This window comes from Protopterus annectens, chromosome 1.part0 (genome assembly GCF_019279795.1).
Source record: "Protopterus annectens isolate FY-2018-M chromosome 1.part0, PAN1.0, whole genome shotgun sequence".
NCBI classification, from domain to species: domain Eukaryota; kingdom Metazoa; phylum Chordata; order Ceratodontiformes; family Protopteridae; genus Protopterus; species Protopterus annectens.
In genome coordinates this window covers 285510153-285582241 of record NC_056725.1, presented here as the reverse complement: position 1 = coordinate 285582241, position 72089 = coordinate 285510153, and positions in this window count along the sequence as shown.

The window sequence follows — 72089 nt, the reverse complement described above, 5'->3', positions numbered from 1 at the left end:
CGGCGCAAGGCCGGTGTAAGGCTTGCGCCGGCAGTGCAGTGTATAATCGGCGTAGCAGTGCCATATGCATAGTAATGAGTGCGCGCCGCAACCACAGACACGTGCAGAGGGCACGTGAGCGAGCCCAAGTAGGATGCGGCCGTAGGCGTGACCAAGCCGGCAGGCGATGAGCAACCTAAAGTGCTGACTTCCACAGGCCGCCTGCAATAGTAACCGCACCAGCCAGGGTCCGTGGATAATGAAACGTACGCAGAGTATGCAACATAGTACCCATCCACACAAAACGGAGAACCAAACATTAACCCACAAAGTCCAAATTGTACCCATCCAAGGAACAAAGGATACGCGTAATACCGTGTCCATCACGCAATGCACTGTCAGTGGGCATACCCAGTAAAGGTGTACTGCAGCATGTCAGCGCGCCACACCTACACAGAACTAGCCACATGGGCATGGTCACCAGCAGTAGTGAGAGTACACAGTCGGGTAGCCGTGTCGATATAACAACAAGAAGGAAACCAGATACCCTAAACACAGACAAACATGTGCATAGCAACATGTACTACACCCAGCAACGTGCCCGTCGCATACACATAGGACGGCGTATGCCTAAGCGTAATATCCAGAAGCAGAACCCATGCATGCAAATGTAATACACAACAGCCCCGTCATAGCATGTAACCCGCACCCATATGCGACCGTGCACCCAACCCAGCTAGCAGTCTTGTGCAGCTGCACACCTACACAACGGGTATACTTGAAATGTAGTAAGAAGTATTGTCCTAGGCAGTGCCACGCGGGCAAATATGTACCCCACATGTTAACATCCCACCTCAGGTACAGATATCCAAATGGCTGCATGTGAATGTGTTGGCAGAATGTGTACATCCTGCATGTGGTATGGACCTGTCGAAACCCCATAGGCGTGCACATGCCACGGTACCCATAACTGTACACATCTGGACAAGGCAGTATGTTCAGCCACCGTACTGATGATTAGCTATGCAGACATGTCAAACACAACACATATGGCGGAACATCTGCCCACCAAGCAGGACGCCCCAACAGGGTGCCTCATGCACAGAAGGTGAAGGTGGGACATCACACGTTGAGAATAGCGTTGCCGGATGGCCAAACACCCACGGCCAACGCAAAGGATGAAATAACATGTATATGCCTGGATGAATGGGTATGTCATAGCATGGGAATAGGCCAAGCTATCCAACATAATAGCCATGCGTACCAGATACAAACTGCCAGGCAGTAGTAATGCAGGAAGGCATACACGATTGTGGGAATAGCACAGGACATATGGCATGTGCCAAGTGTTGACGCATGACACAAATGTCCAGGATGGGGCTCCCCGCAAAGAGGAACATGTGCCAACCCCACCCCCCACATATGTACCAGCAGTGGAAACACATCCCAAACACACACCAACACTAATGTCCATCCCACGACAGCAACGGAGGCAAGTCAAAGACCACCATGACATGTGCACAAACAGAGACACGTGTAACCGTTGCCCTAACAACCCCCCACAGGCCAACGAATAATAGTATGGACATATGCATGTAATGCTGTGAAGGATGTGTGGTAGTCCTCAGTATCACAGAGGTAGGTACACAGATACACTGTAATCAACCGTGACGTATGTGCACTGTACACAGCATACCTGCATGTAATACATAGTTCAATCATGTGCCACAGAAATATACACATACGAATGAGGATAGGGGATAGACAAGTGTGAATGGGACAAACTATGAACATAGGTTCATAGGTCCATAGGTACATAGTAGGCTATCTGCCCAAGGGCAGCTATAACCCTAGCCCATAGTTATGTTGCCTTTGCCAACCCTCCAGTCCAAAGATAACAATGCCTATTATACTGCTGTACCTCTGTCAAGCAGTGACAATGAAGTAATCCCTGGGGTATATCTGCAATCCCCCATCCATTGGTCAAGATCCCCCTCGAACAAGGCCAGCAAGGCACTCTGTCTCACATGTACTGGGATGTTGTTCCACAGCATAGTGAGTGTCTGGGTGATGAATCTGTCCCTCCAACACATTCCATTAATGACCGTGTCAAGGTTCACGTCACCTGCCCCTGTGGTTCTGAGGGATGTAGATCCATTAGGTGAAGCATAGTCATCAAATATGGGTCGACATGGCCTTGTATGTCAGGCACAGGTCACCACTGAGCAAGTGGTATGTGACTGAATGGAGCAGGAGTCCTGTCAGTCGGGCAGCATAACACAAATTCCTGACACCCTGCATCCGTTTGACGATGAACCTATGGGGCCTTCCCAGCTGCTGCAGGTGTCGGGTCAGATATCCTCCGAACGGGGCAATGTACTCAATCATAGGTCTAATGAGTGATGAGTACAAGGAGACAATGACCTCCCCTGATCTAGATGTGAATCCCTGCACCATCAGGTGTGCAATGTAGAAGGTCTACCTAACTACGTTAGCAACGTGTGTGTCGAACGAATGGTGACTGACAACCTGGGTCCCCAGATCCCTGGTAACTCCCTTTGTGCTCAGTGGATTGCCACCTATATGGCAGCAAGGGGTAACCATGTTCTTCCCAAAGGGTATGACTATGCATTTCCCGGCATTTAGCTGTAGGCCATGTCCCTGGCACCAGATATCCATATCTGTGAGGCCCTTCTGAAGGATATCTGTGTCAGATGTCCATCCCACTATGGCACCCAGTTCGCAGTCATCTGCAAACATTGTCAGCCATAACCCCCCTGTGATTGCTTGTACTTTGGAAATGTAGATGCAGAAAAAGAGTGGACCCAGGACTGAGCCCCGTGGGACACCGCCTGTGACTGGCTGTGAGTCTGACATGGTGCCAGCAACTATGACCATGTGGGTTGTGTCACCTAGCCAGTTTGCAACCCATCCTGCGATGCGGGTTCACATCCAAGCCGATGGGTTTATCAATGATACCTGAGGGGGGTATTGTGTTGAAGGCCTTTGCCAGGTCGAGGTAGGCTGTATGGACTGCCCGACCCTCATCAATGGCCTCGGTGACTGTTCCTAAAACGTCAACCAAGTTTTAAACGCATGATCTGCCTTTGACCAAGCCAAACTGGGTTGGATGCAAAGTATGCAAGTCCCCTATGTTGTCATCTATGAGTTCCATTATGATCCTTCCCCATGGCTTTGCAGATAAGGCTTGTCAAGCTAATGGGATGGTAATTACCAGGGTCAGTGGAGGCACTGCCCCTGTGAAGTGGGACTACAGTCGCCGTGCGCCACAACTTGGGTACATTACCTGAGGTGAGGCTAAGATTAAACAGCCATCCTAACTGTGGGTCTAATCCCTCAATGAGTTCATGGAGTACACAGCCGGGACACCATCTGGTCCCATGGATGCTGTGTTCACTGCCTTGGGGAGAGCATGTCCCACCTGTGCGTTACAGAAGTTTCGGGGGCCACAATCCTCTGGTACAGACATCTCTCCATGTGGGGGGGGGAGATGTTTGTACCGATCCTGTCAGCCAGTATGTTGGCAATGTGTGTATGTTCAGTAAACGTCACATCATCCTGAACCCAGTCCGAGCATATCTGGGAGTGTCCTCCCAGGTGTCCAACATAGCTAAAGAAGGCCGTATGATTGTCCGTCGAGTCCTTGGTGATATATCTGTCGGATTTGCCCTGGATGATGTCATGAGAGCTTGTAGTTCTTCACATATAATGAGCAAGGGTGTCATACCTTACAAGGAGTCTGCCCTGTCTTGTAGTAGCTACCTCCTTTCGTTGTAGAGCTTGTGTATGGCTGGGGTACACCAGACTGGATGCTTGGCATTGGTACAAAGACTCACAGTTGTGTAAGGGATTGCCTGATCCATGCAGTCCTGTAGGTGCTGGTAGAAGGCATATGTAAGTGATTCAGTGGCTTGAGTAATGTTAACCACTGGCTCAGGGGCCTTAAAGAAGACCACACTAGTGTTTAGAAGTGTGAAGTCGGCTTTTTAGAAAGCCATATGTATGGTAACCGGCACCACCCACAGCATTGTATGCCAATAGCAGAAGCTATTGTCCAAATAACATATTATCATTTTGATTATTAAATTATTCATTATTATTTATTCAGTTATTTGTTTTAGCTACTTACACTTGAAAATGCCCGGTAAGACCGGGCGAAAGTGCTCGTGATCTACTTGTTTTGGTGGTGTTATTTTGACAATAAAGTGGCGATTCTTTCCTATTGGGATTTCTGAGGATGATTTAAAGCAGTTGCTAACTTGCATCTTTGGATGTACACCATTTGGTTTCAGTTCTGAAAAACCTGGTGTTTGTAGCACTACATAATACGGGTAGTCAAACAGACATCCGCGACTGGGGAACATACAGCAGCAGTCAAAACCACTGGCCAGATGGACACAGTCCAACAAGTTCTACACTTTACATATGCACATTGGTGTCCATTGTAGGACCCCAAAAATTGATCCGTACGCTATATCATCCAGCTGCTACCGTTCCACCCAGAAGAAGTGACAGCCGTGACTATGGCACAGCTAGACATATGCACCACCAGCGTGTTTAAGGTTGATGACAAGTGTCCATGAAATGCAGGACATATGAACAGAAATCCCCAGATTGTCGAGTCCATAGAAGTGCGTCCATATCCCAGTCCCGCACACATGAAGGATGTGTAATGGGTACCGTCGAGTGTTGCAGCCATGGGATCCTGGGTATGCAGAAATGGGGCTCAGTGTTGTTTGGCAGATAATCCATTGTCCCGCCCCGTGGGAGGGATGTGGGTGTAGCACATGCCTTACTCCCCACTAATAATGCAAAGCATCCACTGGATAATGCTAAATGCAGGTGTGGAATGTGTATACAGATAGGGACTACAGTAGACACACCCCATACAAAGTCAGACTGCCGTGCGAATACCGCCATACACAGCACCCAATCTGCCAGCAAGAAAATGGGGATCACACGCTTCCATACTGCGGAACAAATGGGCGACCTGTGGAACACATATTAATGGCACACCAACAACGTCAACTAGGAAGGTCATAGGATGGTTAAACTATGGCGTTCCCACTTATAAAGAACATCCTTCAATGAATTAGTGGGATCTACATGTTTTGGTGGTGTTAGTTTTGACAATACAGTGGCGGATATTTCCTGTTGTGACTTCTGAGGTTTATTTAAACCAGTTGCTAACCTGCATCTTTGGATGTACACCATTTGGTTTCAGATTTGAAAAAATGGTTTTCGTAGCACTACATAATATGGGTAGCCAAACAGACATCCGCGATTGAGGAACATACAGCAGCAGTCAAAACCACTGGCCAGATGGTCACAGTCCAACAAGTTCTACACTTTACATATGCACATTGGTGTCCATTGTAGGACCCAAAATTGATCCGCACGAATATCATACAGCTGTTATCATTCTACCAGAAGAAGCGACAGCCGTGACTACGGCACAGCTAGACATATGCAGTACCAGCATGTTTAAGGTTGATGACAACTGTCCATGAAATGCAAGACATATGAACAGAAATCCCCAGATTTCCGAGTCCATAGAAGTGCGTCCACATCCCAGTCCCGCACACATGAAGGATGTGTAATGGGTACCGTCGAGTGTTGCAGCCATGGGATCCTGGGTATGCAGAAATGGGGCTCGGTGTTGTTTGGCAGATTATCCGTTGTCCCGCCCCGTGGGAGGGATGTGGGTGTAGCACATGCCTTACTCCCCACTAATAATGCAAAGCATCCACCGGATAATGCTAAATGCAGGTGTGGAATGTGTATACAGATAGGGACTACAGTAGACACACCCCATACAAAGTCAGACCGCCGTCCGAATACCGGCGTACACAGCACCCAATCTGCCAGCAAGAAAATGGGGATCACATGCTTCCATACTGCGTTCCCACTTATAAAGAACATCCTTCAATGAATTAGTAGGATCTACATGTTTTGGTGGTGTTAGTTTTGACAATACAGTGGCGGATATTTCCGATTGGGACCTCTGAGGTTTATTTAAACTAGTTGCTAACCTGCATCATTGGATTTACACCATTTGGGTTCATTTCAGAAAAAACTGGTTTTCGTAGCACTACATAATATGTGTAGTCAAACAGTCATCCGTGATTGGGGAACATACAGCAGCAGTCAAACCCACTGGCCAGATGGACACAGTCCAACAAGTTCTACACTTTACATATGCACATCGGTGTCCATTGTAGGACCCAAAAATTGATCCTTCAATACCATCTACCAGCTGCTATCCTACTACCAGAAGCGTGAACAGCCGTGACTACGGCACAGCTAGACATATGCACCACCAGCGTGTTTAAGGTTGATGACAAGTGTCCATGAAATGCAGGACATATGAACAGAAATCCCCAGATTGTCGAGTCCATAGAAGTGCATCCACATCCCAGTCCCACACACATGAAGGATGTGTAATGGGTACCATCGAGGGTTGCAGCCATGGGATCCTGGGTATGCAGAAATGAGGCTCGGTGTTGTTTGGCAGATAATCCGTTGTCCCACCCCGTGGGAGGGATGTGGGTATAGCACATGCCTTACTCCCCACTAATAATGCAAATCATCCACCGGAGAATGCTAAATGCAGCTGTGAAATGTGTACAGCCCTATACCAGTGTCCAGTAGGCAATTCCCATGGATGGACAAACGTACGACCAAGATGGAACCCATAACTGCAAACCTGGTGGAATTACACAGCTGCAGTAAGGCATAACACAGGAAATACAGATAGGGACTACAGTAGACACTCCCCATACAAAGTCAGACCACCGTGCGAATACCGGCGTACACAGCACTCAATCTGCCAGCAAGAAAATGGGGATCACTCGCTTCCATACTGCGGAACAAATGGGAGACCTGTGGAACACATACTAATGGCACACCAACAACGTCAACTAGGAAGGTCATAGGATGGTTAAACTATGGTGTTCCCACTTATAAAGAACATCCTTCAATGAATTAATAGGATCTACATGTTTTGGTGGTGTTAATTTGACAAGACAGTGGCGGATATTTCCTATTGAGACTTCTGAGGATTAGTTAAAGCAGTTGCTAACCTGCATCATTAGATTAACACCATTTGGGTTCATTTTAGAAAAACCTGGTTTTCGTAGCACTACATAATATGGGTAGTCAAACAGACATCCGCGATTGGGGAACATACAGCAGCAGTCAAAACCACTGGCCAGATGGACACAGTCCAACAAGTTCTACACTTTACATATGCACATTGGTGTCCATTGTAGGACCCAAAAATTGATCCTTACGGAATACCATCCAGCTGCTATCCTACTACCAGAAGCGACAGCCGTGACTACGGCACAGCTAGACATATGCACCACCAGCGTGTTTAAGGTTGATGACAAGTGTCCATGAAATGCAGGACATATGAACAGAAATCCCCAGATTGTCGAGTCCATAGAAGTGCATCAACATCCCAGTCCCACACACATGAAGGATGTGTAATGGGTACCATCGAGGGTTGCAGCCATGGGATCCTGGGTATGCAGAAATGGGGCTCGGTGTTGTTTGGCAGATAATCCGTTGTCCCGCCCCGTGGGAGGGATGTGGGTGTAGCACATGCCTTACTCCCCACTAATAATGCAAATCATCCACTGGAGAATGCTAAATGCAGGTGTGAAATGTGTACAGCCCTATACCAGTGTCCAGTAGACAATTCCCATGGATGGACAAGCGTACGACCAAGATGGCACCCATAACTGCAAACCCGGTGGAATTACACAGCTGCAGTAAGGCATAACACAGGAAATACAGATGGAAACTACAGTAGACACTCCCCATACAAAGTCAGACCACCGTGCGAATAGCGGTGTACACAGCACTCAATCTGCCAGCACCAAAATGGGGATTACTCGCTGCCATACTGCGGAACAAATGGGAGATCTGTGGAACACATACTAATGGCACACCAACAACGTCAACTAGGAAGGTCATAGGATGGTTAAACTATGGCGTTCCCACTTATAAAGAACATCCTTCAATGAATTAATAGGATCTACATGTTTTGGTTGTGTTATTTTGACAATACAGTGGTGAAAATTTCCTATTGGGACATCTGAGGATTAGTTAAAGCAGTTGGTAACCTGCATCATTGGATTTACACCATTTGGGTTCAGTTTAGAAAAACCTGGTGTCATAGCACTACATAATATGGGTAGTCAAACAGACATCCGCGATTGGGGAACATACAGCAGCAGTCAAAACCACTGGCCAGATGGACACAGTCCAACAAGTTCTACACTTTACATATGCACATTGGTGTCCATTGTAGGACCCCAAAAATTAACCCTATGCAATATCTACCAGCTGCGAGCGATCCTGAAGGAGTAACAGCCGTGACTACGGCACAGCTAGACATATGCACCACCAGCGTGTTTAAGGTTGATGACAAGTGTCCATGAAATGCAGGACATATGAACAGAAATCCCCAGATGGTCGAGTCCATAGAAGTGCGTCCACATCCCAGTCCCACAGACATGAAGGATGTGTAATGGGTACCGTCGAGGGTTGCAGCCATGGGATCGTGGGTATGCAGAAATGGGGCTCGGTGTTGTTTGGCAGATAATCCATTGTCCCGCCCCATGGGAGGGATGTGGGTATAGCACATGCCTTACTCCCCACTAATAATGCAAAGCATCCACCGGATAATGCTAAATGCAGGTGTGAAATGTGTACTGCCCTATACCAGTGTCCAGTAGGCAATTCCCATGGATGGACAAGCGTACGACCAAGATGGCACCCATAACTGCAAACCTGGTGGAATTACACAGCTGCAGTAAGGCATAACACAGGAAATACAGATAGGGACTACAGTAGACACTCCCCATACAAAGTCAGACTGTCGTGCGAATACCGGCATACACAGCACTCAATCTGCCAGCACCAAAATGGGGATCACTCGCTTCCATACCGCGGAACAAATGGGCGACCTGTGGAACACATACCAATGGCACAATAACAACTTCAGCTAGGAAGGTCATAGGATGGTTAAACTATGGTGTTCCCACTTATAAAGAACATCCTTCAGTGAATTAATAGGATTAATGTCAATTGACCATGGAATACACCTAATCAACATCAAAGAACCGCTGGCACCTTATGGCACACAATCCAAAACACACATAGGTAGATGAAACAGTCAACATAGACATTGTCCAGGACAGGTCACAAATGGTATACAAAGGTTCCTTCATAGACATGTAAGCGCTTTCACCCGTAGGCTCCATCAGACTTATACATAACATAAAAGCATCCATGCTTTAAATATCCCCCCTTACACTTTCATTGGTCAATTTCTCAGCAAACAATGAACATTTAACCACAGCATATAAAGCACAGATGCAATGTTAACTACACACACATATATTAACATCTCCAAAAACATCCTATTAACACATGTATTATATGATATTGTACTATGCCTAATACTCATCAATCAAAGATCTAACAATATATATAGAAGATATGTATATCATATCAATGTAATACAGTGGTAAACAACTGAAAGAGTGGACTAATGTGTGTTAACTGTATATCTGTACCTAAACTACATTCCTGTTACGGGGGTTAAGCCACCTGCTTCTCAAAAGAGGCTTCATCAGTGTTTCATCAGTCAGCCCTGGTGTGTGGTCAACCCTCCACCTAATAATCCATCTAAATCCGCATTCTAAAGCATAGTTGATGAGGTCCCCCCTCTGGTATTATAACCTAGCCTTCGTAAAACACTGAATGTAAATGTATGCCTTGTGATGTGCTCATAGCGGCCGTAGGCATACGCCATCCTGCGGCTGCCTAGGCACCGCACTAGTAGGGCCACCTGTCTAGTAGGTATGTCATGTAGGTACACCAGGATGGGGCACCATGTGTTGTGGTGGTGGGCCATGGAGCCCTATAGCCTAGGGCAGCGGTCGATCTAAGGCCGCTGCCATAGGAGGGGTAGTACGGTCTGCAGGTATGTGCAGAAGTGCACATGAAACAGCGGTCCACAAGGATTACCCATAGTGGCGACACCTGCACAGATGGCTATAGCGGGACACACACACGACCATGCATACAGCACAGTTAGACATACACACACCATAAATAGGCAATTATACACAAGGTTTATGGTGTGCGGGTACAGTGTCAGTACAGCAAGGATAGCTGTCTGCCACGATATCCAGCAGATGTCTCTAGGGTGTTCTGGAATACGGACGTTGCATGGACAATGAGTGGATATGCATCGTACCACAGTTCTATGTGTCAGCCATGCAAATATGCGATACATGGGACAGACAGCTGTCCATGCAAGAGCAGCGCTATGGGCACAACATAGGTATGTAGATATACAACGACAGAGATACAGACAGACACATGTGGCAAGGCCGTGAGTGTAACGTACACAGCACCACCCCACCACACCATAGCAGGGTGCACGTGGAGAACACGCTACGGAGGTCGCCAACCACAGCAGGCACACAGGCAGTCCACGAGCTGCGTCTCACCATCCACAAACACAGGGATGGCGGCAGGATATGAGTGTTCTGCGGAAACTCTAAAGCCATACCCTATGAACCCATGCGGCTGGGAGCATAGACACACACACACATCTGGCAGGCATGGTGATTGACCACACCCCCACATACCCAACCGCACAACAGTATGACACAGGTATGGAACGTGCTATGTGGACCACCGAACACAGCACCGTCAGAGGCACATGTCCAGGTGGGTGACAACATCCATAAAGGAATAGCCACCGATAGCCAAGGTATGTGTTGCCAAGCGTCTAAAATAACTACACTCTACTAGGGAAGCTGTGAACACACACACCCCACACACACACAGGGAAGGGCCGGGAGTCGAACCTACGCCTACCTACATGTACTCACTACAGCATGATGCATTTACAGAACGCGCTACCAAGATTACTGAGCACAGTGCTGTCAGAGGCATACTTCTAGGCGGGTGACATCATCCGTAAGGGAATAGCTGACAATAGCCAAGGTATGTGTTGCGAAGCATCTAAAAGCATGTTCATCTGCAGAGGCAGCTGGAAACACACACACACACAGGGAAGGTCCAGGAGTTGAACCTACGCCTACCTACATGAACTCACTACAGCATGATGCATTTACAGAACGCGCTACCGAGATTACTGAGCACAGTGCTGTCAGAGGCATACTTCTAGGTGGGTGACATCATCCGTAAGGGAATAGCTGACAATAGCCAAGGTATGTGTTGCGCATCTAAAGCATGTTCATCTGCAGAGGCAGCTGGAAACACACACACACACACACACACACACACACACAGGAAGGTCCGAGTCGAACCTACGCCTACCTACATGAACTCACTACAGCATGATGTACAGAACACGCTACCGAGATTACTGAGCACAGCGCTGTCAGAGGCATACTTCTAGGTGGGTGACATCATCCATAAGGAATAGCTGACAATAGCCAAGGTATGTGTTGAAGCGTCTAAAAGCATGTTCATCTGCAGAGGCAGCTGGAAACACACACACACCTCACACACACACACACACAAAGGGAAGGTCCAGGAGTCGAACCTACGCCTACCTACATGAACTCACTACAGCATGATGCATTTACAGAATGGGCTACCGAGATTACTGAGCACAATGCTGTCAGAGGCATACTTCTAGGCAGGTGACATCATCCGTAAGGGAATAGCTGACAATAGCCAAGGTATGTGTTGCGAAGCATCTAAAAGCATGTTCATCTGCAGAGGCAGCTGGAAACACACACACACACACACACACACAGGGAAGGGCCGGGAGTCAAACCTACGCCTACCTACATGAACTCACTACAGCATGATGCATTTACAGAATGCGCTACCGAGATTACTGAGCACAGCGCTGTCAGAGGCATACTTCTAGGCGGGTGACATCATCCGTAAGGGAATAGCTGACAATAGCCAACGTATGTGTTGCGAAGCATCTAAAAGCATGTTCATCTGCAGAGGCAGCTGGAAACACACACACACACACCTCACACACACACAGGGAAGGGCCGGGAGTCGAACCTACGCCTACCTACATGAACACACTACAGCATGATGCATTCACAGAACGCGCTACCGAGATTACTGAGCACAGCACTATCAGGAGGCATACCCCTAGGTGGGTGGTATCATCTGCAGAGGCAAGGCAGCCGATAGGGAATGAAGACAGAGTGCGCAGTCACACAGCATGTTACCATCCCAAGGTGGCCGTACAGTAACACGGTAGTGCTGCAGTTGGGAATACCAACTAACTACGGAGCAGTACATCACGACATGAATATGGGATGCACCACATACAGTATACCCTATGAGAGGGCATCCGGTGTGCAGGATGTAGGCAGCCATTGTGGCATAACAACCACATATGAGTCACCTGGATGGTCACCATGGCTATGCAGGATGTCATTGGCCATGGCTACATGCCTAGTAGCAGACATCGGTGCCGACTGTAGTGTGTACCCCCGAATGGTGTACTGGCCATGCCTCTCACACCTAGCGGTTGCGAAGGGGAGACAGACATGCTCACGGGGTATCAACGCAGATGGGCGCGGTGTGCACTGTACTGTGTGTCCATCTACACAGCTGCTTACTGGGCATGCTCAGACACTTAGAATTGGCACAGTGCAGACATGCATACACATGGGGCGATGGCATGGGAGGCAGAATGTGGACCGTCGTGTGTGTCCACCCACACAACAGCAACCCGGCCATGCCACAGATGTGGCAGTTGCGAAGGGGAAACAGGCATGCACATGGGGTATCAATACAGACGGGCGTGGTGTGCACTGTACTGTGTGTCCATCTACACAGCTGCTTACTGGGCATGCTCAGACACTTAGAATCTGCACAGTGCAGACATGCATACACATGGGGCAACGGCATGGGAGGCAGAATGTGGACCGTCGTGTGTGTCCACCCACACAACAGCAACCGGCCATGCCACAGGCGTGGCAGTTGCGAAGGGGAAACAGGCATGCACACGGGTATCAATGCAGACGGGCGGTGTGCACTGTACTGTGTGTCCATCTACACAGCTGCTTACTGGGCATGCTCAGACACTTAGAATCTGCACAGTGCAGACATGCATACACATGGGGTGACAGCATGGGAGGCAGAATGTGGACCGTCGTGTGTGTCCACCCACACAACAGCAACCCGGCCATGCCTCAGGTGTGGCAGTTGCGAAGGAAACAGGCATGCACACGGGTATCAATGCAGACGGGCTTGGTGTGCACTGTACTGTGTGTCCATCTACACAGCTGCTTACTGGGCATGCTCAGACACTTAGAATCGGCACAGTGCAGACATGCATACACATGGGGCGACGGCATGGGAGGCAGAATGTGGACCGTCGTGTGTCCACCCACACAACAGCAACCCGGCCATGCTCACACACGTAGTATGTGCTATGCGCCGTCCGGCATGCAGACGGAGTGCACACACCGCAAGTCACGGCCAGGTAAACCCGTACACACGCACAGGGTGGACACACATGCAGTCACACGTACACACACAGATGACAGCACAGGCGCCACGGGTGCAGGCTGAACATGTACACACTGTAGTGAACACTGTAGCTGCTATGCCAGCACCATGTCATCGGTGCAGCAGTATGCCTCACGGTCCAGCAACTGCATGTGACATATGTCCAGAAGACTATGTGGTGGTGTACGTCCGTCGTGCAGAGTACACATGTACTATCAATGATCCCACAGGTGTGATGTAGTCCACCCATACCGGTATACACGGACAGGCGTGCATCACACATACCACGGGCCTGACACAGATATGACACATGACTGCAGCTGTACCACAGTGAAACAATGTCCGGATATGTCACATATGTGATTTCCTGGCTGTGTGCATGGACTGCACGCAGGACACATATGAAGCCTGTGATGTACCACATGCATAACACAGGCGTACGCGGTAATACACACACAAAGGGAAGGCGGACACATGTCTGTGGTATGCACCCCTACAGGGTGTAGCGGTGTTCACTGGGACACATACCCTTGTACAGTTTGCCTGTGACAGCTGTGATACCATACCACAGTCCATGTTCCATGTATGTTGACACACATGTCACAACGTAGCAATGCATACACACATGGCAACAGGGGATACATGTGACACGTGTACTGTGCATGGTGCAGCCGTGCATGAGCGGTGTCCGTAACAAAGTTGCAACCCCCTACCACATGCATACCCATCATGGGGGCCATCATATGGTGGCATAGTAACAGCATGCATGGCAGTCTGTGTGTACACCATGTGTTTAAACACCTGTCCACATGCATGTGTGCAGGTGCTGGTCACAGGTGTGTCACACACCATCCTACCCTGCCATGTGCATACAGTCTGCTATGTCGCCTTTACATGACAGCGCTGCCATGATGCATACCCATCGGCCATGCGTGATCGACCATATGTCACATTGCCACTGTAACCCCTACCACCTCCCAAGTGCAGATATTGGCACAGCTGCCAGATACAGTGGTAGCGCAGGATGCACCACATACCGCTGCATGCCTGCACAAATCCCATGTAGCGGGTGTGGCATTCCTAGCACCAACATGTGTGCAGGAATGTGTGCCCATGTATGCCACAGATCGGGGGGACTATGTGCCACGTGCCACACATCACTGTACACCATGGTAGAGATCTGTACCTACCTCAGTGTGGGGTGCATCGATGTGGATGGTGCAGTACATGCAACACATCATCCCTCCGTGTAGACATGTGTGGCCACCACCATGTCAGTGTGTCAACATGTGTGTATGTCTGCTGCCTGTTGTGAGGGTGTATGCAGATATAGTGTTGTGACTGGACACTGACCACACAGGGTGACCATCCCATACTGGTGCTGCATTGTACAGCCCTGTCAATGCCATACCTGTGAGCCTTACTGGCCACCTGTGCAAGACCACCCCCTGTGACATGGCGTGTGGGTGCATTGTCTTGTGAGGGTGCTGACCACACAGACAGGTGTCCCCATCTGCACACAATGGTGTGTGTGCCATAGAGGTGTACGCACCGCAAATGCGGGCATATTCCTGTACCAGTACAGCATCCGACTGCTGCACACCGTGCACCACAGCTGACAGGTGACACCTGCGGTCAGTAGCCAGCACACTGCGTACGACACCTGCAGAATGTCACCATACCTGTACTGTGTCATGCCATGTATGTGATGTCTCTGTCCACCGTAGCCTGTGGCACCGACCACAGGCGTCAGGTGCAGTATATGTGTGGACATGTGAGTCATGTACCGTGTAAGCAACGTTACACTGTATCCGGCTCCGTGCTCTGCAGGTTTATGTGTATAACCTCTCTTCTTGCAATCCCGACTGTCTGTTCTCTATATCACAAAAGCTCTGCACCTGCTCCCATAGTATTCCTACATAGGTAAAGTACATGTATACTAAATGGAGTACTACACTGGCCTAGAATCCCCTTGTGTACCCACTTCCCTATAGGTGCCTTCTGACCCAGTTACACAGCAAATGCATTCACGTTCTCTGGCATGTCGAAGGGTCAATTGCTAGCAACCTCTCCTGTTCAGATGGTGAATCTGGGCGTCCTGGGCACTGTTACAGGTGCCTCATGGACACGGACAAGCCGCACCTCCCCCAATGAACATAATACATGTGACAGACGCAACTATATAGCCAGACAGGGGGCTGTGCTCTCTCAAACCATGACCAGCAAGACCAAGTGGGAGGGGAAGGACACCATGCACACCACAAACCCAGTGTCACATGTGACTATCGCAAATGCTAATCAAACACATGAACACACTAAGACATACCTGGAGGCACTGTTAAAACATGTCACAAACCTAACGAGCCCTCTGAAGCAGACACACAAGCAACTGCCTCCACAAGACATAGGACATGCAACACATAGTTCTCAACGTCAGTGTGCTAAACTGTCAGAGCCCCAAAGGCAACACACACACTGCCAGACACACTTGTAATGGGTGACGTCCCACCCACCAGACTAAACAAGGGAATGATCACAGTAGGCTGCCTGCCGGGCGCTGGAATCCGCCACATAACACACGCACTCAGGTCACTCCACAGCATGTACAGGTATGACGCGGTCATTGCCCATGCTGGTGTCAACGACTGGAGACATACCACCCTGGGATACATTAAAGGAGACATAGAGGGCCACTCAGATTGTGTAGCCCAGGCCGGCATGTCCCTGACCCTGGGCAGTATCCCACCCTCATCAAGTATGATGCCACTATACTGGCTCCAAGTGGTCACCCTTGATAATGTGCCTGGTTACCGGTGTCAGTCTGAGGGGATCCAGATTCCTCATACCTGGGATGACATGCTTGGCACGCGCCCCTTTGCAAGGTATGGCTCGCACCTGTCGCCCCTGGTCTTCAAGGGTTTGGCTAAGGCACCTGCCACCCCCACAGTGCCCACTGCAGGCAAGGCTGGAATGATAAACCTACCACCCTACACTACAAACCTGGAGAACAGACAGGGTAATACTGCTCAGTGCCAGTGGTCTACGCCCAAGCTGCACACCCTCAAATGCCCTCCTCAGTATGGAGGACATCGATGTCAGTGCTGTGACTGAAACATTGATCAGGGCTGCTGAGAGCACCCCAGCACTATCGGGTCATACCCCATATCACGCGTTCAGGACCATAACCCGAACCTAACACAGAAGGAGGGGGAGTCTCCATTTCCATGAAGGATACACACACCTCCAGGTTGGCGGAAATGCACATAGCAGCGGGGAATATCCAGGTGCAATTAACCATGGGTAGGACTGCCCTACAGTTTGTTGCATGCTACAGACCACCCTCCCAAACCCAGGATACCTGCACAGCCTTCCTGAAGACACTGGTGAGTGTAAATGCTCTCACAACACCATCATATTGGGTGACATCAACCACCCATACATAAACCGGGAACATTACCCAGGACACAACACCCTACACCAAAGGTCCCAGGTGTTCATACACCTGAATGCTGTGGAACAACCATGCACCATACCCACAAGGGGGGGACGTATACTAGTTCTGATCATCACACATGGGGACAATATGCTCCACACAGGATGTACATCCCTCAATGGTGATGTCAGACCATATAGTGAACTCACTGGAGATCCGCATCCTGCACCCAACACCGGCATGGGAGACCACAGTGACGACCTCTCCACAGCGAACCACACACGTCATACGACCGGTGTGGTACCCTACAAGGCCTCCATGCCAGTGGTAAACACAGGCCACACTGCTGAAACCCTTACAAATGCCTTCTATGAGCACCCCAGGAATGTCTGCACCAAGCGATCCTGATAACATCAGGACCTTGTCCACCGAAGGCAGGCACATGGTCTGGTGGACCCCAGCCATTGACAAACCGTACAACAAGAGTTGAGAGCTAATACATGACAGAGCAATATCAGTACCAGGGAAGGCATCACTGATTAATACCGGCGTTAACATACGATCACTCATACAATCATCCAAGGCCGCCTGTGGGACTGGTACTGCAAAGGACACATAAGACAACCATAGGGCCTTCCTTAGCTATGGTAGGAACATGGGTGGAAGCACACAGTTATGGCCGGAATTACTCCAGAATGGTACAATGATCACTGAACCCACAGACATTGTCAACAAACCAGCGGACATGTTCCATGCATACATCTACCCCCCAAGAGGGGACGTATCCATCCCACCAGAGTCTAGCCTCCCAAACATCCCGTATGCCCAGGAGAGAGCTGATATCTGTTAAGCAGTGAACACAGCATCAATGGGACCAGATGGTGTCCCCGCTGTGTGCTACACAACCTCATTGAGGCCCTCACCCGCACATAAGGCTGCTGTTTCATCTTAGCCTTACTACGGGCTACGTCCCCGATGGATGGCATATGGCAACTGTGGTCCCACTACACCAGGGTAGTGCTCTTATGGACTCTAGACATCCCTGCCCTATCAGCTTGACAAGCCTTGTCTGCAAAGCTGTGGGGAGGTCCATACTGGAGCCCATAAATAAAGACATTGGTGTACAGCAAATACCGGAACATACCCACATCGGCTTAGTCAAGGGCAGATCCTGCCTCCCAAACCTGGTTGACCTGTTTGGAGGAGTCACTAAGGCCATTGATGGGGGTACGTTGGTTTGCACAGACTACCATGACCTGGCGGGAGCGTTCAAACCACACTCCACGTGGGCATCATAGAAAGGCTCACCAGCATAGATGTGGAGACATATGTCACACGATGGTTTGTCAACTGGATGGAGGTCAAACCCCACAGGGTTTGTGTTCCTGGTGCCATGTCAGACTCCAAGCTGGTCCCGAGTGGTGGCCCACAGGGCTCAGTCCTGGGCCCCCTCCTGTTCGGCATTCAACTTTCCAATGTGCATGCAAACATAGGGGGATTGTGGCAGACAAGGTATGCAGATGACTGCACACCGGCCACCATACTCAACACCCCATCAGACACGGACATCCACCTGGGGTCTCATAGAAATGGATAACTGGTGCCAGAGCCATGGCCTGATGCTACATGCCAGGGAAGGTATAGACCTACCCTTTGGGAAAGACATGTTCACCCCGACTTACCATATAGGTGGTAATCCATTAAACATGGTGGACGTGATCAGGGACATGGGTACCAAACCTGTTGGTAACCTCTCTCGACACTCACATTGCCAATGTGGTTGGGAAGACATTCCACTGTGCCCACCTGGTCATGAAGGGATTCACATCCACATCAGGGGAGGTCATTGTACCCCTGTACTCTTCACACATCAGACCAATGATTGCGTACAATGCCACATTTGGAATGTACCTAACCTGACACCTGCAGCACTTGGAAGGACCTCAAACATTCCACAACACAGGGATAAAGGTGCTGAGACATATGTCACACGCTGCCCGACCGAGGGGACTCCGGCTGTATACCTTCTCAGCCCGTCTGCTCTGTGGTGATCTGTGCCTGACATACACGGCCATGTCCGACCTGGGTGACATGGACATGTTCCACCTCCTAGGCTCCAAACAAACACGGGCACTGAAGCAACTGACAGAAACCTCAACACGGACATAAATAGGACATGCTGGGGGGACAGGGTCATCGCCCAGAGACCCCCTACAACATGGAAAAGATTCCCAGCCCATGTGAAGCAGAGCCCCTGACTGACTTTGTCCAAGAGTAATCCTGACGTGTGGATGTGTGATCGTAGGTATGCACCAGGCATCATCTCTGTGTCACTGCTGGACAGAGGGACAGTGGACCGATGGATGTAGTATCCTCATCCTAAGGGGTGGTGAAAGCCACACACACTCTGGCTAGGCTTACACATGCCATAGGGCACATAGCCTGGTATGTACCTATGCACCTATGTACCTATGTAGGGGTCCATGCAGGTTGCGGGTACCTGTGGTATGCTGATATTGCCAGATGTGCCTGTGGGTAACCCACAGCTACACGTGGGGGACTGATAACAGTGCTCCCAATAGGCACATGCAAGTACACCATATTTGGCATACAGGTTAACAGAACCAACATGGTGCTACACATGTAACCATCACACATACCGTGTACACAGATCAATGTATGCTGCACCTGCACTACATGGCATGTCTGCTGCATAATGTCAGTACACAACCCACGTCACATACGCACCTGTCACCTGTCATACACAACCACTGCAACATACACATCACGCACTATGCGGACACAGGTATCACATACACCTCTCACTATCTTGTCCACCCTGTGCATCAGAATATGTTTGCATAACCGTGCACCGATGGTGTGGATGACAGTGCTGTGACAGAGGCGTCATCATATGCACAGGGTGATATGTGTGCCAGGGGCATAGGCTGTACCAATGGATGACATCATGTGTGTGTGTAAGGGCCGGTGCATTTACTGGGCATGACTGTGCAGAATGCATGTGGATGTGGTGGAGCCCTACAGTTGTGTCTGCTGTGTGTGGGTATGTGTGTACACAGTTCAGCCATCTGTGATGCCTACACGGGGTATACTTGGCAGCCCCAGACTGTACAGTGCAGGTTGTATGGCTCACTGTGTCCGCCTGCGGCCACGTGACCTGTGCCTGCCTGGGGTCGCACGGGCACTACCGGGTGGAGGTATGGAGTGGCCACTCTCCGATGACACATGTCCGCTGGAACCGTGTCCACGCTGGGACCAGCCAGGGCCACATCCATGTGGCCTGCTGTGTCCTGGTGTGGTTGGTGTAGCACCAGCTGCACTGCTGCTGCTACCAGCACTGTGTGAGTGGGCATGAGAGGTGGCACGCACACGTCGACCTGCACTAGGTGGTGTTGCTGGCCTACGGCCACGTGTCCTACGCCTCACCTTTACCAGGTGTTCCAGCACAGACAGCTCACGCTCGCGGATTGACATGCCTCGGTCGAGGATTCCAACCATCTCACCTAATCGCCTATCCAGAACATCGGCAAGCTGCTGTTGAGCATTCGCCAATGACTGGATGTTCTCATTTAGGGAATGGATTGCGGCCCTCTGCAGCCTCTGCCCTTCTTGGTTCTGCCGTTCAGCACGTGCCTGTGCCGCCATTACAGTCTGGAACATGCGTCTGGTGATACCAGCTGCTGCACCCTGTACGGCAGGTGCATGTCTACCAGAGCTCCTCCTACGAGCAGCACCAGCCACATGCCTGTGTGGCACATCACCAGTCATTACACTGGCAACATGGTGTGTACCCACATCTTCTGTAGCCACCACACATTCCTGCTCAATGCCAACAGATGCTGACTGTCCTTACTCTATGGGCAACGGTGATGTGGTATGTGTCGGCATCTGAACCGTGTGCAGAGATGAAGGGGACATAGGTGGGATGTTAATCAATGGCACAGCTTCTGCCCGTGACGACCCTGCCTGTGCCTCATGCATATGGTCATCACCGCTCGTATCTGTGGGGACACTAGCATCAGATGGACCGCAGGACGGGAACGCACATACAGCACCTGTGAATACAAAGACATACTGTAAGATACATTACACACACGCAGACACACACACAGACACACACACACACACGCAGACACACACACAGACACACACACACACACACACACATGCAGAGACACACACACGCTGACACACACATGCAGACACAGACACATGCAGACACATCATGCATGTGATATTGCAGATGGCATGCAGCATTCCCACACCACAGCTCAGTGAATGCAGGCCAGACATTAATAGTGGTAGTATGCATACTGCCCTGGGGTGCACACTCCATCAAGCAGGTGTCATTTCAGTAGGCATGCAGTGCACACATTCATGGTAGTTTGCATGCATCACCGTGATACACCGTGTGGCCACAGGCGGGATAACAGTACACATGGCTGGCGTCACTTTGTCATGTACTCCGCCAACATGTGCAATAACATGTGGACATGTGACAATGGTGTCCCACCACATGCACCACATCAAACTGGACGTCACAGTGCAGTGTTATGTGTACAGGCTACAGATAGAATGCATGTGTAACAAGGATGTCTGTGCAGGTGTGGTTGGTGTGAGCTGTGTACATAGCTGTACAGTGGGGAGTACGGGCACTGTGCCACTGCATGGCAGCAAGACACAGGTATGTTTCTGTGCGATGCGTAACATGTACGCATTGCATTGCCATGTCTGCAACACAGTCATGCTGTTCCACAGCACGTATATGGTAGACATTGGTGGCACCTCCAATGGCTGCAGACAGGCATTTTGTTTGTCTGGTGTACCACATCAGATGTACAAGGGGTCCACTACAGCTATGATCGCACTATGTGTGGACAGAGTGCAACGGTGACTACCCACTGCAGATGTACTGTGTGGCAACATGCCTGTGGGTATCACCCATGGCCATGTTTGTCTGGGTCATGGACAATTGTGTGTGATGGGCATCGTGTACACATCCCTGTGGTGGCCCATGTGACATACACCCATACTAGTCTGAGGTGTCACAATCCCGAAGGCTATGCAGACATTGTGCATGTCTGCTATGTCGTGCGTAGGTCATGTCATGGTGTGACAATGTTGCAGACAGAACACCACATGCATGGGACATATCATGTGCCATGTCACAATGTGTGCACACAATGCAGGGGCATAGGTCACATTGGTAACACCTGTGTGCTGGCCAGATCACAGCTCACTATGTGGTACTGTGTGCGTACCGCAAATGGCATTCCGATGCATGCTACACATGCAGCCATTGTAGAACACCTCCACCATTGTATGCATAGCTGACTGCACATATCACACCGATGGGTTATGTGGTGTCATGCCGGTGTATACTAACGGTTTTATCTACTGTACATGGGTGGCATGTGTGTCGGGTGGTGCAACCTGTATACCGTGACTGGAGCAGACCCAGGTGTGCATGTCATACCTGGCCACATGGGGAATATCTATACACTGTAACATGCCTATTACTAGCAACAGTCTCACCTGCGACGGACCCATGGCTGTGCGACACACCAGAGGTACCTGTATAGGGGCGACACAACAGTATACACATTATCCATTACTGTAGCCACAGTAAGCACTGTGCATGTCACATCATGTACCTGTGTGGTAGCATGTGTTATGCACATGTCTGCAAACACAACGTAGCATACTGTAGTATGCAGCTTGTTTGGCCATATACCTGGCATGTGTTGGTACATTATGTGGTGTACTATGACACCCACACCTACGTCAGTTATCATACACACGTGCAAGACTGACTTACCAGGCAGCTCCAGGCTCATTGGTTGGGAGACACCCACCTCCACGATGGCAGCGAGTGTTTCTGCATGTTGTTCCCTGGGTGTCCCCAGACTGGCCAGAAGCTCCTCCGTGTGTGTGAGTGGGTGCTGGGTTGGTGGCCCACCACCTGTCCCACCTTGTTCTCTGGCAATTGTGGCGGCACGCTGTTTCGCTTGCCGTATTAGGTCTGTGCAGTGTCGGCGGATCTGCTGGTAGGTGCGGTTGTTGCCACCCACGTTGTTCACCCTCCTGCGCATATCCTGCCACATGTCGTCCCGCTGCTGTGCTTGTTGTGGCACATGGCTGAATAGTAGCTCGTAGTTGTCATGAAGCAACGGTATAATCACGTCATCCTCCTGGCGGCTGAAGGCTGGCAGCCGGGAACGTGGCATTATCTGTAAGACATAATGATGGTGACAGGTCACATTTACACTGATGTACTGGCATACTGCTGGAAATACATTGCTATGACATGTACAACATCTGCACAGTAATCTCTGCGATGCATCATGGCAGTGACACAGCTGACATGTTGCCGTCACACCATTAAGCAGTGGGTTTCATATCATATCTGTGTGTCAACTCATCACACTGTACACACACCATGTTGATGGTAGCCTGCTGTGGACATGTGCACCTGCCTGCACCTGTGTTCATACCAGTTGGCACGTGTCCCAATGTGACAACAGTTCTACTGTTCACCTGGATGCTGTGTATATGTCACTAGGCATCACGTACATGGCCATTATGAACGTCAGCGGTGGCACTGCAAACATACACATGGACACCTGTACATGCATGTGTTGTGCCATGTACATCTACACAGCACTGTACGGGTGTTGGCCAACCTGCCACGGCTCACCTGTATTGCACATGTGATACACATGGGACATTGTGTAACCATGTGACATTAGCAGGAAAGGTCATGCATAGCATGTGCACGCACGTTGTTCACACCAACACACAGCACTTGTGACACCACAGGGTGCATCAGTGCCACATTACTGCTGTGGACGGTTGATAGTGCAAGTGCCATTTGTCCATTGCACCATGTAGGACTGTGATAGCATGTGCAGCCTTGCTGGGCAGGGCTGCATGGTATGGCAGGGTATGTCACATACATGGCACTGGGATGTGTCCCACCTGGGGGGTACTGATATTGGCAGGGTGGCTGTCCATTCCATATGTCATTGCTATGTGTATATGGACATTACACATGTCTATCATCATGGTGTGGACAATGGCCTTCTGCAAGGTAGGCTGCACGCTGCTTGGTGGGGGTGTGTATGGTGCATGCAGGTATCGCACATCCATGCATACACATTACCCTGACAGGTGCTATGTGCTGCGATATTGTTCAACACAGTGCTGTATGTGCCCACACACTGCTATCCCATGCACATGGATGGTTGCCTGGCCTGACATGGGTACCACATATGTCTACATCCAGTGCCTGCTGCCACCCCATGTCAGCTGGTGCACCACACAGCGCCATCCCTCCCACAGGGAGCGTGGTGTTGGGCACAGCATAGGTATCCATGTATGGGGACAGGGATGTTCACATAGCAGGGGCACTGATGGTATCATCCATTGGACCATACACGTATGACGCACACCTTACACACACAGCCCATTCAGTATGTTGTTCGCAACACTGACACAGCTATACTGCTAGGCCAGGGACATTCCCAGACGTACATACACAGATGCATGAACATCTGTCTGCGGCATGGGCTACAATAATGATGGGGTTCGACACATAACGTGTTTGAGTGTGGCTGGCGCAGACCTTCTGTGCACATGTCTACACAGTAAGCCTGTTCTACAGTAGCCAGCGGTGATGTGCTGTGCACATGTCAATTCTGCACATTGTGTTGGTGTCTGTCTGTCCACGGGCCAGTGGTGGGACACACAGGGGTATTAGTGAACATATATGCATGCCACCCTGTACTGCTGTACTGCTAGCTTCTTGGGTGCTAATGTGTCATGGACATGCACACCTTACCCGAACAGGTGGTAGTGGGTTGCCACCCATACCCATCTCCTCTTGTGGGTTGCTATGATCCAACACCCTCTTTGTATTGTATGTTCAGGCTATGCACCTGTGTGGGGCATGTGTGCATGCAATGCACTACTGCGTACCTTTACACCCATTGCAGAACATGTCACACAGGTACACTGGCAGCCATACACTTCACAGCTTGATGATGGTACAACACGTGTTGTACACACGTAACACATATCCTGTGGGACATGGTCATATGTACAGGCATGTCCAACAGTCACGTACCACTGCTACCCCTACATGACGGATATGCAGTACATGTGGCGGTACAGCAACTGTCACATGTAGTGCAATGCCCCTACCTACATGGCGTGGTACTGCCTGTGGGGATATCGTCTGCATCCATGCTATGGCCATAGCTGACAGTTGTACATCGATATGTGCAACATACCTCATTTGGTGTTCTCATGGGTGCATGTTCAACATGGCTCCGCATTGTTTGTGTCTGTCACACAGTCATTGTTGTACATGGTTTACATGCCAGCCATGGCGTACTGTGTGTGATTCCATGTACTTCATTGGGATACCAGCATTATACATTATAACGGCGTATTCCAGCCATCACATAGCCTTCCTAGATGACACTGTTAGCCAGCCAGTAGGAGGTGTTCCGCCATCTGCACATAGGTCACACAGTACGAGGCGGCTGACACCCATTCTGGGGACAGGGTTCTGACAGCTGTGGATGGGTGTGATGCTGTCGACAACCATGACTGCACCTGATGGTCACATCTGGATGGGTAACATTCACAACACACACCTACCTTCACGTAGCAACACATCATCCACAACAATGGACATTCCTGCCAGAACAATGTGTGCAGTATGTCTGTATGACCACTGCAGGCACCACTGGTGGCCCCCAGCATGGCAGCCAACAGCACCAGTGTATATCCGTGGAACCATGGGTTACACCATTCACAACACACTTGTCTCAGATGACCCTGTTGTGGATCACAGTGCAGTTCCACACATCATGTTACACTAGGCATCATGCACTGATATGTTGCGGACGTGTGAACGGCTGTGCAACTCAACATATGCACACATGACACATCACCTGGTACAACATGTCTGTCATACCACATGTTATTGTGACCGCCCTGTGATGGCATTATACAGGCTATGTGTACTGGGACATGTGATGGCTCACCGGTATATTCACCCTCTGGGTGTGTGTCTAGCCAAGTGTACAGTAGGCAGTGGTCTGAACACAGGGACACTGTACATTGACCTACTCTGTCACTGCAACTGTTGACTATGCTCATACTGTACTTATACAGGCATGTGGTATCTGACCACTATGACAGTCCTGGTCGACCACACTGCTGTGGCACACATGACCTGCGGACATCTGCCTGGGGTGTGGAGCACACATGTACATCTTCACATGCTATACTGCCTCTGTGGTGGTGTCACATGACTGTCTCCAGCAGGGCTGTAACAGGCAGGCACGGCATGGGGTCATGTGGGACAAAGCTTGCACCTTCCACTGTGCTGCACACAAGCAAGGCACACACACTAGTGCACGACTCACATTTATCTGCAGTGCCTGGGACCTGCCTCCATGCTCTGCACAGCACACCTGCAAGTACAGATTGTACACGGATCATACCTCCCAGGCACATACCTGGACTGCAACACACACAGGTGAGAGGATCCCACATCACACAATGTTTTGCACACATACTGGATATTTGCCGAACACAATGCATCGTAGGTGCTCCATGTTCAGATACCCATGTTTGTGACCACTAGACACATTGTAACACGCAACAGAGCTTACACTGTACACCACAGGTTACATGCTGTCTGTGTTGTCATACTGTACATTGGGCCTCGGACAGCTGCTACTGCCATGTGCTGACAGCAACCCACACTTCCCTAGAATGGACACCCATGTACCCACACATGCTTGGGCATGCACTCCACCTAGCTGGGTGACACATTACACAACACATACCATACCTACACTACCCTCAGCATGCACGATACCTCCATGTGTCTGGTGTGTTAAACCTGGGGTTATCTCCCCTTTGGTAGATGAACATATATGCTTCACGGCCCTGCTAGCCACACCCTGGACACACAGCCATCGCAGCATACATGGTACATGTGTTCTACAGCCAGTACTACTGACGTCTGCTGACAGGGGTTGTTGATGGCATGGCACCCCGGCAGATGGACAGTGTACATAACTATGCTGACACATATCACAGTGCACTTCCGTAGCATGTACGCAATGGCAGGGACCATGCTATTCCACACAGAGACATGGCGGTACTGGCCTTTTCACAGATGCCATGGTGGTGGTCATGTTCCATGCACATCTGCTGTATGGGCACATGTGCAGGCTGTTGCATGGTGGGTATATTCACATGTGTGGGGTGCATCACTTGACAGCCATGGTGGGTCCTCATGGTCCATCACATGCTCCAAGGCTAGCTACCTACACATGACTGCCGCACATTGCAGTGTGGGTCCTCAGGCAGTGTGGTGGTATGTCTGTGTTGTTTGGCTACATCCACATTCGATGTTGTGTACAACAGTCACCCAGGCATTGCAGACTGAGATAATGTTGGCAACATGCCAGGCAATGGTGTACCTACCAACAATACACACTCTCACTCACTACAGGGTTGCAATCCATACATGGACATCGTAGTGTCCCTGTGGACACATACATGGTACTGCCATGCACACGTTATATCCTAAGACACTGTCCCAATGTCACCTTCCGATCTCCCTAGCTGTTATGTCCCGCCAACCTGTTTGGTATGTGTCTCCACACCAGCCCACTGAATTCACTGCTAGCCTGTTGTCGGACATTGTGTACCTTGACCGTCACACTGCCGCATCTATCACACTACACATGGGTGGCACTGCATTGCACGTGTGGGACTGCATTCGTACACCCATGACTGGACCATTCTGTATAGCACTGGGGCACATCCTCACAAACGTGCTTCACGCACTCATTGATGACCTCCATGCCTTTACTGGCACCCTTGTTGGGCTTCTGTGTGCCACAGCATGCCACATACACATGCTGGCCACCTGTCATACCATTGCATGGGTGGTTGGTGTGGTACAGAGGGCAACAGATCAGACATTGTCCTCACATTGCCCTTCAGCACCATTCCACGTTCTGGTATTGGCAATGTACACATCCACCGTCACATCATACCCTGTGTCTCAGGATGTTAGGCTATATGACTCCTGGACAGGACACACAGTGGTGCAAGCATATCATGCTACCTACTACATGTCAGGTACATGTGGCATTACACAGTCCTCAGTCATGGGGCCCCTCATGTTTACTATTTGCTTACATACACAACATGCTGTCACAGAGTACTGTCCATGCCTAGATATCCCACATCTACATACCTGGCACCATTATAGCTCCACCAGCTCATACTGATAACAACCATACGGGTGTCGGTGTGGCAGATACATCATGTGGGTGTCATGGCATCAGGATGCATGACACATGGTGCATGCACATCACCTTTGCATAGCAACATTCATCCACTGAGTATCACATGGATACTGTCCCTGTACATGCATATCAAATTGTACATGGTTGCTGTACACACACATATGCCCCACATGGTGCTGTGGTTGCCGTATTCCACTGTGGCATGGGTACACATCTGCAGGGCCACACCTATCTGTACTGTGTGTGATGCTGGTACATAGGTAGCCATTGTACCTGTGGCATACACACATCTACACACGGGCAGGGTTACAATACCACATTCGTGGTGTACCTTCCACAATGGCTACGACTTTACATGGCACAGCATTATCATGCCATGATGTGTACCAGGCTCAGACAGTTTACATATGCGGCTGACAGATGGAAACACATCTGTACACATCTGCATACCACATACACAGGGGTGTCTTCTGCTCTGACATGGACCATGTCCTCCGCATTACTGATGCATGTAGTACTCATACATGGCAATTGCAGTGGGCAGTGTGAACGGACCACTCATGGATATGTGCACACATGCCACATTGCATGGGCTGGGCTTCTGTGTTACTTCCGCAGACACAACACACACCATGCTGTGGAACATAGGTCCTGTGCACATCCCACAGGGACACACAGTGGCACTGTTCATGTGATAGCTCCCTTGCTGTTTGAGTGACACGTAGTCATGGTACCACCACAGCAGCAGTACTGTGTAGACATGCAGTTGACACCCACCTCTGCTGTTCACTGGACACTACCATGGGGAGGTGACACTACTGTGTACACTGCACATGTGTTTACACATGGACCTGCCAGACTTCATTGTTGCCCACATTGCACCTGCTACAGATTGTTTGGCCATGGTTACTTGGTGTTCCTTCCATTTCGGATGGCTATTATGCTACTACTCTGTCCCATATGTACAGGCCATACGTATCCTGTTATTGTACATACCAATAAGCCATAACTCCATTATGCATGATATGCCTGTGATACTGTGTATGATGTCTGTCATATCCACCATGACAGCTTTACATTACACATAGTTGACATAGTATCCCCTACTGCAAGGCATACGTGCACGTCGTGCGCACATTACGTATGACATCGACGGTATATGCCCATACACATGTGTGCTGTGACAGTATACATACATGTCCTATCCCCTGCTATGGCACTTCCTTGTTGGACATCCACTGCCAGCATCGGCGTGTGGTGTGGCATTGTTCTGTGTTATGCCCCCCTGTGGCAGCCCTTGTGTTATCCCGGCTGTGTACATGATGTCCCACTGCTGTGCACACGGTGTCCACAGTCGTTGGTATGCTCAGCAGGATAGCACTACATAACCACCTTTCACCACTCTCTGCATTATGGACAAGTATCCTTTCTTACAAACACCATTCACATACAGTACAGCTTCGTCATACACATCATGCGTTACACACCCGTACATATCGTGGGTTCTACATACCTTGTCTGTGTTTCCTTCCGTTTTTCATTGCGTGTATCGCTATTCCGTTTTCTCACTCTATCCGTTTTGGAGTAGTAGTTCGGTATGAGCATACGGTTTGAATATCCTGGGAGTCATCCTTATATCCGTCGTTACCTGCAACATGTGGGTTCATCACACCAATAGCTGTTCCTCAGTGTGTACTTGTGCGCATATCACCTGTGCATCTACTCCATTCGTACATTACGTGTCATAACTAGGGCATGGTTGCATTCCTCACCTGGGCGTTGGCTATTTGCCCTACTTTCGTGGAGATGGTCTGTATTGTGTTGTGTTATGTGTAACTGCAGCCGCTATGTGTGGCGTCAGGTACATTTCGCAGTGGTGTTAGCCGTGGATTGTGTGTGTTGGGTATGGTATTATGTTCGACATGTGGGTGTCCCTGTCCTGACGGCATCTGTTGATGGCGTTTTGCATTCGGATTTGTAACATAGCTGTTGTATTCCTTTGAACAACGGATGCAAGTATGCATCCGCTGTTGATAGTGTTTCCCACGCGAGATGTTGCGGTTATGCAGCTGTCATTGACTGCCTGTATGTTTGTGCTGCTATTATGGCTTGTATCCCTTTGATATGTGCGATGGGGAATATCGGAGGTTGTAGGTGATGGATACGGGTTGTGGGCCTTGCATCTCTACATACACGGTATGCTTGTCTGTGTGCTCCATCCCTGCCTGGGGAGTTGACAGTTACTTGTCTGTTGTTCTGGGAGTGTAGGTTGTGTTGTTGTCATGTGGTGTTGGTATCACCTGCGTGTGTGCTTCCTGCATGTATTCCTCCGTCACATCGGTGGTATATCTGTGGTTGTTTGTACGTGATGACTATCCCTTGTCATTCTGTCCCGGATATTTACAGTCATTGTGGTCCTGTACTTGGGATGGCCTGTTTGCTAGTGGTTGCCACCTATTCAGGTGGCGATTGCTTGTTTGACACTTTTAGAACACACAGCGGTGTTTACGGGCCGATACGTGGCCACGATCAGTACCGGGGTAGCACATGCATATTTCCGCGGTACATACCTATTGCTGTGTAACTTTGCCGACGTATCATTTTGCAATTAGCATATCGGTGTCATACATACGGTCATGATTTGTACATACATCCTTTCCATTTCATGTGGGGTATATTCCTGTGGTACATTCTGGGACATTTTCACTTTGCATCGTTATACGTCGCCGCACGCCTAGCCAGGGAGGGGCTCTCAGTACTACTTTGGGAGTACTGGTGTACATACGCCTGAGGTTACTATACTGTATGCCTACACATGTTATTCCACTCCGCCTGTCACATGGCACCAACATACACATTTTACAGTGGCACACACATTACACTCGCACAGCGAAACACACGGCACCCTCACCGCACACATACACATACTGCAGCAGTCACAGGGATGGTTGCACACAGTACCTGCGTGGCCCGCATCACCAGTGGCAGTGTCTACCTCCCCCCTCATATCATCATAGTATTACCCGCACATGTACTGTTACTGTACTGTGGCCTGGCTATCATCCCGACTCGCGGTTATGCATTTCGGTATGTTGACCTTTCCATGGGTGGCGGTTTCCTCTTCTGTTAAACCTCCCGGATGCTCAGGTTGTCGTTCACTATGTTTACTATGTACAGATATCGCGTGTTACTTCTCTGTCACCTTACATCCCTCTGATTCCCTGTCTTACCTGTTGTACTTATATGTATATGTGTACATATATTTCTATGTGTGTAATTATATCTATCTCCATATCTGTATATGCACATATCTACATGTCTATATGTATACACCTTGCGGCGAACGTGGCAGCATACAGCAACGCCGTCTGCTGTAGGACCCACGTATGGTTCAGGTGTTGGTGTTGCATGCTCCGCTGGCTGTTGGGTGTGCAGTGTTTGGGTGCTGCCTATGTTGGAGTCACACATGGGGCCACTCATACGGTACACTTTACGGGTGGCCATGTTTGTGTGCCATCCATTTCACTGTGTGTGCAGGTAGGGAGGTGCCAGTCCATGGGGCCTACGCTGTCAGAGTATGTGCTATACGTTCCCTCTTTGCCAGTGCATAGGCATATTGGGTATGCCTCCGTCTGCCTACTGGGGCTGGCACAGTGTGTTCATGGTCCTGAACCCTCTGTGCCTGTACTGGCCTTGGCAGTTGTGGTGGGCTTTGTGGCCCTTCACCATTATGTCCCTGCAGCAGCTGCTTCCGCAGGATCATATTATGTAGCATGGCACATACTATGAATATGTGGGCACATGTGCCTGGAGAGTACTGCATGGCTCCACCGGATGTATCCAAGCACCGGAACCGTGATTTCAGCATCCCAAACACACGCTCTATGATTATTCTGGTTTGTGCGTGTGCCTCATTATGGCGTTCTTGCATGTGTGTGTGTGCATTTCTGATGGGAGTCATCATCCATGGCTCCAGTGCATAGCCAGCATCCCCCACAAGGTGGCCTTGTGGGATGTCCCCCCTGGCGAATACCTAGTACAGCTGTGAGGCATGCCAGATATGGGAGTCGTGGTAGCTTCCAGGGCTGCCAGCACACACATCCATGATAATGCCCTGCGCATTGCACACTACCTGGCAATTGATGGAGGGGAATCCCTTGTGGTTTATGTAGCGTCTACCCTGCTCCCTAGGTGGTGACTTGATTTGTATGTGCGTACAGTCTATCGCACCCAGTACCTCCGGGTATTGTGCCACACAGTGGAAGTGGCGCATATTGCTAGCCAACTCCTCCTGAGATCTGGGGAAGTATATATGCTCATTGGCATGTGGTAACATGGCATCCAGAAACTGGTGTAGTACACTGGATGCTGATGCCTGTGAGATGCCCATTATATCCCCAGTTGGCCTTTGAAAGGTACCTGTGGCCAGTATTCGCAAGCTTACACATACCTTTGTGTCCACTGGGATGGGCTCCCCTCTGTTGTTTCTTGTTCTCAGGCGTGGCCGGCACAGCTCTGCTATTTGCTGTAAAGTGTCCCTATCCACCCTGTAATGCTCTACTATCGCCAGGTCTTGTAGCCCCTGGTAGGTTACCCTTGGTCTGAACACTCTCCTTCTCCTCTGAGGCCTACGGTAGTTGTCGGCACCCTCCTCCACAACTCCGTCTGTCTCTAACACATGCTGATGGATCACGGCCACGGCGGCACCCAACATGTACATTTTAAAAGTTCCCTGTGTGTTTACACCTAGAGTGCGGCATTTGGGAATACACGGCTGTGTGTTGTGTGCATTCACACTTTATACTGTTGTGCTGTACACCCAGTGATGTCATAGGGTGTGTCTGTGCGGCCGTATCTGTGGATTATCTTCCGTGTTTTACCGTTGGCACTGCAACGCTGTTGCCTTTGGTGTTGCATTACTCTTGCCTGCATTGGATTAGCTTTCGACCTTACCTTACTGTTTCTGCACGTTGCACCTACTATTTCCTGGCGTGCATCCTGCAGAGCCCTGTCATGTGTAGTTTCTGGGACATGGCATATCGTGCGTTGCCGCCGCCGTTATGCTGCCTGTCTACTTGGCTCTGCTGTGTCAGGTCTTCACTCTTTGTAATCTGATACCTCCCCTACTTTCTTTGCATTCATATGCCTCCCCTATCCCGTTTTGCAGGTTTCTGCATACAGAGTTTTCAGCTGCCGCCAATTGGCCTTCGTGGGTTGATTACTGTTGATTGCTCATTACTACTCCGATTACACTGCTTCCGCATTTCCTCATATTCTCAACATCAGCTTCCTGTATCCGATGTTGTTTGCGGGGCGAGTGTCACATGACTGGGTTAAGGGAACGTAGTCATCCTCGTGCACATGCACCTCTGCGCGCATTGTGTGGTCTCAGCTCAACTATTTCCACACACGCCAGTCCTGCAGCTGTGCTGTGCAATGTACAGCCCAGGTTTGCTGGGCTCCAATGTGCTTCCTCCTACAGTGGCACACCCCTCTGCAGGTGACATGTATTCCCTCTGAGCCACTCCTCGGTGTATTACCGCTGCGCCGTTTGGTACAGCCTTACGCCGGTGGGGGTTTTGCGATTCAGTATTATCTGCCTCATTTGCATGGCATTGACTACTAATTCATAGTTACCGTGCCGAACACTGCCGCGACTTCTTGGCAACCCTTGCACCGTGGATGTGGCTTTCCTTGCATACCATGGTGTATTGTGGCTGTGAAGCTGATGTGTATTACACTGCTGTTTTATGACATTGTCATATTATTTCATTGTTTAGCACCTTCCGCGGACATGTCCTGGGGTTCTGCTGTGAGTTTCTGTGGACATACCATTTATGTTATTATTTACATGTTGTGCATGTTTTCTTTTGACATTCTCTGTGTCTTTCCCCATTGGCATATGGCAACAGTGTGATACCTGACGTTGACAGCCTTCCGTTACTCCTATGTTATGTTTGGGTAAATGTAAACCGCTTTTTTTTGGTTTACATTGCCGTGCCCTTATGCTACGCCTGCGCCACTTCGTGGATCGCTATATGCCTTCATTTGCATGGTGCAACACCGCACATGGGGTGTTTAGCATACCTACGCTGGGGGCGGCGCAGATCCGGTGCAAGCCGGTAGTGCACGTGGGATTGGATCATACCTGAATCGCTCGGTGGCCATATTTGGCATTGTAACGCCTACGCTATGCGTCCGCCTGGCACAACGTTCATGAATCCCGGGATTTGTTTCTTGTCTTTTCCTTTTTTTTTTTTTTTTTTTTTTTTGTACTTAATTGAAGTTCTGAAACTTCAAACATAAGGTTTCAACCTTATGGTGGTTGGAGTTTCAGAACTTCGATAATGTAATAGAAACCCTATATATATATATATATATATATATATATATATATATATATATATATATATATACATATATATATATATATATATATATATATATATACACACACATATATATATATATATATATATATGTGTGTGTGTGTGTGTGTGTGTGTGTGTATATGCATACATATATGTATATATATATAGATAGATAGATATATATATACACACACATATATATATATATATATATATATATATATATATATATATATATATAGATATATATATATATATATATATATACACACACACACATATATATATATATATATATATATATATGTATATATATATATATATATATATATATATATATATATATATATATATATATATATATATATATATATATATATATATATATATATATATATGGTTCCATATACTAGTTCGAATTTTCACTAATTCAAAATAGTGCATGGAATGCTCACTGCAGCGAAAGTGCACTTACGCGAAGTTCAGTACAATGAACGGGTGTTGTACTGAACTTCTGTGCAGTACTCACGGACCTTAAGGTTAGGGCATGAGTCATAGTTGGGCTATCCCCTTACCATGACCTGTGCCCTAACCCTAAGGTCCGTGACGACTGCAGAACAGTGAAGGACATAGCAATGTCCTCCACTATGGTGTGATAGTCACAAACCTTAGGTTAGGACATGGGTTAAGGTAAGGGGATAGCTTTACTAACTATCCCCTTACCCTAACCCATGTCCTAACCCTATGGTCTGTGACTATCGCACCATAGTGGAGGACATAGCTTGTTTTTTATGTCCCCCACTGTGCTGTGGTGTTTACGGTGAAGTGCGCTTATGCAAAAGTTCACTTTCGTTAAAGTGAACTTTCACAGAAGTGAGGCTTCCTATTACAAGTTCGAAGTAGTGAACTTTCATTCTTGTAATAGGAATCTATATATATATATATATATATATATATATATATATATATATATATAACAACAGAAAAAAATATATGTGAAATAATACTTATATAAAGCCAGGCAATAATACTGTGCCAAATCTTCATGGATAACACCAGAATACAAAGATGAGAGACAACTGACAGGAGGTTGGGTTTTTCTTTTCTTAATAGCATGATAATGGTGAACTATATGTGTCTGTGAGGTGATTTCTTTCTTACGTTACAATAAAGCAAGCCTGCAAATTTAGTGCTAACATGGAATGCACGCTATATGCAAAAAGTGCACTTGCAGCTTAGTTTTTTCTGTGCAGTAAGAAATGTACTAATTCTAAATGAATTCAATGGGATGTGCTAGATGGATCTGTTTCTGTACATCCCAGCAGGTTAATGCAGTTTAGTTTTCCATGGGGACATAATGCTAGTAGCTGGTAGTAACTGGTGAAGTAGTTAAAACATTTTTCCACAAATATGGTAAAGGGACACTACAAAAGAGTTTGAGTATGCATAAAGGAATGTAATGAGTTGGTGATTATGTGAGTGTTCACATGTACAAAAGAAGGTATAATTTTGATATTGGTACAGAGAATTAAGGCTATGAACTGTCAGTTAGTTCCTTCCTACAGCCAAGAAAATGAATCCATTAGTCTCTGTCTGCCTATTGTATTAATCTGATGTTTTACCATCCAGTGCTTCTGGACTAAGTCTGGTAAAGGCTCATGTAGTTAAGTATTCCACCCCAGTTAAAAAATAAAAACAAATAAATAAATGCATCTTATTTAATATAATTTTCTAAATGAAGAGTACTCATATTACCTCCTTATTTCTTATATAGATGTGATAGAATGTAAAACCTGGATGATTTCTTTGTTCAGTGGGATAGAACTAATTTTTTAGTGTGACTGAATATACCATGTTTAATAAAGAAAGCACCATTGCTCTTTGACTGAAATGTTCTCTCTGGTAGTTTATTTTACAAGTGTGTTTACATCTTTACCAAAAAAAAAATAACTTTGCACCATGCATTCTTTCTTTATGACTTCAAGTAGATGGTATATCCCTTGGTGAACTGCTTGTTTCATGATCCTGCCCCCACCCTTCATTTAATCAGCACCTGATCTTCCAGTTTTCTTCTCTACAGCTGCAATCAGCGATGTTCTGCTCTAATCTCTAAAACAGTCTCTGTATCTCCCTTATCTGTTTCAAACATGGGCCATTGTTTTGTCAACTGCAACTTCATGTACCTCTCAGGTTCCCACTGTACTCTCCTACTATCCACTCCAAACACATATCCTTAGAATGTATGTATATTTCTCGATAATCCTCCATCCAGACATTTTGCATCTGTTGCTATAATTCATCCACTTCACAACATCTCTGCAAAATATGAAATGGATACAATGGCTATAAAACCACACCTTAGACTGAACTCTTCACTGTATTCACTCCCCACCACAGGTCTTCAGAGGAAGGTATCCCCATAGATAACATTTCTGCATACATGCCTCAGACTGTCCATATTGGCCTCTGACACATACCTGCCTCTAGAACCTAATGTCCTTAGTAGTCTCCCCCTTACATCCTTCTTTTTCCAGAGTTTACCACATTTTGAGCCTGTGTCAGTTGCCTTCCACTTACACACAACTCCATTTTGATAAATGTGCCCAATCCTTTTTTTCTGACTCGCATATTATCGTTCTTCATGAACCACTAATTTGGTCCACAACACTCTGCTCTGTTGTTACTCTCATACCTCTGTCAGCTCATCTTGTGCCTCTACAAAGCATATAAAAATAAAAAGACAAAGAGGAAAAGTAGAAAAAGAGATTAGTAATGGAGAAGTTAAAGAAATAGAAACAGAGGTTATGAAGTACCTCCGAAGTGATGGATTCAGTGTAGAAAATTTAATTCAGAAAGCACAATAACATGATAGAGCAATGGGCATCCAAATTAAGGAGAAACCAGTGGATCAGGAAGCAATTGGTCAGGTGCCATACGAAGATAATTTGGAGCCTAAAACATGAAACCAGTATAAACATTCACTTGAAGCTGGACAGCAAGGGAAGGAATAGGAAACTATGGAAACTCTGACACAGTCAATGTTGAGGACTGATAGGCCAATGAGTTCCCATATGACAGAGCAATGGATGGCACAGGATGAAACTGAAAAGAATGTGATACAGGAAGATGCTATAGAACTTTCTATAGAATGCCCGCAGGAAATGGAAAACAAGGGATGTGCCCTCAGTTTAGAAAAAAATGAGCTAAGAGTTGCTTGATTTAATAGAGATAGATAGACAGATTAAGATGAATGAAAGAAATAGAATGCAGAAGGTCAATAAAATCCAAAAAGTCAGAAGTTTGATAAAACAAATGAACACAGTAATTAGGACTGTCCTTAGAGATCCATGCACTATAACAGAGGTAAACAGGATATATTACTGTGCAACTAAATTAATAACTGATACAGTCCTGCTGCAATAACATAGGGTAGTAAGGGAAAGGAAGGGAAAAAAATCTATTACCATCATGGAAGTACTGAATAGAGGAGAAAACTGTAAAGCAGTTAAGACAAGAAGTGTTACTGTTAGAAGAATATAGAAGAGTGAACAGATCAACAAAAATACTAAGAAAGATAGACGTAATAAAAGCAATGCACAGTATTAGAACAGACCAGGATCTATCATGCACTATCACAAATAATAAGCTAAAAATCTCAGCACAGGCAGAAGGTCTTGGAAGATACATAGACAAATATAAAGGAAAAGTACAAAATAAGCAATTTATTGATGACCCAAAAAAGTTTTCTATAGAGAGTTGAGAAATAAGATAAAAGGAATTAAAAATCACCAAAAAAGAACTAGATACATTTTGGAGAAGTATTTATGAAGATCCAGTGGAACATAACAAAGATGCAAAAAGGATAGAAGAAGTAAAAGAATGAATAAGAATTTCAAAGGTACAGGATATGACATGGGATGAAGTAACAGCCAGAGAGATTGAAATAAAGTTAAGAAAAGCCTTCAGTTGGAAAACCCCAGGCCCAGATGCAGTACATAACTTCTGGCTTAAAGTATTAACATTTTTGCATGAAGATTTAGCTATGACTAAGAACTATTTATATACGCACCCTGAACGGATAGTGAACTGACTAACAACAGGAAAAACAATGCTACTACTTAAGAGTAAACCTACAAGCTACGCTAAAAAATAAAGACCAGTAACTTGCCTTCCAACAACATGCAAACTATATACTGGAACTGATGCCAACAGAGTTTATAGTCATTTAGAAGAAAACTCAATTATGGTAGTAAAACAAAAGGGCAATAAAAGAAAGTCATATGGAACAAAGGATCATTTGTTGTTAAAGTCATAGTGGATAACTATAAAAAGGGAAAGAATCTAAGTATGGCATGGACTGACTATAAAATAACATTTGATAGTAACCCACATTCATGGATAAAAGAGTGCTTAAAAATGTATAAGATACACCCTACACTGATTGACTACATTACAGTGCCATAAAACAGTGGCAGTCTACTTTGCAATTAAGCCATGATAAAGGACAAATTATTATCCCAGGGATAAAAAATCAAAGGGGATGCTCCAGGGTGACTCTTTGTGACTGCTGCTATTCTGCCTTGCTTTTAACCCATTAAGCTGTCTACTTAACAGCTTAGGCCATGGCTATAATTTGGCTCCTAGAAAACAAAGTGTAAAGATTTCTCATCTTCTCTTTGTCGATGATTTAACACTGTATAATGAAAAACTGAAGGCACAACTTCAAGTTGTCAAAACTTTTTCAGATGATATAAGAATGTCATTTGGTCTTGATAAATGTGCAAAAACAACCTTTAAAGCAGGAAAACTGCAGCATCAAGAAAATATCAGTTTGGAAAAAGAATGTGATATAAAAGAACTTGAGCAAGAGAACGGTATAATTATTTGGGAATTAATGAAGGATCAACAATAAAACATGAACAAATGTGAATAAAACTTAGTAAGGAATACTTTAGAAGGCTTAAATTAATCCTGAAAACAGCGTTGACATCTAAGAACAAAATCCAAGCTATAAACCAATTTGCTCTTCCTGTCCTAACTTACAATTTTGGAGTTATTGATTGGGCCCAAAACATGTTGGATAGATTAGATAGGGAAACAAGAAGGATGCCTCATGCTCACCGAATGATTTATAAAAATTACTGCATACCAAGATTATGTATTCCCCTTTCTGAAGGACGGATTGACGACCTTGAAATTGATTACTTGTATAGATCTGCAATCGTGGGACTCCATACATATCTACTGACCTCATAAGACCCAAACATAGTGAAAGTTTTGAAACATGAGGAAAATAAATCTAAGATGACTGCTCTGCTTAATCTAGCAGAAGCATATCAGCACCAAGCAAGAATGGAAATCAAACCAGAAGTATTTAAAAATCAGGCAGCAAGTGAATGTGCCAAAAAAAAACAAAAGAAAGAATATAAGGTGAAGGACCAGATGAAAAGGCAAGAAATGAGGAAAAAGTATAAATATAGTTGCAAGTACAGAAAACTTCTAAAGAACCTCATGTTGATCAGGAGCGAATGCAGGAATGGTTAAGGAGAGGTGAATTCAAACCAAGAGATGAAAGGTTAATATTGGTGGCCCAAGATAATGGCCTGCATACAAATTATTTACAAAGTCCATTGAACATGTGGGAGAAACAGACAAATGTAGGGACTGTAAAACCAAATTGGAAACAGTTGCACATCTCTTTGCTGGTTGTGACATACTAATGGCAGAAGGACTGTACACTGAAAGGCACAATAATGTGGCAAGACAAGTTGCACTGCGGATTGTGCAAACATTATGGTATTGAAGTGGCTGAAAAACACTGGAAACATGAGCCACAAAGCATCATAGAAAATGATGATGTCTACATCATATGGGATCACCCATTACCAACAGTTCAAAAGACAGATGCCAGAAAACCAGATATAGTGGTCCATGAAAAGAAGACAAAAGTAGCATTGATCATTGAAATCACAACACCCAGTGACTACAGTGTGTTGCATACAGAGAGACACAAATTCATAAAATATCAGGATTTCCAGGAAGAAATAACAGCAGTGAGGAAGAAAGATACCCAGACAGTTCCAATAGCAGTAGGAGCAACAGGTCTTATAAAAAAGAATCTACACTCATATTTTGAAATGTTACCAATACATGTAACCCCATACGAATTGCAGAAGGAGTCATTACTGGGTACATGGTGGGTGCTGCGAAGAGCACTTCTGGTTGACATCAAAAATCAAAACAATACTAATTTCATGACTTTTAATCATACTTTGACTTAGGAATAGGTTAATTCCCGTCATGGTATTTGCAACCCAAAAGACTTAGAGAAATTAAAAAAGAAATCATATAATCTCCATTAGAAATGTTGCCTGTCTTCACCCCCCCCCCCAAATAACAGCTCCCACCATAGTATATTGCTTGGCTCAAATCATTGCAGCCCTGCAGTACCTTCCAACCCTACTTAAATAGCAAACACTTCAATGTGTTCTCTTTCAAAACTTGGATTATCTGATTTTTCTTGTTCCCCAAACCCACCCTATTGCAGTAGGCATTCAACACCTCATTTATTAACCATTGTATTATATGGTCTATTGTCACAGCACACAACTCCTACCTCTCATTCTGACTTAATTTATTAAACCCTCATTTTGTTTCAATATATTTTATTTATTTTTAGACAATCATCATCATAAATGGTGAGACAATAAAAAAATTACAGGTATACACATAAAAAATAACAGTATTAGCTGTAATAACATCAAGAACAAGGCATAAAGCAGAGAGCAAAAATTGATTTATAATAATTTATAGAATATTTCTCAAGGATTACCCTATTGATGCCTCTAAGTATCTGCTATCACATGTTTATATTGAAATTAATATTTCCAAAACCATGCTACAGGCAGGAAATTAATTACCTTAATCTTAAAGCTTTTGTAATAGGCATTACAACGTTATTGATAGTTGATCTCTGTTGAGTGCAATTAAACAGATATTAAAAGCTGCTTGCATGCTATTTATTTACATTGGCATAATGTTTATATATTTTTTCTAAATATTTCAAAACTATGTGACAAAGAAAGGAAATGCTTACCCTCATATGAAAGCTGGATAAAAAAATGCTGCTGACACTGTACGAAGCTTGAGTTGTTGCTTAGATATTTTAAGCAGTTTACAAAACATTATAAAATATATGTACAGTGTTATTGTGACTTATAAAATCCCTTTCAGACCTTGAATCTAACAGATGTGAACAGTGCAAAATGATTGTCTGTCGAACAATTTCCCATTTACACCCCCTTAGTAACATGTATTGTTCTGACAATATGACCATGCATTTGAATCATGAAGATATAATTTATTGTCAAAAGGCTTTGCTTCTAGAGCTCAGAGTATCAAGTTCTGAGTTAACCACAAATACAGATCAGTCATAATAATATATCACATAATATCCAGTATCCACACACCAGGTTTTTTATTTAATGTAAACTTTCTTATAATCAGCCCCTTCCCTACTGCAGATAACACAAACCATCTGATGTTCATTGGCCTTTCTATTCCTGGGTTATAATGGCATATGACAACATATAACTCATATAAAACTTACACAATATCTGGCCTCGACATTTTTAGCAATCCCACATAGGTTTTACATACGAGTACAATCATCAATATCTATGATTTGTTGTTTCATGTAATCCAGCATAGCTTCAGTGGAGTCCTCATGTGGTCTCAGTTCCATACTGTCATCAACAAGAGACCATTGGAATCGTTATTAAGAGTCTCTTCAATTTATAAAAATCTTTTCAGTATAATGGTCTTTAGTACCCTGTGCTATTTCTCTCTGACAATGTCTGGTAACCAGTACTGACATCCCGACTGGTCATAGCTGTAGTGTGGGAATTTACTTTACCACCCAGCTCTGTTGGCTTGTGTACTGTTTGTTTAAATTTTGTGGACATGCAAATGTTTTAGGTCTTTCTTACATTAGTTAAATTAAAAATAAAATAAATGCACTTATTCAATGAAGAATGTAAGAAAAACATATATACACAAAACCATGGAGAGTAACAAGAACTTTGCTTATTAGAGGAGTGTCATACTGGAAGTCCTCAGGAAACAGTCAGTTTCAGTCAGGTGTTTGAGTCATCTAGTGCTTGTAGTCATTGTTCTAGTGGCAGTAGGATAATTTCTTCAATTCCTGGGTAGATTAGCACTACTGGTTAGTTCTGTACCTGTTTTTCATTGGCTCTTTCATGTTCTTTGTTTATTTTATATTTGTGGAGGTATGCTTAGCTCAACAGCACTGAAATATGCACTCCATAAATGCTGACACTTTCAGTTGTAATGTTTCCTAATATAACCATCTCACCCAAAATCCTATTAGTAAATAATGTATTGCTATGTACACATGCAGCAAGCTGCGTGCAGTTGCTAATACACAGAGCAGAGCACCTAGCAGACCAACTCAAAGCCCTGTCCCTGTATTCTGTCTTCTACAGGTGTTTATGGGGAGATCTATGCCTGGCATACAGCGCATTGTCAGACCCCACTCTGATAGACCTCCTGCATATCCTGAAAACAAACAGCACCATAATTATGTGTTCTAAAGACTTAAACCTCGCCCATGATATAAATAGGGCCTGCTGGAGAGACAGGCATGTATCCCAGAGACTACCCTGTCTATGGAACAGGCTTCCCATCCATGTGAATCTGAGCTCCTCCCTAACCCAAATCAGATGTGATTTGGACATTTGGATGGGGAACAGGAAAGTCATCCCTGGTTTGGCACCTATATCTCTAATGGACACAGGAAACCTGTAAATGGTTCATCTCCCAGGTCACTGATTGTAATTGTTTCATCTCCCAACCCCCTGCTTACTCTTATCAAGGGTATCAGAACTAGTCAGAGATTTGTAATCCATGTCTAGCCTTAAAAAGGCCCTTGCCATCATTAGCCTAGTACACATCTGTGAACCCATGAACCTATAACTGCCAAAAATTACAGACAGCAGAACTAAAGATTTATAAATTTGCCCTCCTAGCTGACCAAAGAGCCCACCATTGTGATGTACAGCAAGTGACGTACTGACTTCATATACCAGGTAGATACAATCTCCTTCTCTAGGAACATTAATTTACAAAATTCTTAGAACAGGATATATCCTCCTCTCAATAGGAAATTACCACTGAGAGGACAAAACCACTCCATTAAGAAAAGCCAAAAAAAATATTTCTCCCCTCCCAAGACTGAAACTAAAACAAGTTATAGATGAAAAAGGCTTCTGAGGAGCAGGATCTGTACGGCAGAACCATTTATCAAATGATATGAAGTGAAATGGTACAGCAGAAGCATTAAAAAAGCATTAAAATCCTACTGATCTGAGGAAGACAAATGCTCAAGCTATTTTGTGACACTAGCTAAGGAACATAGCCTAGCTATTAAACCATGTTGTTTAATAACATTGTATGCCTATGTAGTTTAATAACATTGTACATAACTGATCTCACTAAACTAATCTTTTCTATGTATAAATTTCCTAACTATTGTGCACATTTCATTTTATGTGCAATGTTTTGTAGACTGATAATGTTTCTGTGTGCTCATAAATTGATATGGGCTTTACTTATAACAACATCTCCCAGACATCACCTCAACAAGAATCACAAAGGAGTTTCATACTAACATAACGTATAGCTTTGGAAGTGCTAGTTAGATCCAAATACAATCACAAATTTAAAAGCAAACCACCCTGTCAGGTCACTAACAAGTATAATCCACAATAAAAAGAATAAAAAGCTCACTGGAGTATTCAACAGATCTAAAGACTCCCAAAATCAAGGAAATATTAGGAATTTGGCTAATAATTTAGATTGAATATAGATATTATAAGACAGCCCATTAACTCCAATTGGTCTCTGAAGCCAAATGCAATTAAAAATCCTTCTTTATTTATGTTTGAAAACTATGAAACACCAATCAACAATGTGCATAACTCTTTCCAAATGTTAAAACCTACTTAGATCAAGTGGACTTTGTACATGTACTTGCAAATACATTTAGTGCAAATTTTACTCTTTTGTTGACTATGCAAAATGTGAAAAAATGCAACACTGTCACATTTGGCAAACAAGCTATACCTTCAACATATAGCATTGACAATACCCCCACTTCAAAATGAAAATATAGTTAGTGACCTGGGAACCTTGGATGATATTAACCTCTCCTTTGATCACCATGTAGCAACAGTTTCAGGATATCCTTCTCCTTTACATAGCTAATAGGCAAGGGAATGTCATCCAGCTCTAAAGATGTTATTGTTCCCTTGTTTTCAGAAAAGATCAGATGAACTGTAGAATACAATGCCCCTTGTGGGAGGTACCTCACCAAACATATCAAGCAGCTGGAAAGACCTTATGAAGTTTCTATCAAAAAGGATCACAAGATTATAATCTCTAAGCTATCAGAAAAGTATAGAAGCACTGACTCTCTTTTATATGTCTTAGAGGCTCTTTGGAGGAAATGAATGCCTTGAATTCTGAGGAATCAGGGTCTCCATAGTGTAGGATCACTTGCACCTTTTCAAATCAAGACAGTTCAACAAATGCCAGAACAAAGGATCTAAATCTGCTTCACAAGAACAATGAAACAAGGAGGTGGTGATACAGATTCATCACTGAGTATCTCACCCTCTTGTGTAATAGACTACCCCTAACAATAAAGCGGTGTAATGCACCATCTGCCTTCATAATAAGACATTGATAATTGAATGTGTATTCAGAAATCCACTCAGGTATAACTAGCCTGGCCCTCCTTGAGAGGGATGGTACAGTCTAGGTTTGGAACTAGCAAGGAGTAATGGTCAGAAGATTCAGTATCCTTGAATGTCCTATAATTTTCATGATGTCTATGAAAGGAATAATAAACTACACTAACAGTGGTTCCCTAAGGAAATCGGTGATTAAGGAATTCAACTTGAACAAGCTGTTCTCTACTAGATGCCACATCATGCAGTTTAAGCTTGTTGAGTTATGGAGAAACCATATTTGATACTTTTTTTGCAGTACCTGTAACCTTTCAAAAAGCAGCACTCATTTTGCCTGCTCTAATCCTACTAAAATCTCACTAACACAAAGTCAGATGGGCTAATGCATGATAAACTGTTTTGACTATAAAATATACCAGTTCATAGGGTTATAGTTTTATACTCGGCTAATATCCACTGGGGTCTTTAAAAGCATAGGAGAGCAAACCAACCCAGTTTTGTCACAGAGTTCCATGGACAACTACATGGTGGGGTATGTTAGTAAACAAGTAGCTAAGGGTTTTATGGGGCATATGATAGTTGGAGATTCATTTACTTACTGTCCACCTCTGTCCATGAGACACATGGGAACCAGACCAGGGGTGAATTTGAGATTTCCCATCCAGTGATCAGGATTTATTTTGAAAAGAGTCAGGGATGAACACTGCTTCACATAGATGGAGCACTTAATCCATAGATCATGTATCTTTTGAGACACATATTGGTCAATCAAGTAGGATCTATTTATGTCACAGACAAAGTTCAGGTCTTTGGATCTAGTGTTTCTGGGGCTGTTTGTTTTGCAGATGTGCAAAAGATCCATCAGGGCTGGATTTGAGAATGCCTTATATGCTAGTTATAGATCACATATCAGTAATCTGAGGGAGACTGAGCACAGAGATAGGACCTTAAAGTGATTTGTGCAGGACAGGGGAATTCATACCTTGGAGTCTTCTGGTGAGAAAACTTTGCAGGTGTTCCAACTGTTGCAAGTGCCTAGTTATGTACATGCCAAAGGGGGCATTGTGCTCACTGATGGGTCTGATAGGGGCTGAATAGAGTGGTACTTCTACTTCATTTGACCTGGATGCCATACATTTCCTTATGATCTGGGCAACACAGAATGATTTCTTACTGTCTTGGCTACATGTTGGCTGAATGCCAGATTATTGTCTGCATATGTTCCCAGATCACTAACTATTAGGTCAACTCATAGTGGTGTTTTATTGATGAAATAATTAGCTTGAGTGGGTCACTTCCCAAAGGGCACTATAATACATTTCTTTGCATTGAATCCATGAATAAAATCCATGAATTTCACACCAGTCATTGGTGTTAGACCCTCTTGTAGGATGTTAGTGTTATGGGAGAAATTTATGATAGCTTCCAATTTATACTCATCTGTGAACCAGGTGAGCCAGAGGCCTTTGACATTAGCCCAGACGTTTGAGAAGTAGATGCCAAACAAGAGTGGGCCTGACACAGAGACCTGGGGTACTCTGGTAGTGATCATGCTCTACTGGAGGTGGTCTTACTGATCCTGAATACTTTGGTCTTATCTATGAGCCAGCTGGCCATCCAGCAAGTTATGTAGGGATTTATGCCTAGTTCTGAGAGTTTGTTAGCAATACCTGAGTGGGGTATTGTATCAAAAACCTTGTCCGGGTTAAGTTAGGCAGTATGCACCATTTTTCTCTCATCCATGGCTATGGTGACCTTCTTGAAGAAGTCTACTAGGTTAAGTAGGCAAGACTTTCCCTTATCAAAGCCAAACTGGGATGGGCCTAGTGTCTGTAGGTTGCCAATGTCCTTGATGATCATTTCCATGATAATTTTTTCCATGGCTTTGCATATTAAACTTTTCAGATTGATGGGTGTGTACTTGCTGGGGTAAGTTGATGGTCTACCCTTATGAAGAGGGATGACTGTTAGACCCTCCATTCACCTGGAACATAACCTATTTTGAAACCGTAGTTGAAGAATCCTATGTCATGTTTTAGGCTACTTAGGAGCTAATCAGGGATATTGTCTGAGCCCATTGAAGTAGTGTTTTGGCCTTAGCGAGCACCTCCAGGGCCTTTTCCTCGTTCATAGTTGTGGAGATATGCTAGAAAGGATTTCACAGGGTGTAGTGTGGGGAAGTGGATTTAGAATTTAATTTATCAGCCAGTAGACTTGCTATGCCTTCCTGGTCAGTGAAGGTTGTGCCATTTACTACCAGTTCTACACACTGCTGCATATTACCTTTAAAGCTCCTGATATGGCAGAAGAAAGCCTTTTGATTTTCCTTAGCCTGGGAGTTTATTCTGACCTCATGACTGGCCTTTCAAGACTTTATTGGGCCTCTTAGTTTCTTGTTTAGTTGAATCAGAGAGAATTTGTCTCTATGAGAGTTATTCTTCCTGATTTTGGCCATGACTTTTTTTTCTTTTACTATTTATCCTGTTACGTCAAGCATTCTATCAATGTGTTTTGTTTCTGGTTTTAGATCTGGACTTTCTTCTGGTAGGTACAGCAGCATCAATGCAGCCATTTACATGGTTGTACAGGGTTTCAGTAAATAATTCTAAATAGGTAGCTATGTCATCAGGATATGGGAGAGCCATGATTTTTTTGACAAACTGTTGCTTAATAGGATGCACTTTGCTTTAATCTAGTTCCTAACTCTTATGGGTTTAGTTGGATTTTCCACGTTGATTTTTATTTTGAGGGAGAGAGCTTTGTGGTCTTATTTCACAAATGTGGATGAAACATAGGAAGTGGTACAATGCTAGCCTATGATGGTGAACACTGGGTGAAATATGTTTGATCCTCTGGTTAGAAAGTGCAATATCTGGTTCAAAGTGTTTCTGTTGATAAAGTCCAGAAAACGTCATGCGTTTGAGTTAGAGGTAGTGTGCATTTCCAAGTCTATAGAGGGTTAGTTAAAGTCACTCATGAACAGGGTATTTGGTTGGATGGTGAACACCTCAGGTAGGACAAGGTAAGAGTTGTGAGCTTTATGAGTCATAAAGGGTGACCTGTAGCTGTCCAGGAAAAGGTTGGGAACCTTGTCTGTGGAGACTTGGATGTGAATGTACTCCAGGGTATCATTCGATTTAACCAACCCTGACTTGCACTTGCTGCTAATGTAGATCAAGATGCCTCCACCATTAGCCCCTGTCTGTGATGCTGTTGGTCTATATGTGTGGACAGAACTGTAGCCTTCCACCTCTAGAGTACTTTCTGTGCCTTTAAACCATTTCTCAGTAATAGCACAGAGCGCAGATGTCTACATTCTCTAGAGTGGGGAGAGCTTCTAGGGTGTTAAGTTTATTGTTTAGGCTCCTAGCATTAACAGGTAACACCTTAAGGTTGCTTTGAGGTTTTTTTGGCTATGTTGGTAGTTTTATCATTTTGACATTGCCTAAAAAGGGCTCTAAGGGGGTGGATAAAGTTTTAGTTAATATCTGAAAACCCAGAAGGAAAGGGTGTAGACTATCCTTGGCAAAACAATAAAGTGGTCTGTTAATCATTTCCTCCCATGCTGATAGATATTGGATTCTCCTGGAGTGACAGCAGAAACTTATCCAATTATTAAAATCAATCATTTTCTCTTCATACTATGGAAACTTCCTCGGTGAAGAAGAATACTGCTCAATGCAAAGCAAGTACCTGTGTGTGATAGATATTCAGAAAAATCTATAATGTCTCTTTTCCAAAACAAACAGCCTCCATGGTGTCCCTCAAAGTCTCACAAACCCAGTACATCAGTATACAGGGTCCAAAAACAAAAAAATGAGGAAACTTACACGTGTGGAAGATCTAAGATTCTCCTGAGCTCAGGCACCTAAAAAAAACATGCTGTGAATATCCAACTTAATAACAGGTGGTAGAAGTACTTTCTTTATAAAAACTTCCAACGTATAAATCCAAAAATGAAAGTAGGGAAGCACAAGCTGGTTGAAGTTGAATCTTCTTTATTAAAACACACAAAAAGGTGATCCAAATAGTAGTTGAAAAAACAGAATAAAGTGTAGAAATTCACCAGTCCATTTATATACTTGTTTAAAAGCATGTGCATGGCTTACTAGAGTAGCTGGGTTGTAAAAGACAATTATCATTAGAGATGAATAGACTTACTGTATGTACATATACATATAGATATTCTCAAGAGTGTGTTGGGTTTTTATTTAGGATTTGTTTTTGTACTACATGTTCTTAAATAATATGTATTGTTTAAGCCCAACAAAATGTAGTGTTATGTACTTTTATTTCATTTTTAAGTTTTAGTTAGTTGCTGTCCCCACTTAAAGTGATCTATGCTAAAAAAAAAATTCTGAATGTTGGTAGAAAAGATTTCTATGGAGGTTTGAAGACTTACGTTAACTTTTTCTTTTTTGATACTAAAATGAAATGCTTTCAGGAAGTTTTAGCAATTTTTAATGTGTAGCTTTTAGTTTCCTTTAGTTTACTTTAACATGTCTTAGATTCACAGGGCTTGAAGTAGGGTACACCTGTGACAAATATCACACTGGTATATGGGGGAAGGGGTATTTAGAAAGTAAACATGCTAATTGTCTTTTCCAACACAGCTACCCTAGTAAGCCACCCCAATGCTTTTAAACATGCTTTTAAACAGGTATATAAATGGAAAGGTGAATTACTACACTTTACTCTGTTATTTCAACTGCTATTTGGATCACTTGTCTGTGTGTTTTTAACAAAGAAGATTTGACTTGAACCAGCTTGTGCTTCCCTATTTTCATTAGTGGATTTATACTTTGGAAAACATTTAAAGAAAGTACTTCTACCACCTGTTTTTAGTTTGAATATTCACAGTGTGGTCTTTAATAGGTGCCTGAACTCTAGGGAATCTTATATCTTCCACACGGATAATGCCTCTTTTCATATTATGTAGTGATGTGTGCCTTAAGTCATTTACAACCATATAGACTATGAAACCTGTAGTGCAGTGAACTAAGTGCATGTGTGATACTGTGGATCCTTGCTCCAGATACACAATTAACTGTTATCTTATCCTTGTCCAACCTGGTGAGAGGATTACATGTGTGTCATGCAATAGAACACCTAATGACAACAGTGCTAGGTAAAGTGTCTGTGGGCCTTATGGATTTGATTTTGTCCTTAGGGATGTTTAGGTATAGGCTCATTTGTGGTGTTAGGTGTTACTTTTGGTGTCTACTTTTGTGATTGCTGATGGTAGGTCCTGCAGTTTTATAACTTAGGAGGTCTTTGAGGTTTACAGACAATTATTTTAAGTGTCTCAGCATGAAATTATATGTATGTGATAAGGAGTTTGTGAGAAAGATGTAGAGTGTGTGTATTTTTGATAACCTCATTTGTAAGTGAGATTTTTTTTTGGCTCTATGTATCTCTTCAAACTCAATGAGACTAGATAAACAATTTCTGCCACAAAATGGATTACCCTGGAAATTCTTATTGTAAAAGCACAACAAAAGTAGCTCTCAAGTGCAGAATAACATCCCACAAAGTCCCTAAAAAGCCCTCTGGCTGATGAAATAAGTTCACTTTAAGTCTCCTTGTGTGTTTCCCATGTATACTACTGCCACAGTCGTATTAATGTAAAAACACATTTTTGTTAGCTAAAGGTGAAAATATAACAACCAGCTACAAGTAATTGCCACTCCCTTTTGAGTTTTCCAAGTTGGACAGACCAGGTTACCTTTCTACTCCAACTAGAATTGCAGTCTCAGCCTTCTTAATGTAAAAAGACATTTTAGTGAGTCAAAAGTGAAAGGGTATTGGAAACAAATCTAATAACTAGCTACAACAAGCCATACTAACTTTAATCATCCATGTATATTTTTCAACACTGACTGACCAGATTACTTTTATACTGCCACTAGAATAGCAGTCCCAGACTTTTTAATGCAAAAACACATTTTGGTTAGCCAAAAGTGAAAAGGTGACAACTTGCTGCAACAAGTAATTGTCCCTTTAAGCCCCCATGCATGTTTTTCTACTTAGACAGTCTGAGCTGCCATTTTACACCCACTAGAATTGCAGTCCCAGCCTTCCCAATGTGAAAAACATACTTTACTTAGCCACAACTGAAAAAGGTATCAGAAACAAGCCTAACAGCTATCTGCAAGCACTTGCAAGATAATTCAAAGGCAGATAAGACAGCAATGAGGAATACATACATTTTAAGGCAATTTTAACCAGTAAGATGAGCACAATAGATAAGACTGAGATGAGCTTCTAGTGCCAGGTATACAGAGGTTGAGTCTAGGATGAGCTTCCAAGGCCAAATATACAGTAGGGGCAGGCAGCTCAAAAGCTTCAGAAATAGGGAGGGTGGGGTAATCAAACTCATAAAAAACATCTAGGCCCAACATAAAAATCTAAAAGAAATGCAGACTATAAAAATACCTAAAATAAATAGTGTTAACTTCAGATAAAGAGAAAACAGCACTCAAACTGATTTAAAAGGTAAGATAAGTGCATTTATAAATATAGTTTAAATGCACTTTTCTGGATGCAAAATATAGTCCAAATGCTTTGCTATTAAGCTTTCAACTTTCCAGCACTTCCAAGACTGAGATGGTAGACTGCTTTTGTGATGTAAAATACCAGGGGGGAGAGGTTTGTGTTAATTACCACATAGTCTAGCTAGCTACAACAAATTCAGAAACGCACCTAAGCTTAGCACAAAAAAAAAAAAACTGCAACACAGACAATATAAATGCCTTAGATTAATAGCTTATCTTCCGTTAGAAAACAAACAACACACACACAACTGATTTAAATGGTAAGATAAGTACAGTTGTGAATGTAATTTAATGTACTTCTCTGACTGTAAAATGTGTTAACAATTATTTGATATTAAGCTTACAACTTTCCAGCTATCCCAAAACTAAAACGGCAGGCCGCTTGTGTAATGTAAAATACCAGGGGGAGGATGGCGGGGGATAGCTTAATTGTTACTTGCTCTAGTTGCAACTAGCTAAAACAGATTCAGAGAAACATCTAGGCCTAGCATGGAAACCAAAAAGCAATAAGGACTATAAAAAAATACAATAAACTCCATTATAAAACTCCATGAAATTTAAATCTGCTTAATCTAATATTAAACATAATTAATTTGGCATTTGTATATACCATTTGAAAACTGCTTTTGTTCTTTTCTGTTGCTTTAAACATCTGAATGTGTCAGAATTGCTCTATAATTGTTTCTTAACAAAGGAGCTTATTAACTTAATAAATATCCAGTAATGCTGTAATGAATGATCATGAAATGAAAGGTTATAACTATGGATTTCCTCACTTTAAAACATTCTTCTGTCAACATAATGCAAACATATGCAATCAGTGTCCTTAAATGCTTCTGCTAATGGACTACTTAGAAATAAATAATGTTACCAAATAGAATCTTCTGAAAATATATATCATATGCAAGTGTTATAGGGCCAAAAGCTGTTTGTTTCTTCAGCAAAGGTGACTTGTATTAATATTTGACTTATGAACTTACCTTTGATGCATGTAGCTTTTAATAGCATTCAAAACATTACCAAAAAACATTTGAAAGAATAACTCTGTTACAAAAAATATGATATAGCTTACTTTATATAAATCCTTATTGACTTAATAACCATGAGTCTCTCAATGCAGTAGCAACTCCATTTGCTGTGCTTGAGAAAGAATAAATAAACATTTGCTTCCTAAGACCTGGCATATTAGTGAGGCAATACCTAAGACATCAGTACTGTTTTGAAATTTCTAACCAAAAATTAGCAGATTGTCAAATTTTCTAGAAAAATGAATTTCAGGTATTCTGAAGAAGTCTCCTTATGTGAGATGAAAGTGCTTAATTTATGGTGTTTCAATATATTTATTTTTGGTCTGGGCAGTCGCACCTCCTTTATTTTTAATGTTTGGTTGCTATGAGGCTAAAAGCTGTTTGTTTCTTCAGCAAAGGTGACTTGTATTAATCTTTGACTTTTGAACTTACCTCTGAAGCATATAGCTTTTAATATCATTCAAAACATTTACATTACCAAAAACATTTGAAAAAATAACTCTGGTAAAAAAATATGATGTAGCTTACTTTATATAAAACCTTATTGACTTAATAACCATGAGTCTCTCAATGCAGTAGCAATTCCATTTGCTGTGCTTGAGAAAGAATGAATAAACATTTGCTTTCTAAGACCTGGCAATACCTAAAACATCAGTACTGTTTTGAAATTTCTAGCCCAAAATTAGCAGATTGTCAAATTTTCCAGAAAAATGCATTTCAGGCATAAAATATAAAATGATTCACCTACAGCTTATATTATATTTTAATTTAAGCACAGAACTATACAGTATGTTTGTCCCTGTTACATAAATGGAAGTTCATTCTCTGCCATTTGGATAATCACCATAACTATAATTGTTCTCATGTACTACAATGGAATCAGCTTTAGAGCAATGCACATATTTTCTTGTTTTATAATTTAGTTTGGTCTTCCGGTTTCCTGTAATCATCAAGTACATAAACTTTGTTTGATCCATTGATCTGAACCTCAGAACCACTCCATGGATCCCTTTACTATTGTGGCTTGAAATGCAAGCCACACACACACACACAAACACACACACACACACACACACACACACACACACGCACGCACACACACACACACACACACACACACACACACATTGTGGCCATTATATTTGCATGATGCATAATCACCTACTGGGCATATGTTACTAAACAAAGTAAAACTGATGACAATATCAAATTATAGTTCTGTAGTCTGACTACCACAACATGTATTAACCTAGATGTTATAATCAGAAGTGGATAACATTCTTAAGTAAGCAAGTAGTCATTTATTTCTTAGTCCCCTGACAATAAATGCTGTATCAAAAAGAGAACAAGATTGCATTAATTTTAAGCACAAGTTTTAAATGAATATTAAAATACCTAATTATAACTTGATGATATTGTCAATCAATTAACACATCATATAATATTATAAACATTCTAGGTACTCAAACCATGGGAGTACAATATGCCACACCTAAAACAACAAAGTAATTCATTATTCAAGCCACTTTATTATGTAGGGCACATACATACCAAATAAACTCTACCTTTCTTGCAATGATACTTTATCAACATTTACATTTATATACTAAATAACCTTGTCTTACACTTCAGGCATTCAACCCAAAGGCTGATTACTGAAGGCAATGAAGGTAATCCCGCATCAAGCATACCTTATAATATAATAAAATAGAATATGGCCACATTTATTCTCATGTAATGCTCAGAAAAACACTAAAAGAATATTGCAATACTGAGCATAGCTAGATGTCAAAGCTCTCCTGACATTATGCAGTTTAAATTGTATTACCTATTTTTGTGTACTGACATTTCAAGCTCTAGAAATAGAAAAGATATACAGCATCCTATCAATACCTCAAGTATGCAGTTTTCACAATAGTTACAATAGCATGCTAGGAAATGATCAGCTTCAGCTGGGTATGAAATGGTTTGTAGCACAATGTCACATGATTTTATTACCTTCAGCAACATCAACATCTCTTTATTGATGTACATAATAACAAGAGTTCATTAAAGCACTTTTCACTGAACTATGTTTTGATGAACCCATTAGTCGAAATGCATTCTAAAAAAGAACCATGCACTGTATCCAGTATTATTAGAGACTTCAAAGTAATCAAGCACTTATAACTTGTTTAGAAATTGATGCTTCTATTTTTTTTTTTTATCCAGGTCCTGTAGTAGTTAACCTATATGAATATAATCACAGTTAAAAACATATTTAATAGATTCTTACTGGTTGGGCCAAAAAAAAAAAAAAGATGTAAACTGTCCTCTCTCTGACATCTTGGCTCTATGTTCTACAATAGAGAGGTAAACCTCTGTTTGAATATAACACAAGTTATTTTTTGGCCAATAAAATTCCATTTTTCTTTCATAAGTTTGCAATATAAAGAAAAAAAAACAGTATCTAAAGACAGACCCTTGACACTGACCTCAGTGTACTGCCTACTGACTATTGAAGAACTTCAATATTTTGCATTTTTTGAGACTCACATGGTTTATTAGATGTTGCAAATGATATGAGATGTGCCTTTAATAGAGGAGTCTAGAAAAAAGCTTAGACTTCTAGTGCTCAGGACTGAACGAACTAAGACATTATTCTGTGACACAGTTCTCAATTTACAAGCCATCAAGCTTTGGAGACTTCACAGTGAATTGATGTTGATACACGTCTGTGAATGTTGTCAGAAAGTATTGTTATATTGACCACTATATAAATGTGCAATTCTGACCCTGTAATGGTCATGGTAAAATAACTGAAAATATCTAGTATCACTGGTGGGGACTGTGTTAGCTACCAATTAGCTCATCTTATTTTATTGATTAGTCTTTCTACCTTTTGCTGGCATACATATCTCTCAACCATCCAGATTTTTTGCAGAAAGTTCAGATTTTTCCCTCATATTTTTGGTCATTTACTCATAAAAATCTGTGTTTTTCTGGGGAATTACTGATGACCAAAGTCACTAAATAATGACAACTATTTCCATTTCAGTCTTCATATCCTCCAGAAAATATATGCCTGTTGTTCTAGAAACTTTCTATGTTTAGAATAATTAAATTATTTTGTTCCTATATTTGGACTTTTGTCTCGCCCATTAATTTTGGCTTTGTCCAGATTTCTTGCCCTAAGAGGGTGAGAGTTATGCTGGCATAGTCCCACTGTTAAAAATCTTTGAGCCTTTGGGATATTCTCCCAATACAGCCCCATTATTGATGTTTTTGAATCTGCAACTTCATGTATGTATGTATGAATATATATATATATATATATATATATATATATATATATATATATATGTATATATATATACATACATACTTTATTTGTGTATATGTTTATACATAGATATATAGATACACACACACGTGTATGTGTGTGTGTATGTGTGTGAGTGTGTGTGTGTGTGTGTGTGTGTGTGTGTGTGTGTGTGTGTTCTAAGTTATTTTTGCATAAGTATTCCCAGTGATACTGCTTTATCTGGTATTAAATTGTTTTGTAATTCTGGCAACTGTTTAGCTCACCTGTAGACAGTTGTCTTTTTATCTATCTCGAGGTTTCTAGAATATACTTCTAAAAGTTCCTCATTTCTGTCTTGCTCCAAACTTTCCTCTGTTACTGGGATTTTCTTAGAGCAGTTCTTAACACCATACTGAGCATTACCACATCTATAACAAATAAGATGGGAAATTACCTTAGCAAACTCCTCTTTGTCTCTTATCGAGTTCAGTATGATAAAGCCAGAAAACATTACCTGATTCAAAGCATTTTGCTTGACTAAATATGTAAATTCTCCTATTTATTTATATCTTGCTCAGCTGAGATTTAGCTTGATGTATGGAGAAAAATACATGAGCATCAACCTTTGTGACCATTAGGTTGTACCAACCAATAAGAATCTATTAAAACTATCCTTTTAGAATAACATGCAAAACCTTTCTCTACCACAGACAATTTCATTCTTCTTGGCCAGACTCTTCTTTGGTGATTACAATGAGATTTTAGCCTCCCACCAAAATGCAAAGCTCCATTCTGCCATGCTATTATTTGTATCCTAATAATTTAAAGTCTAACAATTTCTCTTCTTTGGTAGAATAAAAAATGAGCCTAAATGTAAGTGTCTATATCTGGAATGTCCTTTCACCAGGGCATAATGCCCCTTTGGATCCCTCAAGTTTTCAGTCTTTTTAATGTTAGCATTGTTTGTTAGCACTACAAAAATAACATGTGCTTGGTCAGTCACTTCAGAACTCAAAGAAGCACTGTATTTAAATCTGTTGTTGAACAGTATTGTTTGCTCTTTAGTTTTAAGATGTTCTTCTTGTTATTTAAGTATTTTATTTGCCATTTCAAATAATAAAATTGAAATTTCCATATCAGGAAGATATGTAACATTTTTATTATAAAGCCTGAAAAAACTCAACTCAACATGTTCATCACAAAGGATTTCCCCAGACGCAAGACGCATTAATAAATGCAACATTTTATGTAAGCATATACTAATATGACCATTCTTAGACTAATTAATGCTTTTACTCAGTTTTCTTTTTTAAATGCTTTTTAAAACATATCATGTCATTAATGCTTATAAATACACATGTATTTAAAACAACTTGCAATGTATATTCCTTGCCCATCAAAATGTTTATGCATCACTTCCTCTTGAACAAATTTTTGATGTATTCTATTAAATTAAAATAAAACTGCTTAAATGTTTGGATAAAACAGAATGAGGTGGATTCATGAACTTTATGTTAAGTGCATGTGTGTGTGGTACTCACACATGTGAACATAATGTTTTGTATTCATTAAACAGCTGTATGTGTCATGCTCGCCTTCAAAATAAGGATGAGGCAGAATATGCTAATGAAGGCATTAGTAGGTGAAACACATCCTAATTAAGTTTCACGTCATAGCTGTTCAGGAATATATAAAGTGCAGTGGTGCTCCCTTTTAGCTTCAGTTCCAATACTCTTTGGAATACAGCCGTGAACACACTTAGAAAATAAATAAGGGCTGCTGCTGTGATCATTAACCTGTATGTGGATCAGGCTTTAATATAAGTTGATGCTGCTGCTGTAACTGCCAGACCTTGGCCAACAAAGAGAAGAATGCTCAGATCATGTTTGATTTATCATGGACTGTACGATACAGAGATTCTAGAACAATAAAGGGTGGGCAGAGATACGCCAGGGAAAATATGCAGCCTCTTTTGTTCTCTTCTGAGGCCCCATGGAAATCATGGAACACCCATCCCAGTAAAAATCAAGGTATGTAGTGCATTATGTTTAATAGCTACAGACACTTTCCAGAAACCCACATGGGATATATTAGTTGTGTCACAGGCCTCTGCTTCCAGAATATTACATTGATTTCTAAATACAAATCTACAACATGTTAGGGATCACACCTGGTTTCCATGTACCCAAATTAAAAAACAACTGCCATGTAACAACTTCTATGAAGTTTTCATGGCCACAGACTAGACACACATAGAAATAAAAACCCACTTGGTAAACAAGGAAGGAGATACCTCAACAGGAAACAATACCACTCTATCAAGTGTCAAGTTGTCTGTAATGCTCAAGGGATCATCTACAGTGTGCATGTAGGTAACCCTGGCATTGTTCACGACTCTCATATAAGGCTTGCTAGGTCTGACTTTTCACAAGGCTATCTAGTGGGAGATGCGGGTTATGCACTGGAACCTTGTCACATGACACCCATCAGAATCCCACACAATCTGAATGAGCAAGGATACAGTGATGCACACACTCAAACTAGGAATATTATAGAACATGTACAGTATTTTGCTTGCTAAAATTAAAGTTCCAATATCTAGACACATCTGGTGGTGTCCTGCAGTATGACCAGAGCACCTTGGCTAAAATACAGTCTGTGCCATGTTGCACAATATAATTGTCAAAAAACAGCTGCAACAAGGACAGCAAGACCTAGGACTGCAGTTTCTAGCACCATAGGCAGGCCAGCAGATGCAGATGAGGAGTCTGGGGGAGGAACTGGCAGCCACTGGTAATTCTGGCAGACATATAGGTTCATAGTTTCATAGGTAGGTACTAGGCTATTGGCCCAAGGGCCTACATAAGTCTAGCCAACAAGGTTCCTTGGCTTTCGCCACCAAAGAAAGCTATTTTCCTGTGCCAGTGTTGAGCAGAGGCACAGAAGTGATCCACGGGGTGTATTTCCTATTTCCTATCCACTCATCAAGATTTTTCTTGAAGAGTGCTAATGAAGAACTTTGCTTGACATAGATGGGTAGCCTGTTCCAGAGTATGGAAGGTCTCTGGGACAGGAATCTATCCCTCCAGCATGTCCTGTTTATTGTGGTGACAAGGTTTAGGTACCTAGACTGTGTAGCTTGGATGGATTGGGATTTCTTTAGGTTTAGCATGTCCAACAGCTTTGGGTTTGACATAGCTTTATATGTTAGGCAGAGATTGCCTCGGAGTAGGCGATATGCTACAGAGTAAAGCTGGAGTTTTTTGAGGCGGTCAGTGTAGGCATTTGTTTGAGGCCGGTAATCCTCTTTCTGTTGCCTTTCCAGCTGCTGCAGATGTCTTGTGAGGTACATTCCAAAAGGGGTGTTATACTCTATAATGGGTCAAATGAGTGTCGAGTAGAGGGGGAACAATGACCTCTTTTTTCCTGGATGAGAACCCTTTTATGATGAGGTGTGCCATGTAGAAGGACATCCTGACTACTGTGGCAATGTGACTATCAAAGGAGAGAATACTCTCCACCTGGGTCCCAAGGTCTCTTATCACACATTCGGTGTTAAGTAGATTGTGCCTATGTGGTAGTTCGTGGGTACAGAGTTTTTACCAAAAGGGATGACACTGCACTTTTTGGCATTGAGCTTGAGGCCATGGCTGTCCCACCAGACATCTGTCTCAGCGAGTTCCTTCTGTAGGATATCCACATCATTTGGGGACTTGACTATGGCTCCTAGTTTGCAGTCATCTGTGAACTTCATTAGCCAGAGGCCTTCTGTGTTAGCCTGTACTTCTTTGAAGTAGATACCAAACAGGAGAGGTCCCAGGATGGAACCCTGCGGTATTCCACTTGTCACTGCTTTGAAGTCAGATTTGGAGTCTGCAACTTTTACAGTGTGGGTTCTGTCAGTGAGCCAGTTGGCAACCCATCTTGTGACGTAGGGATTTATACCTAGTTTAGTGAGTTTAGCTATAATTCCAGAATGTGGGATGGTGTTGAAAGCCTTGGCGAGGTCAAGATAGGCTGTGTGAACCACCTTACCCTCATCTACGGCTTTGGTGACTACCTCAAAGAAGTCAATCAGGTTCAGGAAGCATGATCTGCCTTTCACAAACCCGAACTGGGTGGGATCCAGAGTTTGGAGGTTACCAATGTCTTTGTTTATGAGTTCTATGATGATATGTTCCATGGCCTTGCAGACCAGGCTTGTCAGGCTAATGAGTCGATAGTTCCCAGGGTTAGTGGTGGCTCCCCCTTTGTGGAGTGGGATAACTGTTGCTGTACGCCATTCAGTGGGCACAAAGCCTGATGCGAGGCTATTATTGAACATGGTCCTTAAGTGGGGAGCCAGTTCATTATAAAGATCATGTAAAACACAGCCTGGGATGTTGTCCGGTCCCATGGATGTTGTGTTTTTGGCTTTAGAGAGTGCAGCTTTTACCTGCATAGCTGTGATTACAGGGACTCTGTAGTCTTTCTGTATAGATATGGGCCCTTTAGGTAGTGAGGGAGGGTAAAGTTAGCAATGAACCTATCTGCTAGGATGTTGGCAATATCAGTTGGATCTGTAATTTTCGTGCCATTGTGCTGTAACTCAGAGCAGATCTGGGTGTTGCCATCGAGATTCTTGACATAGCTATAGAATGCTTTGTGGTTGTCCTTAGAATTAGTGGTGATTTTGTTTTCATAGCTAGCTTTGGAGGATCTTATAAGAGATCTCAGCTTCTTACTGAGGCTGACCAAGGAGCTCCTCCAGTCATGGAATTTTACTCTCTTTTGTAACAGTTTCTTCCTTCTGTTGTACAGTTTGTTTATGGCAGGGGACTACCAGATTGGCTTCCTTTTTTTTTGGAAGATAGCATCTTGGTTCTGTTTGGGATAGCATGATCCATGCACTCGTGTAAGTTCTTATAGAGTGCATTTGTGTAGGATTCAGCAGTTGTGACTGTATTGTCCATCTACATGGGTGTCATGAAGTTCACCACTTCTGTCTTAGAACCATGAAGTTGGCTTTGGAGACATTTTTTACCATGGTTTCCTTAATGGGAGGTGGGGACGGGATGTGGATATCAAAGGTGATTAGCTTATGGTTGGATCAGACCAACGAGGACCTGACTATAGGTGTGGAACACTGGTCACTCATGTTGGTAATGACTAGGTCTAGGATATTGTTGCCCCTGGTGGGGGTGTGGATAAGTTGATCCAGGGCATTGGAGTTTATGAATTCCAGAAAGCATTGAGCTAAGGAGTTGGTACATGAGTAGTTTTCCCAGTTAATGTGGGGTAGCTGAAGTCGCCCATTATTAGGGTGTTTGGTTGAACCCTAATATTTTCCAGTACATCAAGAAAAGAGGAGTGGAGGATCCGTAGCAAGCTACAATTTGGATTGCAGTTTTACCCAGAGTTAGTTGCACTTGGATAACCTCGGATGCATATGCTGAGCAACTAGCCTGGAGGTGTGGATATTCTTAATGAATATGGACACACCTCCACCTTTGTTGTTTCGGTCCAGGTTACATGGCTGAAAAGTGTGGTAGGAGTTATAGCCTGGTAGTGCAGGGGTGCTCTCTGGAGCCTTGAACCAGGTCTCAGTCACTGCACAGATATCGATGTTCTCCATTTTAAGGAGTGCCTTGAGTGAGTGCATTTTGAGATTTAGACTTCTAGCATTGAGTAGCATTACTCTCAGTTGGTGAATTGGTTATTTGAACCTTGCCTAAAAATGGCACTATAGGGGCATTAAGCGCCTTAGCCAGTATCCAGAATCCAAGGGGCGACAGGTGCAGGCCATCTGTGGCAAAGCATAGTGGTCTGTCAACCATGTCATCCCAAGCAGACAGATACTGGATCCCCTTAGAATGACAACAGAAGCTTAGCCAATTGTTGAAGTCAATCATTTTTTCCTTGTACTGCGGTATCATTCTGGGCAATGGCAGAATGCTACTCAGGGCTAGGTCATACCTGCCTGGGCTACAAGATCAGAGAGCTCTTCCATGTCTCTTTTCATGTAGTCCAGGGAGGTACGTCTCAGGTCATTCTCACCAACATGGACAATGACAGAGTCATATTTGTACATGTTGTGGAGTGACCTGAGTGTGTGAGTTATGTGGTGGATCCTGGCACCCAACAGGCAGCTGACAGTAACCTTCTCCTTGTTTAGCCTGGTGAGTGGGACATCAGTGTGCCTGACTAAAGATTCACCTATGACTAGTGTGTTGGGTATGCTGTTTTGCCTTATTGGCTGTGGTTGAGTGGCACACTGAGTCTGTGGACTATGTGTCATTTGGGTTGTGTTGAGGGGATGGAATTTGCTTGTATTTCTGCTTTGGAGGTCTGTTTTGCTTAGACAGATTATTATTGAGAGCCTCCATGAATGTTTTTGTGTTAGTATGTGTGGATTTTGGTGGTGTAGATTTAGTGAGATTATGTGATGAGTGTGGTGTGGTGCACGTGTTTACCTCCTCCTCATGACTGCCAAGTTTAGTCTTGGTTGGAGAGAGCTTTACCTTCAGTTTGGCTAGATAAGTGCATCTCTCACAGGTTGTAGTGTTGGGTGGTAGGAGGAGAGGGTTGTTTGTGTACATGAGGCAATTTCTACATTGCCTGAAGATGCCCAGATTCATCAGATAGACAGGAGAGAACACTGGAAGGTGACCCTTGGACATGCCTGAATAAAAAAAAAATTTCCTCTAGATAAGTGAGGAAAATGAGTACAAGAGCTGTTTTTCTCTAAGCAAGTGAGAAAAGTAAGTACAAAAACTGCTTTCCTCTAGGTAATGAGGAAGGTTGAGTGCTATAGTAATTAGTAGCTTATTTAGTGCTTACAAGTTCTGAACAAGTGCTGAGCATGAATATGCAAGTTTAAGTGCTAAAACTAAGAATCTGTATCTGCACTAGACAAGTTACAGGACAGAAACAAGTGCAAATGCAGGCTTTCAAATCAGAAAGTTGATAGAGATGGAAGAAATTGCCCAAATGGTGAATAACTACAATTTCTGGGCCAGAAACACTCATTATGTGGTAGACAGGTTACCTAGTGCTTACCACTCCCACTGATAAGCTAGAAGGCTTCCCTCCAACACAGAAAGGCTTGGGGGGGGGCTCAGAAGCTTACATACAGTCCTGGATACAGCAAATATGTATCTGGAACACTAGCTACAGGAAAGGTAGGAAACAGGCTTACAGTTTTTTTTTTTTTTTTTTTTTTACAGAAAAGTAGCAGAAACAGTAGTAAAAACAGTTCACATGCAGTGCAAGCTAGCACACTTGAATATGTAGCAATATTAGACCAAACAGTTTAAAAAATGCAATTAAATTAAAAACGACTAAAAGCAAATACAGAGAGAGTTTATTAGGTAGAATGTGGTAAAGAGATGGGACTGGGGGAGTGTCCCAGATCAAATCTAGTGTGGGGTGGGCAACTGCAAAAGCCACCAAATTTAAACTACAAGCCAAAAATAGGGATAGTGGGTGGGACAAAACAGTTTCAACAGAGATCTAAGCAACAACTAACAGTTCAAACTCTAAAACCAAAAAAAAAAAATACTCAGCTCTGTATATTTGCAGATAGATTGGAAAGCAGTCTCTCAGAACAGGGAGACAACAGTTTCAACAGAGATCTAAGAAACAATTAAAGTCTAAAACCAAAAAATATGTACTCAGCTCTGTATACTTGCAGATAGATTGGAAAGCAGTCTCTCAGAACACAGGTTCCAGTAATTAAATGCAGGCTGTTACTAACAGGTCTAATTTTATGCAAGTGATCCTTCAGTTAGATAACACACAAGCTGTAAAAAACAGTTATACCAACTGAAGACACAGCAGAAAATAGGGGGGGGGGGGTTTCAACAGAGATCTAAGCAACAAATAACAGTACAAACTCTAAAATCAAAAAATATACTCAGCTCTGTATATTTGCAGATAGATTGGAAAGCAGTCTCTCAGAACAGGGAGACAACGGTTTCAACAGAGATCTAAGCAACAATTAACAAACTCTAAAACCAAAAAAATATACTCAGCTCTGTATATTTGTAGACTGATTGGAAAGCAGTCTCTGAGAACACAGGTTCCAGCAATTAAATGTAGGCTGTTACTAACAGGTCTAATTTTATGCAAGTGATCTTTGAGTTAGATAGCACACAAGCTGTTAAAACCAGTTATACCAACTGAAGACACAGCAGAAAATAGGGAGGGCAGTTTCAACAGATATCTAAGCAACAACTAACAGTACAAACTCTAAAGCCAAAAAATATATACTCAGCTCTGTATATTTGCAGATAGATTGGAAAGCCGTCTCTCAGAATAGGGAGACAACAGTTTCAAGAGAGATCTAAGCAACAATTAACAAACACTAAAGCCAAAAAAATATATACTCAGCTCTGTATATTTGCAGATAGATTGGAAAGCAGTCTCTCAGAACACAGGTTCCAGTAATTAAATGCAGGCTGTTACTAACAGGTCTAATTTTATGCATTTTTATGTGTGCACAAAATGCCATGCTACGGCTCTGGTTAGGGGAAAGAGGATAGCACCCACACTTACTACCTAAGTGAAAACCCAGATGCTAAGCACATAACAAATATTAAAAATTGATGAATGAAAAATTTCTCAACCTTTAGTTACTCATGTAATGGTTGTATTCAGTGAGCTTCAGACATTTACAACTCTGGAAGACACATCTTGTAGTAGCAGTATTAAACAAAGTAAATAATAGTCCTGTAAAAAAGAGCTATATAAATGATTAGCCTCACATACAAGCATTGTATGTCACTTAAGTGAAACATGGCTCATCTGAAGAGGAATGTCAGCATTAACTCATGAGTGGTATATGCGATATAGATACATGATTCTCCCCATTACTGTTCAGCACACATTACCATTACCCAGTGTAGATGCCCCAACAGTGACCATGGCAGTCTTACCATAATTTGTGCAAGGTTCTGAGCAAGAACTAATTATTATGCAGTAGGACTGCATTATTATGAATAGTAGAGCAAATACAATGAGGATCAAGAAGTACACAAAAGTCATTTACAACTGAGCAAAAAGGAAAAAATATATAAAACATCAGTTTCTACAATACATTCAGTTATGGCAAGCATCTGAGTTAGAAAGCATTAGGTTTCCAGTCTGTGCATCAGACATAGGTAATCCTAAGTCACAAAGAAACGAGAAGAGGGCAGGGTACAGTCATCATCACTTGCACAGGGTAGGTGCGTAGGGTGTACAAGAGGGCAAGCCTGACAATAAAGAAGTGCGCTTGAGTGCAAAACAAATTGACCAGAAAGTATCCATTGTCAGGGCATGTAGAAATATCACTCATAGTAATGTTTATATATATATATATATCAAAGCACTTGTATTAACAGCACATCCTGACATCTCACACAGGTATGACTCATGCATGGTAGAGTAGTCAGTTCACTGTCACCATCCCCGTCCTTGAAAACTACTACTGCCAGGAGTTGCACTGGTAATTCCATGGCCCTGGCCAGAAGTTGGGGTGCTACATGAATGGGATGGATGTCTGCTGGATGAGCTGTCATTACAACTACATCCATGACCATGAACACATCGCCTACCACTTCTGGGTGTGGACACCTCAATCATTGATAGAGCAGTGAAAGTAGCGCCACTATGGGAGCAGGATTTGTCACAGCCATGTCGGCTAACACCTGAAGATGTTGCACCTCTCTGGCCATGTGGATGTCTACCATCCCCCAGCAGGCATTCCATTACAGACATTGCATGATCCAGTATGTCATTCTTCATGTCTAAGGAGTCACCCATATGCTTCAGGCAGCCTCACATGTCAGAAAGCATGCCATGCAGTTCTCACACTGTCTCTTGTGCAATGTGCCTGTGCATCCATGACACATATGTTGCATGGTTTCTACTGACACACTAACATTAGGTGGAAGGTGGGTAATAGGCCTCCTCTGAGGATCTCTACCAACGCCACTGTGAGGTACTTCACCCTCATGATGGCTATTTGTAGACTCAGACAGCTCTGCCTCTGGAGTAAAAACTCTACACTGATGAACCATGCCAACCTCAAACTGCCCTATCTCTGATGGCTCCAAGTCATGGGTATGCATAAGCATGCTGACTGTGTACAAACTCTGGGTGAGGGGAGACCCAAAACCTTAGTTTCAGACTGACCCTCTGCAAGCCAAGACTGTGCCTCTTCATCACCACCATCATCATCAGAGGCTACCAATACCCTGACATTAATTGGCAAGCATTCCACAGTACCAATAGCAGGGTCATCTGTGAGAATAAGTAAAAAATGCAACAAACAGAGGTATAGAAGAAAGACTGATCAATCTTATGATGCCTAAATCTGAAATGAATCAATAATGGGTGCAGGTGCAATTAAAAAAAGAATTAAGGTAGACATGAATAAACATTCCATATGGTAATAATACAAAAAGAAGTTATGGGTGCACCATTTGCTGCTGATCTTGGAAACTCAGTAGCAGATGTGCCTAGACATACCAAATGGAGATGAAAGAGGGATGATAAGCAATATAATGCAAATGACACACTAAACAACATCTGCATATTAAAAAAGATCTTATACACTTATGTCACCATTCATTCACTTTTCCTTACCTCTCTCTATCTCAGTCTCTTTCTTCTCCCCCATCACTCTGTACCATGGTCTATATATATAATAGATACACATTAATATGACATACATGGACTTCACCAGTAGATGCCCACTGGTCATCCCCCACCTCAGCACCTATGTTAACCACTACTCTAGAACACCTAATGTTCCTTATTGTGGACAGGAACTCCTCCATTTCAGTCAGTGATGGTTCAGTAGCAGAGGCTCTTTTTTGGGCTTTGATAATCATGTCACTAGTCATATGTCTGATTTGGCTGTAATCATGGCCATGGCAACTCACAATAATGATGTCATCAACCAAATACGGCCACATAAGATCTTATTAGCTTTGACTTTCTCTGATATGTGTTAGCCATGTTGACAGAGGGCATGCAACAACACCTCATTCTCCACTTCTGAGAATGGGAGTTTATCTTGGCCAGATTTCTTGGGACCTGTATCCCTGTATGTGATGAAAAATAACTCAATGTATGGATCAGAAAAATAAGCAAAGTGACTGGAAGCAAAACAAATGTAAATGTACACAGGTATCACTGGCAGAAATTATCTTATGGGGCTCTATAAGAGTACACATGTAATACACAAGTTTAAAATCCCCTCCACAAAAAAATATTTAAAAGCAATAACAAACCTCTGGTACAGATGACAATAATGTGTAGGTCTGTAATAGATAGTAACATCAACAAAATCTATTAATCAAAATGTAACAAGTTGAGTGATCATATTATCATTTTGCATATGCTTCTGTTGATGTTGGGCATATCTAACAGGCTTAACACAGTTGTTGGACTACAATGCAACATTGCCATTGCTATTATTTATATAACATTTTTTATAAGATATGTTCACATTCTCTCAGAAATGTTGCTATAAAAGCAAGTAACATTACCTGAGTTTAAAAAAAAAACTGCTATAAATGCTATAACAACACCAATGGACAAACTGCAGCTATCACACGATGCTATGAAATTAAAGCCATCAGTAATATTTAAAAAATTCATTTGTAAAGAAAGTACCCAAACTATTGCAATTACAGCAGAGAGACAGCAGTAACAAAGTATGTGGCTACAAGCAGTCTCCCCTATTATGATACAAGTGCCTTACCGCCAAATTGAGCTTATCCTTCCATCCACCCACAGCCTTTTCTTATTTTAGCACATGGGATCAGGGTGTCACATCAACAGTGACAATCATCTAAAGCCAGGCTTCACACCATCTGGTGGCTAACCCTGCCACAGCTGTTCTTTCATACCACACACTTGCATGCACACTCACACCTATGACCAGCTTAGTGTCCAGTCCACCTGCTGCATATCTTTGTAATATGGGAGAAAGCTGGAGCATCAAAAGTAAACCCACAAAAACACAGGGAAGCTATGCAGACTAGAACTGAGGAACTTCTTGCTGTAAAGCAACAATGCTATCGCTCACCAGTATGCCACTAGGCAGATTCACCTCTGTGAGCACTGTGAATATGCAGACTCAGTTTCAACTCATTATTGTTCATGAATTACTCAACCTGCATGAAGTGCTTGGCAGGAAAACATGGTATGAGGACCTACACTATGCAGTACACATGAATTGTAGTATAAGAATGAGCACTGAGAAGTGTAGCTTGGTAAGGGCTTACAAATATGAATGATTAGTATTACTGTGGGAATACTTAATTGTTTCACACTGATGGGACTTTGATGTACACCTACTGATGGTGTGTTAGGGGAAAACAGGGTTACCAAGAAGTCAAGGGGATTACACTGAATGACTTAGGTGATAAACTTTATAACAATTCTATTACTAAATACTTATGACCTAACTGTGCCCCAGAGAAAAACGCTGTGTGTAATCCATATGAAGGGCATTTATTTATTTAACATTTGTTGACCGGGAATGTCCGACTAGGTTCCACAGAGCCTGTTTTCAGCAGAGGCCCGGGGAGAAATGCTCCAGATGCATGTCTTTGGAATGTGGGAGGAAACCGGAGTACCCGGAGGAAACCCACACGAACACAGGGAGAACATGCAAACTCCACACAGAAGGCACCCCAGCCGAGAATCGAACCGGAGGAACCTCTTGCTGTGAGGCGACAACGTTAACCGCTGCACCACTGTGCCGCATAGCAGTTAAATCTACAGAAACATATTCTCAAAATAATTCCAAGTAACATTACATTCACATTACAAAAGCCTGAAAATGACAATACTGCTCACAAAAGAAATGGAAGAGAACTGTATTGCAAATATTTGGTATTACTGTTTGTGATAGGAATTAACAGCTTAACTGTTGCAAATATCCCATTTAACTACATATCTACTGAGAAATTACAAAGGACAGCTGTGAGAAAATGCTATGTCTTAGACCCTTAATGCAAAGTAATACATTTTCATAGCTTGAGAATATGTAATCTACTTTCTCATCTTTGTAATATGTCTGTGCATGTGGGAAATAGTGAAAATAACCTCAAATGTGTCATATTTATGCCATTATTTGAAGATTCATGAATAGAGATGTTGCTGTTTGTGTGAAGGTAGTGATGTTTAATGTGCACATTTTCATGTTATAAAATAACACATTTGAGAAAACATCACAAAGATACATTTTTTTTCAATCCTTTACTTTTTTTTTTCTTCATCCTTTGCTTGCTGCTTTCATTGTGCACTGTTGACTGTCACTGGTCACTACCAGTGAACGATGGTTCACTTTCTATGGTAAAAAGTCAAATTTTTATTTGGAATGCCTTCAGTAGCACAAATGATACTGGCACAGTTGAACATCCATCAGCATTCTGGACAGTAATAAATGAAAATGCACCTGTCCACTACCTATCTTTGTAGGACAACTTGTAAATATAATGAATTGGGAGCAGCAGCCAAGGTAATGTGGGTTTCATATTTAGACTACTGATATCTTTACTTATGGGGTCAGATTAAGTATTGACTCACATTTTTGTATATTAATTGAGCAGCCTACGTCTGTGTAATAAATGCTAAATATGTAGTTATAGTCTTTGTGAGTTGCTGTTACACGTTTTGTTATTGGAGAATCAGTTATTCTTATTATTAATTACATTTAATATGCATTGTGTAAAATCTGCTAATGTATAAAATATGATAGCAGAAAATCAGTAAAATGAGGAATGTGTAAATATTCAAAATGTGGTATTATTTATCCATATCTCCCAAGTAGTGACTATGACAGTAATATATTCACATTTAAAGTGTGTCCTTGCTTGTACATGCTGCCAAAAATTAGCAAATGCCATCTGCTGTGTGTCTCCTTTCTCAATAATTATTATCTGAAGGTGTGATGATGTGTAACAGAAATGCAAGTTATGATGTGAAAAGCAGACATTAAAAGGAAAAAATGTGTCATGTTATTATTTATTTATTTGCAGTTTGGGATCTGTAATGTATATGTGCAATGTGTACTATGTGTTTGTATTTTTCTGGAGCTTTTCTCCCCAAGACTCCATTGAAAATGGGCTCCTTGTTGCCCAATGGTCTATCCTGGCAAACAAACTGCAAATAAATAATACAGCTTAACAAAGTAAATTCTTATGTGACATTTACATTTAATAAACAACATTTAACATTGCATCCTTCTTTTTTCTTATAATATCAGTTCCCAGGTTCTATTAAGCAATCTTCCTACTGTGTATGTCTCAACATCCCACTATGCCTCAGTTCGTAACATTTTACTCTGAATAATAATGTTATAACATACATCAAAAAGCCCTACATCATTTAACATTGGAACATGTGTAAATAGCATGGCCATTGCACAATGCCATATCTCACTGCCACAATTCTTTGTGTTTTGATGGAATAATTTACAATGTCTCTGCCAAGCCATTTTTTTACATAAAAATACATAAATGCAGCTGACAAGGCTATAAGTCCTTGTGCACATGTACATGTTAGTACATGTAAGATATGAATTGGGAGCCAGTTCAGACACATAGTCCTAGGTGTGGTTCAATAGACATGTCAGACAAAGGTGGGGACGGTGCTCCATTTAGAGCCCAAAGATGGTATGAGGAGGAGTACAGGATTTTTGAAGTCCTCCTCATCAAGTGCTATAGCTGTAGGCTTTTGCAGGGGAAATATGCCAGGTCTCAGCACAAGGCTGATGCTTGAAGCAGTTTTTCAAGGCTGTCTTCAGAGCAACTGGCATTACAAGCACTGGGGAACAATGTCACCACCATCACAGTGACATGAAGAGGAGCAAGCAAGATTTCCTGACCCAATGGGAGGATGGATGTAGGACTGCAGACACTCCAGAGTTGTGTAAGTAAACTGAACCATCATCAGGCAATGATATAACATGGATTTGCCATTGAACCATTTTATTCATTATGGTTCTATTTCTTGTCTTTCTTCTTTTTTTCACAGCTGCTAAAAATATTTCCCTGAACAGAGAGGTGCAACAAGGACTGACTCATGTCATAGAGGCATAGGGTAGGTATGTATCAGGCATGAATGCAAGCTTGATCATACTTTTAGGGCATAAGTCCATATTGGTTTGAGCAGACATACCTAACCTTTATATAAAGCATACATGCCTACTTTAATAGCTCCTGATGATTGCATTAGGCAATGATTACATCAACTTAGCTGTGTGGGAGTTCAATTCCCAAAAGCAAAATGTAGCTATTATTACAGAATATAATATAAACTTACTGCTAATGGATTTATTTAATTAGAATGCAGAAATCTGATATGGCATTCTCCAACAATTGTTGCCATATTGTTTACAATAGCACCTAGACCAAAGTATTTTATAACACAGTAATACCTTCACATTATATCTGTATGGGGCAAAGGTGAACATAGTTGTGTGTCATATTTTTTTATGTATGGAAATAATAATGTGACATGACACAGATATTACTATATATGTTTTGTCTCCATGAATCCCATCTCTTTTTTTTTGTGGAAATGTTTTTGCTGCAACACAAATTACCATCAGCACAGGGATTCAGACCAGCTACTGAAGTTTGGTCAATCATACCTCCACAAGTGGCTGCAGTGGCACAGACATCAAGCAAATATGGATTGTAATCTGTCAGAATTGCCTGCACAACTCAAGCACTACCTACTCCAACTGCATCAGGGATCTCTGCCAT